The sequence below is a fragment of the Dermochelys coriacea genome, chromosome 1 (assembly GCF_009764565.3).
Source record: "Dermochelys coriacea isolate rDerCor1 chromosome 1, rDerCor1.pri.v4, whole genome shotgun sequence".
Taxonomy (NCBI): Eukaryota; Metazoa; Chordata; order Testudines; family Dermochelyidae; genus Dermochelys; species Dermochelys coriacea.
This window is the reverse complement of record NC_050068.2, coordinates 90,006,617-90,078,705: the sequence shown is the minus strand read 5'-3', so window position 1 is coordinate 90,078,705 and position 72,089 is coordinate 90,006,617. Positions and strand designations below refer to the sequence as shown.

The following is a 72,089-nucleotide window of genomic DNA, read 5'->3' as shown; positions in this document are numbered from 1 at the left end:
CTTGGGTGGGCTAAGGGAACCACTGTTGTGGCCCCTTGTGGCATGTAGTAGTTTAGGTAGTTTAGTGTCCGTTTTCTTTTGTAGAGAAGCAAAGTGTGTGTTGTAAATGGCTTGTCTAGTTTTTGTAAAGTCCAGCCACGAGGAAGTTTGTGTGGAAGGTTGGTTCTTTATGAGAGTATCCAGTTTTGAGAGCTCATTCTTAATCTTTCCCTGTTTGCTGTAGAGGATGTTGATCAGGTGGTTCCGGCTTTTCTTTGAGAGTGTGTGGCACAAACTGTCAAAATAGTCTGTGTGGTATGTAGATTGTAATGGATTTTTTACCTTAAAGGAGTACTTGTCGCACCTTAGAGACTAACAAATTTATTTGAGCATAAGCTTTCGTGAGCTACAGCTCACTTCATCGGATGCATTCAGTGGAAAATACAGTGGGGAGATTTATATACATACACAGAGAACATGAAACAATGGATTTTATCATACACACTGTAAGGAGAGTGACAATATGGTGATAGGCACAATAGATAGAATAGAAATCTCTAAGACAGATAGACCCCAGATAGGTTGCCTTGTCGGAAGAGAAGGATATACAAAACACAGCTTGATACAAAACACTAAATTCAACTTCAAATAAGAGTAATTTGTGTATTTTCCATTCTCAGCTATTACTTAATTTTAAAATTAAGTTTATATATTGACTTCTTACTTCATGTAATTCAAATGCTATCTCCAGCATTCTCCCAGTTTAAGATTCACAGAAGAAATCAATTACATGCCAGTTATTGCACGATTACCACTTTATTTCATTACTCTACAGAAAGAAATGGGATGTTAATGATTTCTGTATATATTTTAAAAGTCAAAGAACTGGCTTTGATAAAATTGCTTTTGAGAGGGAAGGAGAGGGTAGATGAGGAGTTAGGAGTCATTCTTCTTTCAAAAGAAACAAGTATTTTATTAATTATTATAATATTCTTAATTATTATTATTCATATTTATTTTATCCCCACTGTTTCTGGTGATATATAAATTTACATCCAGAAAAAGTATATAGTATATGAAAATAAAGCTTAAGTTTTCTTGATGATAAATCCTTTGAAGTCACTTATGTACTTTATAGAAAAAGTGGGGAAGAAGATGAACAGTACAAAGCATGTCAATAGTTTGTGAACTGGAAGAGAAATGCATGCCTGTGCATAGATGGATGGAATTGAATCAGAAAATGAAAGAAGGAAAAAGAGAAAGACACAGAGAGGTCCAGATCCTTAGCCTGTCTTTCAGCATGACCTCTAATGATTTCTGGACCCCATACTTAGATCCATTCAATGGATGAGTGATCTGATAGCTTTATAATTTAGTAGCACTCAGGGGCTTCCCCACAACATACAATGTAGACATCAACAAATTTTACAAAGGAGGTCAGCATCAAAGATGGATGAAATTTTTTGACCAAAATATTATTTGCCAGAAAATGCAGATTCAGGTTGATCAAAATATTTAGCAAATGTGTATTGATGTTGGAAAATCTTTCAGTTTTAAAAAATAGTGTAGGGGGGGAATGCTGAGCTAGAGCTACAGAATAGTGGAGGTTGAGGTTCCCTTATATGCAATAGTTTAGTCGTTAGTGCCTTGATCACCAAAGTACAAAGTCAGTCTCACTCTCTGTCCCAGTGAATATTTAAATATTTCATTCAAAGTGGAACAGCTTCAACATGAGAAATTGGGGGAGGCCCACTGCAGCATATTCTACAGTCTGGTGGCTAGGGCGCTCAGCTGGGAGAGGGGACACCTGGATTCCAGTTTCTGCTCCAGAATCAGAATTAAGACCTTGTTCTCCTGCATCCTAGGTGAATGCCCTGACTAGTTGGCATAAGGGGAAGGGCACAGATACAACCACTTCTTCAAATTTCATTTGCTTTTATTAATAAAAAAAAAGATTACAAATGTTCTAAATCCCCACAAATGCCCCAAAACTGTAATGTCATTGCAGGTCAAAATGTTTCATTTGACCCAAAAAGAATCCCCCATAACTTTTCAATTAATAGACAATAAATAATAAAAAATTGAAATTGGTTCCTGAAACTATTGTTTTTTTTTCAATGTTTGGAACTGCCACCAAACAAACAGCTTTAGTTAGAATCATTTTATGATGGAGAAACTGAGGCAAAGAGAGGTGTAATGACTAACCCAAGATCACCCAGCACTCCAGAAGGAGAGCTGGGAATGGAAGCCAGGTCTTCTGAGTCCCAGTGCAATGTTTTATCTACTCTCTTCCTGGCAGAAACCCTCTTTCTCCATTGACCTGATCCAAACCCTCGCCACAGCTGACTTTTTCATATGCCATGATTCCTGCACTAGCCATCAATCCCCTTCTATAAGACCCCATCCTTGCTGCCTTCACTTCCCTGCCTTCTCCTTTTCCTTTCTGTGACCAACGATGAAGACTCTACAGTTCAAGAATTGCTTGTTTTTAGCAGGGCAAAGTCCCAGTGTAGATACTGGAAAAAGCTTTTGATGGAAATCACTTGTGGATAATTTTGATATTCTATGGACTAACAGATAAAGCTGTCAGTGACATTAAATGCTTCAAGGAGGACAATCAATATTGTATTAATAACGGCAGAAAGTCAGAGTGGTTTTATATATTCTTAGCTGTGTAGAAGATATTATACTCCTTGCTACCATGACCTTGATAATGTGACACACAACAAATCTAAAAGCAAACTGCAATGTAAATGATGCTGACAAAAGCACTTAGTTGGCTAGATTCACCCTGCCTGACACACAGGTATAAATTACAGCTTTCTTCACCAGTGTGCCAAGTATGGTTCACCAAAAGAAAGTGGGGGAAATGTTGTCCCTCTAGGGTGGAGAACTTGATGGAGGAGTAGGGGCAACTTTAAATTTCCACAAGTGGAACTAGATTAATTATTAATTATTATACTAAGTTCAGCAAAACATGCATTTTTCAGAACACGAAACTATTTGAAAATTTGGGTTGAATTCAGCAAATAGTTTTGGATGAAAAAAACACTACAAACGTAAAGTTTGGAAACGTCAAAATGGTTTGTTTTGATGTTTTAATAGATTTTTTTTAATAAAATGTTGGTTGGAATTGACATTATCAAAATGAAGCAACATTTCATTTTGACATTTCGTTTTGAAAATGTCATTTCTATTCGGCATATCAGTTTGAAAGTAATGTCAGTTTGATTAAATATTTTGCTTCATTTGACCAAAACAAATATTTTTTCTTCAGATTTACATTCAGTTGAGAAAAAAATAATAAACACAGTTTGGGTTGAAAATTAACTGGATTTTTTTTGGTTCAGCCACTGAATTAAAAAAAATCAATTATTCACTCGGCTGCATCCACAACCTGCCATTGGAAGCTGCATATTGGATATGCTGAACATATGTATCCTTTGGCCTTGTTGGTCACATTTCCTGCCCTCTTTATAGTGAGTCAATACTGGCTTCCTATCTGCTATCCCCACCCCATCAGAGAGGAAGTTGCAGCTGTTTGTAGAGCTGAAAGTTGATCATACAGAAGCTTTCAAGGTGGAATTTTAAAAGCATTCAGTCAATATAGCTATTCCCACGTGAGCAGAATTAGGCCAATGCTAAGCATTTTGCAAATTCCACTCTTACCTCTCAGGGGACTATAACAAATTCCCAATCATCCATTATAACTGGGGTTTCTAGAATAGATGCCCAGCACAGAGTGTGAGTAAATGCCATATCACGGTTCATGTTCAAGCTTGGGTGCTTGAATACAGGTCATATGATCAAAAATGGGAATAGTGACCCTCAGAAGGTTTTAAAATTGCAAGGAATATTTAATGGATTTTGGGCAGGAGTCACATGAAATTCCATTTGCTGATATTGTCTTTGTTAATGTTATGGATTTCTGCCAATTTTTAAACTAAAATGTATGTTATGATTTAATTAGGGCACGTTTTCACTAGCAATGTTAAAGTGCTAGTGTGGAAGTGCTTTAACATGGTTTGTGTGGTCACAGCAGAATGCTGGGAGAGAGCTCTCCAGCACTCTAAAAAACCCACCTCCACGAGAGGTATAGTTACCAGCGCTGGGGCACTGTCTACATTGGTGATTTACAGCGATGAAACTTGCTGCGCTCAGGGTTTCACACCCCTAAGCAAGAAAGTTGCAGAGCTCTAAAGTGCCAATGTAGACAACCCCTTAGACTGTGTCCTCTGTAAACCCTAATCTCTGCATCCTTTCCAGCCCTAGGCAGTATGACAGGAAAGTCCTGTTTTGGACATCAAGCAAGTAGAGAGAGAGATCATCCTGGAACAAACAGGAAGAAGAACATTAAAGACATTTATTTTCTTAAATAAATAAATAAATTAAATAAGAGACTTGACTCCACTTGAATGTTGGTTCCTTAAACTATCATTGATTAATAGCATTAGCATTTCAGAGGTTCCTAATGTGCTTTGAAATTAACACCGTACTGAGAAGTTAAATTCAGACTTTTGATGCTGGTTTTGGTTGAAGATATTGCTTTCTGCAAGCCTGGGTGAACAAGGCAATAGTGTAATGGTTTAGAATGAACCCACTATTCAAGAGAAAAAGCTAGACCTAGTTAAGTACCCACATTTAAGAATGTCTGAACATCAGACGCTTATTCTTGCTCTCTGAAGAGCACAGTAATTAAGCTCCACTGCAAGGACTACTCAGCTCAGCTGTTGAACTACTTAGATGCCACTTTTCACACTTGTCTGTCAATAGTAGGGCTAGTAGCCAGCCTCCCAGACCATGTAGATAGACTCACACTAGCAGGGCTCAAGCTACCATGCTAAACATAACCACCTGGGCATTGTGGCTGAAGCAAGAGCTCAACGTTCTCAAGCCCAGGGAGGTTGGATGAGCATGAGAGCCTGAGCCACAAAGTGCACACTTCTATTTTTAGCTTATTAGCTTGAGCCCTGCTAGTGTGAGTCTGTCTATCCAGGCTAGGAGGCTTATTCCCAGCTGCAGTATAGATATACGCATAGGGTTAGATTTCTAAGGTATTTAGAAAGCTAAACATGCAGATAAGCACTTAATGGGATTTTTAAAAGTACCTAAGTAAAGCCTTGATTCCGTATCTATTATGCCAATGGCAAAGTTCCCATTAACTTCAATGGAGCAAGATGAGGAACAAAATCTTTGTGATATCTGATTGTGCAAGTTGGACATTTTAGGACTAATCCAAGAAGGGTTGTTGTGTTAAAATCTACAAAAGGCTAAAAAGATTTAGTTAAAGTTTTTAAAAGCTTTGCTTAACTGATGGCAAGAAGTGTCTTAACATACAACCATTATAACAATGGTTGATGAACACAAAAACAAAATGAAATCAAAGGTGATGGGTAAATTGAGTTTAGATTAAAATGTGATGATAAAATGGCCTTCAGGGATTTAGAATACCACTTTTTGGTGTAGCAATGGACTAGAAATTTCACGAAATAAAAGAAAATCCTTGTGTTAGTTTATCGGAAATTTTCATGATTGGCAATTTTAATGTGTTAAATTAACAGAGAAAAATCATTCTTATAAAGTATGAAATAGGTTTTTAATCTTGCCTCTAATTGAAATTTCAATAATGTTGCTATAACATACCATATTAACTATGGAACTAACACAGGAGGAAGATAGTACTTAAATTTTCTTTCAATTCCTGTGGTTTACCTTTATAAAAACTGATAATATTTTGTTCAGTCCCTTTAAAAGCATGAATATATATTTATCTCCAAAAATAATGATTCAGTACTGCACATATGCCAATATGGTCTAATCTGAATTCACTTTCAGTTTCTAATTAGACATCTGTTAAAAGTCCATAACAGGAAATCTAATAGAGTTGTGTTGCAATTTGTCAGAGTGATTAATGAATAACAGTGTTAAAGTGTCCTTAAATGGAATCTATTATTTGAAACTATACAAACTGAAATTAAACTCTTGGCTTTTATTAAGAGTCTTTCAAAACTTCTACATATCACCATCAGCTGAAAGAGAAGAAAATTGAAAAAAAACCTCCAAGAAAATCAAAGATTATTTTTGTCTCCCTTCCCTATTAAGAATCCCTTAAGAAAGAATCTGGTCTTGCCAAATCATTTCATATACACACGCACACTATATATATAGTGTATATAGATGTATATAAAATCTGTCTCTCTCTGGCATTCCAGAATATTTATGAAACTGTTATCAGATGCCTAAATTCTAATTCTCCAAACCGACTGTTAATCTTGTGAAGTAACTGTTATTTAATCAATTACATAGGAAGTTCTTTTCCACCCAACGTCTTCTCTCCAATGATTACAATTGCATAATTTGCATTATTATTATTTTATTATATTAATTACCAACTTTACAGAGGGCCACAACAAAGCCTATATACCACCATGTCCCTCACTAATGGTGTGAGGGTTTTTTTTCTCATGACCTCTATACTGAAGTTCAGTATTTTGTGATAGTTGATAAAAACTGTCTCCAACCTTGCTTCCAATTTCCCTGCATTTCTGAAGTATTCTAGACAATAAGAACAGGATGCTAGCTCTGCCAGAAAGGAATTATTATATTACACTTCAAATAGGACACACAGCCTCCAGTGAAACCTGTGATTAAATAATAGTTTACTGGGTGAAGACAACGATGGCAATCTGTTTCCTAGCTTCAGAGAGGAAGTCATCCACATATTCTTTCACATTTAATTCCCTTCACACCTTCTCCGAAGGCAGATGGCACACAATCTTTTCCCTCCTGCTGTTCCAGAAAACTCTGTTTTCCCCATAGCACAGCAGCTCCTGCACTTCAGTGCTTCCTCTCATTCCAAGAGTAGGCAGGAAAACCTTCTCAGACCTTGCACATAGAAGATACCCTGTTGTACCTCCAATACAGTGTGTAAGAGACAATAACCTTAATAACCTGGACTGCTACATTTTCCTGCTCATCAGTGTAGCTTTTTATAAAAAAGCACAAAAAATTGTTTCTAACTGCCCATGTGTTTGGTGAATCACTGAGAGTGTAGTGCTCAAGATCAAAGTTCTGATTGGTTTCCAGGAGAACGCTAGAAATTCATGGCCTATTGCATAAGATTGGCAAGTTCCTTTTTATACTTGCCTCTTTTTCAGATGAAAGGAAACAGACATTCTTTTAGCAGTTTATACAACAAAAATAGATGCAGAAATGTGTGACCCTATGCAGGTTTTTATATATCTAGATATAGATGTGTGGCTCTGTGCATATAAACAGTGTTTATCCGAATGCCCTGGGGGACATCCGAAAGTTTTTGGATAACTGGGCATTTGGATAACCAGAAGTGCTATTTAACCAACACAGGGGACACGTTATAGATTCAGATTTTTGGATAAAGGGAATTCAGATAAATTGAATTATGCTGTATATATATTAAATATGCTTCTCCAATGTACTTGAATAATACTAATAAATTGGAAACTATGAAGTTTTGGCCCTATATTTATTTTTTGTTTTATAACTGAGCACCTAAAAATGTGTCTATTGCTTACTAACACTGAGAATGATTTTAAGTACTGCAGGTGATTCTAAAAGTTCAAAGACAAAATGACTGTTGAATTGTGAAGTGCATTTACTGAAATTAGATTACTTTGACAAATTGTTATACTCATATGTAATATATTTCAGAACAGAAAGGTAAGTATTGTATATTGTACTAAAGATGGGTCCAAAGAATAGCAATGTATAAGAACATGTGCCTAACTCCTGGAAAATTAGTATTTAGAAACAGATCTGAAAGCAAAGACCCAGCTCTAATTTGTACAATAATAATGTAACAGACACTGCATTAAAATATTAGGGTAGCATTTTCCAGCTTTGGTTTCTAATGTTAGGTATCTAAATCTCTGGTCTGATTTTCAGAGATGGAGAGGACTTGCCGCTTTCACTTAATTCAACTACTAGATCTGGTTATTATTATCAACATTTTGCATTATTGAAAAAATTCAGCTACAATTAGGCACCCAAGTTGGAGTGTACCTGAATGAACAAGTTTTTACACATTTACAAAATTCAGATATGAAAAAGCATTATAAAAAAGAAAAACAATTACTGTGCATAATTAGAATGGGTGATGGACAGATAGACCTATTTTCAGGAGAAACAGGAAGAATATTCTTGTGATTTAGGCACAATTAAGCACATCTGGGTTCAGTTTTCTGGCACTTTCTGTGTGAACTTGGGCAAGTCATTATTCTCTTTGAGCCTCGGTTTCCCATCTGTAAAATAGGACTACAGTATCCCCTTTCCCCCATCTTTTATTTGTTGATTGTAAACTCTTTAAAGCAGGAAGGCTCTTTTACTATGTATATATTAACAGTGCCTAGCACAATGAAGCGATAACCGCAGTTGGGACCTCTAGGTAATAGTATGAAACAAACAACAAGTGCACACATGTTAATGGTTGAGCTGGCTACTGTTGCACAAGAAGCTCATTAACAGGCAGCCTTATATATCCTAGTACTGGTTAGGACCCTTTGCTGTCAGTTTCTATACTATAAATTACAATAGGGTTTGGGGTGGTCAAAGTGTATTGACAATTACTTCACTTTTGTGGGAAATCAAATTCCTTGGAAAGAATGTGGGACTTCAACAGCCACTTTCTTACTTTCTCCCTTTACAGCTAAAATACTGTATATATTGGAATGCAAAGTCCGATTTACAAAGGAAAAATGTATTGCAAAGATGTCAAAGTGAGCAACCAAAGGAAACTAGACAAAAGGCTCCTCAGGGCAATTTCAGTTACACAGATGATCAAACAAAAACTTGGATACAAAAAACTGAAGGGGAAAGCAATAAATGAGCATACTGGAGAGATATCTGCTATGCCAACTTTAAGAGGAAAAAAAGTGTTGCTATTTCCCTTTCCTGTGAAGCTCTGGGATTCTATTTTATCTCACTGAAGCCAAATTCAGCTCTGATGTAAACTCCATTGACCTCAGTCAAGCCTGCCCCATCTGTCAGGGGAAGTATTAAAACTGGGGAAAAGGGAGAACAAAAGCAAATATCTACCAGCTCCAAAGACATTTTTCAAAAAAATGCCATCTGCTAAAAATAGCAGTTTGCTGGTGCCACTTGTGCATATAAAACTCTTGCCGCTATAGGTGCTGGAACTAGGGGTGCTGCTGCCTCCCCCTGGCTTGAAGTGGTTTCCATCATATACAGTTTGGTTCAATGGCTCTCAGCACCCCCACTATACAAATTGTTCCAGCACCCCTGCTTGACACCATATTTTGGTTTAAGAGCCTCTGGCTGTAACTTTATGGAATTACTTATCCACAAAACCTTAACTCAAAATTAACCAATAAACATATCCAGAAGCCTTCCAGTCCCTGCAGATTCTTTCCTTGTAATCCTTGAAGGTTTACAACTCATTACATAGTTATCTAGAGTTAATTGGCCCTCCAGGCCACAATCTTCACCAAACCCAACTATGTAGAAAGTTCGGTTCACTCATAAGATATGTTATGCCTGTGAACAGTAATAAAAATCAGTTCCATCCCAACACTGTGTAATAAACTTATTCATTTTCCAAGCTCTATCTCCAACTTTGGGGCAATAGGCCAAGGTACCTATAATATTTCTACAAGGACTCCCATACAAATATACATGAGTGAGTCCTAGACTTCTCCTACAGACTCTTGAAGATATCATGGTTGACTGATTTATGCACCTTTTTCCTTGCTTACAGTTAAAGGCTCAAGGGGTGAAAATGCTGTCCCTGCTACTGAGAATCCTGGCAAGGTGCTCATAGAAAACTGTATCCATCCATTCCAGTGAAGTCTCCTTGACATACACTGATCTGAGTGCCCCAAATCACCACTGGCTGCAGAGAAATGCTGAATCTGTCAAATACCAAATGTGAACAGAAGAGAGTCCCCATGGCCATACCGAGAGAAAATTTGTTGGAGGTTCAGGGAATACCCTTAAAAATCAACATGAGTGGAGTGAATGAATAGGAGGCTGTAGGGTAAAGTGATATTATTTTATTTTGTCAGCATGGTCTTAACCAGTACTTGCTGCAGTACCTCTATGGGCACATTGGGGAGATCTGGCACCCTACAAATAACTCCCTGTAGGATTTCCACTACTGGGCAAGATCCTCTGAAATGACTGTACCCTTCAGCAAAAGACTTGCCTCCAATGCTGCTGCAGATCATGCTCTAATTTGGGTCTATTCTGCCAGTGACAGGAATAGCCATTCCTTCGAAGGCTTCCCCTTCGCCTCTATGCCATTATATATATATATATACATATGTCCCAGAGGACAGAGGGAAGGAGAAAAACAATCAGCAGCCTGGTAGAATGAATCCTGTAGCCAGGCAGTGACTCTTGTGCTTGTGAACCAGGACCAGGACTCTGGTGAGGGTCGGGGTCCAGCCCTGGAACCTAAGAATGCATCTTTGCTACATCACAGATATACTTCAGCCTGCAAAGATGGATATTCACACTCTTGGACTTCATTTATGACGTTTCAGGCTTCCACTCAGACAGCAAAATAATACCATGTGACTTAGGTGACCAGTCACTCATCACAAATTGAAGTACTTGTGGCACCTTAGAGACTAACAAATTTATTTGAGCATAAGCTTTCGTGAGCTACAGCTCACTTCATCGGATGCATTTGGTGGAAAAAACAGAGGAGAGATTTATATACACACACACAGAGAACATGAAACAATGGGTTTATCATACACACTGTAAGGAGAGTGATCACTTAAGATAAGCCATCACCAACAGCAGGGGGGGGAAGGAGGAAAACCTTTCATGGTGACAAGCAGGTAGGCTAATTCCAGCAGTTAACAAGAATATCAGAGGAACAGTGGGGGGTGGGGTGGGAGGGAGAAATACCATGGGGAAATAGTTTTACTTTGTGTAATGACTCATCCATTCCCAGTCTCTATTCAAGCCTAAGTTAATTGTATCCAGTTTGCAAATTAATTCCAATTCAGCAGTCTCTCCTTGGAGTCTGTTTTTGAAGCTTTTTTGTTGAAGTATAGCCACTCTTAGGTCTGTGATCGAGTGACCAGAGAGATTGAAGTGTTCTCCAACTGGTTTTTGAATGTTATAATTCTTGACGTCTGATTTGTGTCCATTCATTCTTTTACGTAGAGACTGTCCAGTTTGGCCAATGTACATGGCAGAGGGGCATTGCTGGCACATGATGGCATATATCACATTGGTAGATGCGCAGGTGAACGAGCCTCTGATAGTGTGGCTGATGTGATTAGGCCCTATGATGGTATCCCCTGAATAGATATGTGGACAGAGTTGGCAACGGGCTTTGTTGCAAGGATAGGTTCCTGGGTTAGTGGTTCTGTTGTGTGGTGTGTGGTTGCTGGTGAGTATTTGCTTCAGATTGGGGGGCTGTCTGTAAGCAAGGACTGGTCTGTCTCCCAAGATCTGAGAGAGCGATGGCTCGTCCTTCAGGATAGGTTGTAGATCCTTGATGATGCGTTGGAGGGGTTTTAGTTGGGGGCTGAAGGTGATGGCTAGTGGCGTTCTGTTGTTTTCTTTGTTGGGCCTGTCCTGTAGTAGGTGACTTCTGGGTACTCTTCTGGCTCTGTCAATCTGTTTCTTCACTTCAGCAGGTGGGTACTGTAGTTGTAGGAATGCATGATAGAGATCTTGTAGGTGTTTGTCTCTGTCTGAGGGGTTGGAGCAAATGCGGTTATATCGTAGCGCTTGGCTGTAGACAATGGATCGAGTGGTATGATCTGGATGAAAACTAGAGGCATGTAGGTAGGAATAGCGGTCAGTAGGTTTCCGATATAGGGTGGTGTTTATGTGACCATCGCTTATTAGCACCGTAGTGTCCAGGAAGTGGATCTCTTGTGTGGACTGGTCCAGGCTGAGGTTGATGGTGGGATGGAAATTGTTGAAATCATGGTGGAATTCCTCAAGAGCTTCTTTTCCATGGGTCCAGATGATGAAGATGTCATCAATGTAGCGCAAGTAGAGTAGGGGCATTAGGGAACGAGAGCTGAGGAAGCGTTGTTCTAAGTCAGCCATAAAAATGTTGGCATACTGTGGGGCCATGCGGGTACCCATCGCAGTGCCGCTGATTTGAAGGTATACATTGTCACCAAATGTGAAATAGTTATGGGTCAGGACAAAGTCACAAAGTTCTGCCACCAGGTTAGCCGTGACAGTATCGGGGATACTGTTCCTGACGGCTTGTAGTCCATCTTTGTGTGGAATGTTGGTGTAGAGGGCTTCTACATCCATAGTGGCTAGGATGGTGTTTTTAGGAAGATCACCAATGGACTGTAGTTTCCTCAGGAAATCGGTGGTGTCTCGAAGATAGCTGGGAGTGCTGGTAACGAAGGGCCTGAGGAGGGAGTCTACATAGCCAGACAATCCTGCTGTCAGGGTGCCAATGCCTGAGATGATGGGGCGTCCAGGATTTCCAGGTTTATGGATCTTGGGTAGCAGATAGAATACCCCAGGTCCTGGCTCCAGGGGTGTGTCTGTGCGGATTTGTTCTTGTGCTTTTTCAGGGAGTTTCTTGAGCAAATGCTGTAGTTTCTTTTGGTAACTCTCAGTGGGATCAGAGGGTAATGGCTTGTAGAAAGTGGTGTTGGAGAGCTGCCTAGTAGCCTCTTGTTCATACTCTGACCTATTCATGATGACGACAGCACCTCCTTTGTCAGCCTTTTTGATTATGATGTCAGAGTTGTTTCTGAGGCTGTGGATGGCACTGTGTTCTGCATGGCTGAGGTTATGGGGTAAGCGATGCTGCTTTTCCACAATTTCAGCTCGTGCACGTCGGCGGAAGCAGTCTATGTAGAAATCAAGGCTGCTGTTTCGACCTTCAGGAGGAGTCCACCTAGAATCCTTCTTTTTGTAGTGTTGGCAGGAAGGTCTCTGTGGGTTAATATGTTGGTCAGAGGTGTGTTGGAAATATTCCTTGAGTCTGAGACGTCGAAAATAGGATTCTAGGTCACCACAGAACTGTATCATGTTCGTGGGGGTGGAGGGGCAAAAGGAGAGGCCCCGAGATAGGACAGATTCTTCCGCTGGGCTAAGAGTATAGTTGGATAGATTAACAATATTGCTGGGTGGGTTACGGGAACCATTGTTGTGGCCCCTTGTGGCATATAGTAGTTTAGATAGCTTAGTGTCCTTTTTCTTTTGTAGAGAATCAAAGTGTGTTTTGTAAATGGCTTGTCTAGTTTTTGTAAAGTCCAGCCATGAGGAAGTTTGTGTGGAAGGTTGGTTCTTTATGAGAGTATCCAGTTTTGAGAGCTCATTCTTAATCTTTCCCTGTTTGCTGTAGAGGATGTTGATCAGGTGGTTCCGCACAAACTTCCTCATGGCTGGACTTTACAAAAACTAGACAAGCCATTTACAAAACACACTTTGATTCTCTACAAAAGAAAAAGGACACTAAGCTATCTAAACTACTATATGCCACAAGGGGCCACAACAATGGTTCCCGTAACCCACCCAGCAATATTGTTAATCTATCCAACTATACTCTTAGCCCAGCGGAAGAATCTGTCCTATCTCGGGGCCTCTCCTTTTGCCCCTCCACCCCCACGAACATGATACAGTTCTGTGGTGACCTAGAATCCTATTTTCGACGTCTCAGACTCAAGGAATATTTCCAACACACCTCTGACCAACATATTAACCCACAGAGACCTTCCTGCCAACACTACAAAAAGAAGGATTCTAGGTGGACTCCTCCTGAAGGTCGAAACAGCAGCCTTGATTTCTACATAGACTGCTTCCGCCGACGTGCACGAGCTGAAATTGTGGAAAAGCAGCATCGCTTACCCCATAACCTCAGCCATGCAGAACACAGTGCCATCCACAGCCTCAGAAACAACTCTGACATCATAATCAAAAAGGCTGACAAAGGAGGTGCTGTCGTCATCATGAATAGGTCAGAGTATGAACAAGAGGCTACTAGGCAGCTCTCCAACACCACTTTCTACAAGCCATTACCCTCTGATCCCACTGAGAGTTACCAAAAGAAACTACAGCATTTGCTCAAGAAACTCCCTGAAAAAGCACAAGAACAAATCCGCACAGACACACCCCTGGAGCCAGGACCTGGGGTATTCTATCTGCTACCCAAGATCCATAAACCTGGAAATCCTGGACGCCCCATCATCTCAGGCATTGGCACCCTGACAGCAGGATTGTCTGGCTATGTAGACTCCCTCCTCAGGCCCTTCGTTACCAGCACTCCCAGCTATCTTCGAGACACCACCGATTTCCTGAGGAAACTACAGTCCATTGGTGATCTTCCTAAAAACACCATCCTAGCCACTATGGATGTAGAAGCCCTCTACACCAACATTCCACACAAAGATGGACTACAAGCCGTCAGGAACAGTATCCCCGATACTGTCACGGCTAACCTGGTGGCAGAACTTTGTGACTTTGTCCTGACCCATAACTATTTCACATTTGGTGACAATGTATACCTTCAAATCAGCGGCACTGCGATGGGTACCCGCATGGCCCCACAGTATGCCAACATTTTTATGGCTGACTTAGAACAACGCTTCCTCAGCTCTCGTTCCCTAATGCCCCTACTCTACTTGCGCTACATTGATGACATCTTCATCATCTGGACCCATGGAAAAGAAGCTCTTGAGGAATTCCACCATGATTTCAACAATTTCCATCCCACCATCAACCTCAGCCTGGACCAGTCCACACAAGAGATCCACTTCCTGGACACTACGGTGCTAATAAGCGATGGTCACATAAACACCACCCTATATCGGAAACCTACTGACCGCTATTCCTACCTACATGCCTCTAGCTTTCATCCAGATCATACCACTCGATCCATTGTCTACAGCCAAGCGCTACGATATAACCGCATTTGCTCCAACCCCTCAGACAGAGACAAACACCTACAAGATCTCTATCATGCATTCCTACAACTACAGTACCCACCTGCTGAAGTGAAGAAACAGATTGACAGAGCCAGAAGAGTACCCAGAAGTCACCTACTACAGGACAGGCCCAACAAAGAAAACAACAGAACGCCACTAGCCATCACCTTCAGCCCCCAACTAAAACCCCTCCAACGCATCATCAAGGATCTACAACCTATCCTGAAGGACGAGCCATCGCTCTCTCAGATCTTGGGAGACAGACCAGTCCTTGCTTACAGACAGCCCCCCAATCTGAAGCAAATACTCACCAGCAACCACACACCACACAACAGAACCACTAACCCAGGAACCTATCCTTGCAACAAAGCCCGTTGCCAACTCTGTCCACATATCTATTCAGGGGATACCATCATAGGGCCTAATCACATCAGCCACACTATCAGAGGCTCGTTCACCTGCGCATCTACCAATGTGATATATGCCATCATGTGCCAGCAATGCCCCTCTGCCATGTACATTGGCCAAACTGGACAGTCTCTACGTAAAAGAATGAATGGACACAAATCAGACGTCAAGAATTATAACATTCAAAAACCAGTTGGAGAACACTTCAATCTCTCTGGTCACTCGATCACAGACCTAAGAGTGGCTATACTTCAACAAAAAAGCTTCAAAAACAGACTCCAATGAGAGACTGCTGAATTGGAATTAATTTGCAAACTGGATACAATTAACTTAGGCTTGAATAGAGACTGGGAATGGATGAGTCATTACACAAAGTAAAACTATTTCCCCATGGTATTTCTCCCTCCCACCCCACCCCCCACTGTTCCTCTGATATTCTTGTTAACTGCTGGAATTAGCCTACCTGCTTGTCACCATGAAAGGTTTTCCTCCTTCCCCCCCTGCTGTTGGTGATGGCTTATCTTAAGTGATCACTCTCCTTACAGTGTGTATGATAAACCCATTGTTTCATGTTCTCTGTGTGTGTGTATATAAATCTCTCCTCTGTTTTTTCCACCAAATGCATCCGATGAAGTGAGCTGTAGCTCACGAAAGCTTATGCTCAAATAAATTTGTTAGTCTCTAAGGTGCCACAAGTACTCCTTTTCTTTTTGCGAATACAGACTAACACGGCTGCTACTCTGAAACCTGTCATCACAAATTGTGAATTTTAAATATTTAAACAAACAGAACAAATAGTTTGCAAGTAACCTATATGATGAAATAGGTTAGAGTACAGTGTTTGGATAAATAAATACAACACATTCATAAATTTGCTCATACATAATCTGTTAACAAAGAAAAGAGCAAAATTCAAATTGTTATTAAACCATTCATCTTTGTGTCATTTTGTATTGTGGTAGTGCTGAGAAGCCCTAGACACTGACCACGACACCATTGTACTAGGCACTATACAAAACAAAGAACAATAGTTAGCAAATACTAGTAACAAAATGCCTATTTTACAAATAAAACTGCAGAAGTTACCTGATATGTCCGTGAAACTTAATGTGTCTTGGATTGATTCTCAGATGCTGAGGGAATGTCTACCCTAGAAAAGCTACAGCAGAACATTGGAGTGCTGCATCTTTATTGTAGTATAGATACTACAACAAAGGATGGAGTTTTTCCACTGTTGTAATAAATCCACCTCTCCAAGAGGCAGTAGCAAGGTCAATGGAAGAATTCTTCTGTTGACCTAGTTGTGCCTACACTGGGGCTTAGGTCATCTTAACTAAGTCTGTCAAGGGAGTGACTTTTGCCACAACCTGGAGCAACATAGCTAGGTGGACCTAACTTTGTACTGTAGACCAGTGCCAAGGTCCTTTTACAGAGCCACAGTGGGTAAAGGGGCCTTACTCTACATGAGAACCTGCCCCTATGACATACATTCAGAGCTATTCAGACACTTGCATTAGTAAAGCTGGTACAAATGCTCAATTCAAATACTTTCCCCCCTCATGGAATTTTCTTATACAATGTATTTATCATAGAACATGACACATTTTTCAACTGTTACAGCTCTCTAGTGCAATGAGTTTCTGATAATAAAACCTTGCCCTTTTATTTTTTCAGACAATAACTTTTATTTTCACATTTTAATCATATGTTGATTGCTTTTATTCAATATTTCTGTTATAAATGCATTTTAATGCCTTCATGATATGCTTTCAAAATAACTTGCACATTACAGTCTTTTTATTCCAAAGAGTGACAATAGTGTCAGAAATAACACTGGTTTTTCATTATCTATAGTAAGTTGCCATGTTTATGAAGACCTGGATACTGGATTTTGTAGTGTACTGAATTGCTCAGCAGCAATTCAGACAGATGTAGTCCAAGATATTCTGCTTCAGGTCAAGACTGAAGTGGCTTTAAGTCATCTTTGCAACCCTTTGTCCTGGCAACCATGGTAATGCATAGGAAACAGCTCACATTTTTCTGTTAATGTTACTCTTCATGTCAGGGTGGTAAATATTTATTTCTGTTTAAAACAATTAACTGAGAGACTTTTAAGTCACCTTAGGCTTGATTCACAAAAGGACTCAGGTGCCTAACTACTACTAAATTCACTCTCAGCTGCCGCTGAATCCTTCAGGCACCTAAAGTTATTTATGGCCTAAATTTTCACAATAAATGTTCCCTAGACACCTATATTTCTGCCTGTGCACATAGGCACTGCAGCCCCACACTAGGGGTCGGTAGGCCTAAGCCCCAGAACTATGCACAAACTAGAGGAAGACAGGCATTCATTTGCCTAGCTAGCCTCCAGGGCACAATCCAGTAACTGTGTTCAGAGATTGCCTATTGGATTGAGTTCCTGTAGGTAACCTTGCACAAAATGGCAGGGGAGGGACCTGCCTCACAACTTTTATTCCAGTGGTTAGGGTACTCTCTTTAATCAGCGGTCTCCCATGTGCTCAGTCCCTCATCTGCCTCGAGGGGAGAGAGGATTTAAAGAGGGCTCTGCCACTTCTCAGGTACATGCCCTAATCACTGGTCTATAGGATATTCTGATGTAGGCTCTCTCAATATCTTGTGTTGAAGCTGTGCCTTTGTACATTGTACTCAACCACACTATTATTTATGATTTCTGGTAGCACCCAAGATATGCTAGTAGTTTTCCAAGCAGAAATGTAGCACAATCCTTGTGTGACCTTAAAAACCCCTCAGTGCCAACTGGCACAGGGTTTGTTGTTCTTAACAGCAACTCCTATCAGACCTGAGAAACTCACTACACTTAACACATTGCTTTCATAGTATCTGTCTATAAACAGGGTCATGTAAAATCTTAAATGAAAGCCAGAAACATGCTGGTCATTAATATAGTTCTGAACTGTATGTACTAATGGTATTTTTAAAAGTTTTTTCAATGTACTGAACATATGCCCTTATGGTTTTTATCAAGGTGTTACTCCTCAGCAGAGATGAGAAACTGGTTTCCTGCCAAACCAGAGATGTTTATTCATCTAGCTGTTGAAATGTAAATTCAATCTGGTTTCATTCACAACAGCTAGTCTGAGTTAAATGCAGATATAACAGGAAGAGAAGAGCAGGAGGAAAAGAGTTTTGTTTGAGGGCACATTTCACAGGTTTATTTCAACTATAACAGGGGGACAGGGATATCATGTTGTCATCCTGTATTTGAGGACATAACCAGGTAGTGTGCTTATATTAATGAAAACAGAATCCTAGCCCGTCCAAAAGCTACAAGGAAGTTTTAGGTGAGAAACTCTTTAGACAAGGATTTTTGCCTGTTAAAGGTAAGTGTGGACTCTAAGGAGTCTATTATATCTTTCATTTCATGTGTAATCACTTCTGTTTCCATTATTCTTTCTCAGTAACTCTTAAATTGTTACCTGTGATGATAAACTTATGATTGTTTCATTATAATTACATTTCTGTGTTATGGTTATAAAAGGACCAGAGCCTGAATTGTACCAATCAAGCTGTATAAATACTGTTCCCTGAGGGTACCAAAGTTGGCAGTTACTGAGAGTGTCCAATGACAGGGACTGGCCTTTACTGGGGGATGCTTCTGAAGACCTTAGGGTGTAGGGTGCACCTATCGTTAATTTGCAAGGCAAAATAGGGCTACCTGAGGCCTGAGGAGATAGTTTGGGTAGTTAACAGACTGGGGATGTCAGGGAGCTGATACCCACTTTAGCACCATGAAGTCTCTTTCACTGATGCAGTGGTGTAACACAGTGACTCTCAGTCCTCAGCACCCTGAAAAAGTGTCTCACATCATGCCACAATGAGCTTGCAATGAAAGGTCAGATAGGTGAGAAAGCAATCGGTCAGAAGTTGGAGAGTAAGGGCATGGCTACACTTGCAGATGTAGAGAGCTTTGAGTTAAACCAACCTTCATAGAGAACAGTAGGGAAAGCGCTGCAGTCTGTCCACACTGACAGCTACAAGCGAACTGGCATGGCCACATTAGCAGCTCTTGCAATGTTCACAGAGAGCAGTGCATTGTGGTAGCTATCCCAGCATGCAAGTGGCTGCAACATGCTTTTCAAATGGATGGGGTGGGATGGAGTGTGACGGAGTGTGTTGTGTGTATGTGAGTGGAGAGAGAGTAGGTTTTTGAGGTAGCTGAGGGCAGGTCAGCATGCTGTCTTGTAAGTTCAGACAGCAGCAGACCCCCCCTTCCTCCCACCTCTCTCTCTCTCACACACACATAGTATTCCACAGTAATGGTTGCTTTGTCTCTGAGCAGATAAGCATGCTGGCTGTCAGAAACAGAGCTTTCAAAGGGCATATCTGCATTCCTGCAGTATTCCAAAACAATGAGAAGAGTGGCCACTTGACTTAAAGGGATTATGGAACGTTTCCGGAGGCTGATGCGAGCACAGTAATGCAACACCTCATTCACACTAATGCCCGGGTGTTTCAGCCAAGGCGCAACAAGCATTAATCTTCTCGCCAAGGTCAGAGCGCTCTACGTGCCTTGCCGTTGTGGACGGGCAGTGAGCTAGGACATCCGGGGCTGCTTTAATGTTCTCTAACTTGCAAGTGTAGCCATGTCCTAAGGGTACAACAGAAGTAGAGAGGTCAAGGTAGCACAAAGATTTCTAAATGCCTTTGTAGTTCAGACTATGCTTAAATTGTGAGTTTACACCTACAGTCTGAGGGATTTTTTTTCTTCCCTTAATAAATAAAATGGTTAACTCCATTTGTGTAAATGTTTTCAGTGTCTCATAATCTTTTGCTTACAACAGACAAGAGCAACAATCTCACTTGCTCTTCATACACCTTTGTCAGCTCAGGAAGACCAAATGACGTTTTGGCTGCAAGTGGTTTCCCCCCATCCCTCACAAAGTATTTTGCTATCATATAGCAGAAATACGTATTGCAGCTTTAGGATTTAGTAAGAAACTTTTTTTTTTCATTATCCCCATCTGTAGAACTATAAAGGTGTTGTCTTTCAATAAGGGCAATTCATTATTTAAGGAGTCAGATTTTCTTCCTTGGGAATTTTCCAAACCATTTTGTCTTTTTCCAAGAATATTTTCTCTCTTTATATTCACATTTTTGAGAAAATCTGTCTACGTCTCCTAAAGTGACTAAGGTATAATACAGCTGTAATATATAACTAAAAACATATAAAACAGTTTTCTTAGATCAAAATTACTAGACATGCTTGTCTAATCATTTGGTAAGGTCATTATATACAGTATTTGAATCAGCAGATTTATCTTGGGAGCATTTAGATGCTGGATGACTCTGAATTTTACAAAATCACCCAATGTAATAGTGTGTATATTGCCACTATAATATCATCTGGAGATTTTTTACTTTTAGCTTTCCTCCTCTCATTATAATGAACTTACTTTTGCTAATGATTTTTCTTGGGCTATGTTTGTACTTTCTAGTACAAGTGTTGTTCCAGTTGTGTCAGTGCTTTCCAGTAAGCCTATAACCTTGGATTGGGGGATACAAATTGGCTGTAAAAACTGGCCCCAGACTAAGAATTAATATGAGAAAAAGTACAACTTGGTCACAGTATTTAAAAAAAGAAATACTATTAGTTTAGGATAAATTTTCAAACATATACAGTTCAAACAGTAACACCTAATTACATAGAAGAACTATGTTAAAAGAACATTAAGGATGAAAATAAATCATTCAGCAGTTAGGAAATGCCAGAATTAAGGCTGCCTATGCAAACTTATTTTAGCTCCTGTACATGTATTCATTATGACATAGTTATTAATTCCATGATAACATTATTTTTCCACAAGACCCCTGACTCATTCAGTGAATGAATAGTTATTCAATGTATCTTTTCATCTTTCCCATTCAAAACATGGTCCCAGGCATTATTTGCCACACATCATCCAAGCCCTGCACTGAATGAAAAAATATTAATTTCCTCCTCAGCATTTCTATGATGTTCTCATCACAGTATCTGACATTAATGAATTTATCTTTCTAATTCCCCTGTGAGACTAGGTAATATTATCCTCATTTTGTAGATGGGGAACAGTCACAAAAATATTAAGGCCAAAAGTGCCTACTAATTTTGGATGCCCAATTTGAGACACCTAAGCCTTGATTTCACAGGTATTTAAACAAGTTCATACAACACTATATGCTCTAAATCACAGCTCTAATTGGCTTGCAGATAAGAGTACTCTGCATTTATGTAAGTCTGTCTTCAAATGTCTCATGGTACCCATAAAATGAGAAACACACAATTAGAAGCCAAGTATGAAAATGTTGTTTTAAGGGATTTGCCCAGTATCACACAGTCACTCTATGGCAGAGGCATGAATAGAATCCCATTCTCCAGTGCAGCATTCAGCTGCCTTAACTACAAGACCATAATTTCTCTTATGGCAATCCCCTGCCTCATTCACTACACACCTTCCAATTTATGCAACAAATGAGGCAAGGGTACCACAGACAGCAGCCTCCTTCACTACATAACCCTGATTCAGTCACTGGGCATTGTCCATCCTATGCACTGAATAAGGCAGGGGTCCTGTGGAAAATTATTATGTTATTATGTAATTAAAGACTATCACAATGTATACACACAAGGGACAGGGATGAAAGAGAATTACATTTGAATGGGCAACCTAAGTTCTCAAATTTTTTAACTTTAAATCTTGACTTGCAACCTTAATGTTCTTTTAATATAGGTTTTTGGAAGTAACTTCCTAATGTTTAACAACCCAAAAACCAAAACTGGAAACAAATTCTCTCATGTGGTATATTGACACCACAGTAGGTCATCAGCCAGGTTTTCCCCTTTAGGTCCACCATATTGACTTCTACTTGAGCTACTGAAATAACTGCTAGCAGTAGTAGGCTGTTATCCAGGTAGGTCAGTAAATAGATGGGATCAGATTAACTTTGCCAGTGGGTTTCACAGATATTTTCTGTCAGCAGAGGAATGTAGAGACTCAGACCTCCTGGGTTCAATTCCAGGTTTTGGAGGGGAGTGTTCTATAAGGGTATAGAGCATTCTGCTTCTTTGCCACTAGTCTGCCACTGTACCCCTCTACTTCTAGACACACTCAACCACAGTTCCTGTCCCAGTCCCCCTCTCTTCATGTCCAGTCCACCATAATCCAGCTCCTCTCCTCCATCCAATCCTGTCCCTTCCTCAGCTCTGGCTCCCTCCTTCTCCTCTGAAAGCATCTCCCTCCACACAGCCTTTGGCTCCCTTCTCCTCTGCACCTGTACAACCCCTGCCACACCCAAACAAGCTTCATCCAGCTGTCTCCTGTCTCCCTCTTTTCCTGCCAATCACATTCTGCCAGGGCAAGCCTTTCCCTCCCTTCTTACTTTGCTGCATTCAAATTAGTGTCTGTCCCTTTATCCTCTACATTGTCTGGACACCAGAAGGGGGAGCCAGGGCCAGCCTTAGGGAAAATGGCATCCTGGGAGAACTTGTATTTTGACACTGCTAGCCCCTGTGGGTGGAGCACCCCCCACTGTCTGTGGTCCCCGTGGGCTCCCCACTCCCCTTTCACCTCTAACTCATCCCCCCTCCTGTGCCCCTAACCCTGACTTCCTCTCCTGTGGCCATGTGAGGAAACTGACCTGGAGCAGCTGGCATTGCTGCTCTCTCCCATCCTGGAACGCTGCTCCTCTGTGCACCACTAGGAGGCTTTAGGTGACAAGGGGGGAGGAAGAAGTAACATCAGGGCTCCCTTCATCCAGGTCACTTTCCCCATCTGGACATTGTAAGGGGAGGGCAGGAGAGCAGCAGTTCCTGATGCTTACCTCACAGGCCAGCCCAGATGGGGAAAGTAACCTGGATACAGGGAGTCTTGGCATTGCTCCTTGGTCCCCCTGCCACAGTCCCTTTGGGGGACACAGAGGAACACGGGGGGGGGGGTGAGAAGTACCTGTTTGTCACCACTCACCCCCCTGCTTGGAGGAAGCAGGGAGAAATCTGGGTGCCTCCCCACTCATCGACTCGGCAAGTTTGAAGCACTCTTATGCCAGCCAGGAGCAGTTTCTGATACTACACCAGCAGCGCGCACCTCTGTGCTGCTGCACCGTCGTCCCGCAACCACAGCACCCAGGGTAGTCACCTATGGTCAGCTCTGGGGGGAGCATTGAGAGCACAGAAGAGGCAGCCTCCCTGCTTTCCATTCTCAGACTTGACCTCATAGCAGCCAGGTGGTGCAATTGCTACACAGTACTACACAGTCCCTGGAGCTTGGGATGCAGCATGTTCTGTGGGGATAGCACATGTGCAGTCCAATCATATACAGGAGCATTGAGACTGGTGCATTCCCAGTGCAAGTGGAACCTTGAGAGACTTTATCTGCCAGACTCTGTAAGTGGATAGAGTACTCACCTGGGATGTGGGAGAACCTGGGCTCAAGTCTTCCCTCCACCTGAGAAAAAGAGATTTGAACAATGTTCTACCACCTCTCAGGTGAGTCACCTAGCCATTGGACTATGGGATATTCTGTATGGAGTTTTCCTCTGTCTCTCTTCTTACTCATAGAAGATGCAGCAGTTCGCTGTTCAAATCCCTTCTTCCCATCAGGTGTAGAGGGGAAACTTTTACCGAGGGAGGGGTTCTGTTGTAATAATTAGTCTGATACATTTACCCTAATGGTGAGCTCAACTGTAGAAAGTCAGTGAAAGTTCATTAAGTGTCAAAATAACCTATAGCAATAAAAGTTGATGGGAAAAGGTGCAAAAAGGAGAAAAAGACAGAATTAGTAAAAACAAAAAGATCTATTGGTACAATTCAAGCACTGTGTTAAGACCTTGCTTGGTAAACAAGAACAGAATGGGACGGGAATCAAATAAAAATTGGTGTGTTGGAAATTAGGCCTTACTTCTGAATGAAATAACCAAGGGATGGGCTCATTGCTCCCTTTTCAAGTTCTTAAGAAAAAAAGTCTTTGGAAGGAAATGAGCAGAAGAGAACACTAATGCAACAACTACTGACTAAAAGAAGGGGAACAAGTGAGCTTCACCATCATGGCTGCCATCCCCACAGTCTCTTGGGACCCTGAGAACATACATAATACCACTGGGGCTTTGTTGTCCTGATCCTGAGAGATGTTATGACCAGGCTAAGCCAAAAAGAAGGACACAGATGACACCTCCACCAGTTCTGGCTAAATCCCAGACATCTGGGATGTGAGATTTTTGGCATTCTCCCTCCCACCCCCACTAATGTGTGTGTCCTCTTCCTTCCCCAAATTATTTCTTCTCTTTCATATCCCTCTCATTTTGCCTTCTGTCTAATAAACTGGCTGAGCCTGCCAAGACTGTATATTTTGCAATACTGCTTCGAGCCTGTTATCAGAAAGAGTCAGTTAAAAACAAAGCCCTAAACAGCTCAAGTCTGGTACTAGTTTTCCAGGTCTTGGAGTGGCTAATAAGACTGTGTGCTCTGCCTGTGTTTCTTCAACAGTGAAGTTGTAAAGCACAAATCAACATCAGAGACAGAAGCTGCAATTTTCTACCTTTTCTGTTCTTTCCTTTCTCACTTTGTGTGTGTTTGTCCTGTGTCTTTTAGGCAATGGAATTGACTTTAACAGCAACAACAACTCCAGCCCCTCTCAACTAACTTCTCCTCCTCTTCCCCAAAAGGACAGTAATTACTATCTTTAATACCAGCCAAGAGACTGTCAAATGAGCGGGGGTTTCCTTCTAAAAACTCTCTCCTACTAAAAGGAAAGGAAACAAAGGATGTTAAAATCAAAGCCTTAATTGTTGTTTTATATTTAACTTTTTTAACTGTTGTTCCTTATCTTTAATCAAAGTTAAAAACAAATTTAATGGTTTGGTTGGCATGGTATTAAGCAGGTAGAGGTCTCTGTATACTGTAAAAAGAACAGGAGAACCTGTGGAATCTTAGAGACTAACAAATTTATTTCAGCATAAGCTTTTGTGGGCTACAGCTCACTTCATCAGATGCATTCCAGGGGACAGCTTCCCAACTCCACCAGCTACAGGCAACACAGGACTTCCTTCAGAGGCCCTCCTGTAACTGCATGTTAGCAATAAGCACATTCCAGTGATTGATCCCTCCAAGCATCTCCCTGGAATGTCCAGACCCTCACAATCACAATATTCACAGATTTGCTGCTTCCAAAGAAGTAGTACACACCAGCTTACCCATTCCACCTCAGATCACCGCTGCACTTAACATACAGCACTTATATTTGTTTATCGTGAAATCAAGTATAATTTTTCAACAAAGCCTAGAGAGTCAAGTAGAAATAGCAAGTAAAAGTATTGGAAATAAATGGTTACATATAAAATAAAATCATAACATGGATTCCAGAGCCTAGAGTTAATTAACAAGATATTCTAATGTCTAATAAAGTATTGCTCACCAAAATCCTAGCAGTACTTTACATCCAGGTTGATGGTAATCCTTCTTTTGAGACAGAAACAGTCAGTTTGCCTCCTCTGTGAAGGACCCAGTGTGTCTCTGCACTCCAAAGGGGGAGCCTTTGTTTTATTCATGAACATGACACTCCTCTGCTGTTTGTTTCATCTTAAGATTGAAAAATCTACAATTCACACCTGGCTCAGTACACAAACATGCACACATTACATAATACACAAATAGCCAGACAGGGAGAGTGGTGTCAGTTACCTCCAGGTGATCTTCCTTAACACCAAGATTTTAGAAGTATAAATGTTCAGTAGATACTCCTTAATTATTATCCACATACATATCATAATGATTTTGTTGACTAGTGAGCTCCTGGCTCTTGGTAGAGACTTTACATGCCACCCTTTTGTCAACTATTATGCATATATTCGACCCCTGTAAAAGTCTATGCAGATGCTGAGCCCTCTGCCAATTGGCAGTAATGAATCCCTGTGTCTAACATACCAGAGCCCAAAGCTTGTTTAAAACTGTTTAATGTTGGACAGTTTCAGGGTCATGTTAATATCCTGGACTTTTGGGGCCCATATATTCCATCTAAAATTATACAACAGTTCTCCCACATCCTTGGTGAGTGCCCCAACCACTGGGCTAAAAATTAAGGGAGGTCCTCTTTTTTTTTTAAAGTGCCATCACCCCTAAATTCCTTTGTGAATCTAGCCCATTGTGTCCACTGGAGCTTGCTGATTCTTCTTTAAATGTGAATGGAAGAGGAATTATGTGCTTGTAACATCTGTTTTCTATTTAGATTTAAGTATCCAAATAAGTGTGGAGTGCTTCTTTAAAGGATGATGCATTTATGGAATCTGGAAACAGCTGCTGTAATTTATCCCATCATATCAGGTGCTGAATTTTTCGAGTGTGCTTGTTTGTATCCATTTTTTGGAAGGATACTGAAAGGTATAGGAGAGAAGACAACATCTTTTTTCTGCTGTGAATCAGATTTAAATGCAGATGTTACTTTTTTTCTTGTAATTTTTAGCCTAGCTTTCAGTGTTTGAAAATATCTAGGTCTGCTTTCTGTAAATATAAATGAAAAGCTGTTTCTAATTAGTGTTTCTGGGAGGATAGAGTGGGGGGCATATGGACAACACAATTCACCTTTGCAGTGAAGTCTATCATCCAAGTAGTAAAAAGAAGAAAACATCTGACTTTCATAGATGTTTATATTATTTCCAGCCCTCTTAAGAATAACAGTTCCTCTGAGCTGCAATTTCGTTTCAGAATAGCTCTGTAATGATTTCAACCCTTTTTAAAACAATTCCCACTTCAGGTAAGAATAGCTCTTAGAAACTTTTAAGTTTTGTGTCACTTCTGCTGTAATAGGTGTCTGTTGCTTTTCATCCTCACTCCTAGAATTCATTCTTCTGGAGGCACTGATTCATTATTCCTGGAACATTAAGGACATGGTATTTCCAGGGACATCACTGTTGGGTATTTACAGGTACAGTATGTGTAGATACTGGACAATAAGAAGTCTTCACATACCTGCTTCAGAGAGAGATCTTTATATTCTCTTGTTCATTGGAAATATTGCATTTATTCATTTTCTATTAACTGCAGAAAACTCCTTGTCAATCCTGAAGTCAAGATCAAAAACTTGAGTGAAATTAACTTACCCAAGTTGTTCAGTCATAGAATAGAGGGTTCTCCCCCCCACCCCCAGTCACTGATAATGCAATACCTAACCTGATGTTGGGTAACAGAAATGTAAGTTATTTTGTTTTATGTATTTCTTTAGTTACATTTAAAGTTTGCATTGAAGCTGTAGGTTCCAGTACATATATTTCAAATGCATAAAAAGTAAATATCCTTCAGATAAGAGACTACATTGCCTAAAAGAATCAGCTATTGTTGAAATAACCAGCCCCAAATCCTTTGGACTCCCCCTTAAAAGTCTGATAAAACAGATTTGCTTTGAATCATACCCTAGAGGTTAGCAAATTCAGGCTACAATTTATATTATTGATTCCGAGGAAGTTTATCATCTTAAAGGGCAAAAATCTAACGCTGCACTTAACTAGTGCCCGAAAACCAGGCACCAGGTAAACTTAATGGCACCTAGACACAGAAGCCAAAAACTGGACTGTCCAGGTAAAACCCAGAGAGGAGGCAACCCTAAAGTACAGTCTCAGGCTCTACTGCCGTCTGGCTGGGGCAAGCCACACATAATACACAGGCCTTCAGGTATAGGATGAATGAGCCACCACCCTAGGGATGGAGTCACTGGCAGGGGAGTAAGGAGACTCAGGCCCACCCTACTCCACTGTGTCCCAGCCCAGGGCCCTAGCAGTGGTGGGTGATCCTGCCATTGGGTCAGCAGAGATTAGGGTTACCATGTTGCTGGTATTTGACCTATCTGGCTGTTTTTTTTGCCAGTTGCCAGAAAAAATAATTTAAATATGCCAGGTTTTTTTTTTCAGTAGGACTAAAAATTCACATCACCACAATACACTAAGATATCTAATATTAAAAGTTCCTTTGTCCAGCTAAAGATGCTGAAGTGTTCCCACTTCTACAGTTTAAGTAAGGAAATGAGGTTTTCAATCTTATCTATAAGTGTTCTCTCTCTAGATACTATAAGTGGCTCCTGAAGATGGTGTTGTGGAGTTGCCTTGTGGTGAGCGTTGCGGTGGGCTTGTCTTGTGGAGGGGGTGCCAGGTTTTTTGCATTTCAAAGGTGGTAACCTTGTGAGGCTCACACCAAAACACGCTGACTCGTATTGTGACAGCACAACCGGACGAATGTCAAGTTCCCCTGGGTTTCTTCCTACCACTGTCCATTGGCATAAGTCCATTGATGGTGAGTCCTTGGCCTCATTGAGGTAAACAGTGGATGTCAGTCCTAGCAGCTTCTCTCTGCACTGGGTTTCGTCCAAGGTCAGGGTGCTAAACAGTTCAGCAGCAGGGTCAGAGTCTTTCAGTGGCCTGGAGCTGTCTGGCTCTATTCCAACTGAGCTAAAGGGCTTGCTCTTATACTTCCAATCCCATCCTTCTGCTTCAGCTGTGGGGGGAGGGCAGGGCTGGCTTGTCTCCTTCCACCGGGGAAGAGTAGTGGTCCCTCCATGTCAGGCTCGGAGGGAGGCCACTCAGTCTCACTACAGTGATCTAGTGAGAGTGGGAATCTGTCTTTTTGACAGTAGGTCACTTTGACCAGTAGGTCACTTTGTAGGCTAAAGGAAATCTCAAAAAAAAAAAAAAAAGGAATACTTGTGGCACCTTAGAGACTAACACATTTATTAGGACAAGCTTTCGTGAGCTATAGCTCACTTCATCGGATGCATACAGCAGAAAATATAGTGGGGAGATTTTATATACACAGAGAACATGAAACCATGGGTGTTACCATACAGACTGTAATAAGAGTGATCACGTAAGGTGAACTACTACCAGCAGGAGAGCAGGGGAAGGGGAGAGGGGAACCTTTTGTAGTGATAATCAAGGTGGGCCATTTCCAGCAGTTGACAAGAACAGTAGGAGGGGAAATAAACAAGGGGAAATAGTTTTACTTTGTGTAATGACACATCCACTCCCAGTCTTTATTCAAGCCTAAGTTAATTGTATTCAGTTTGCAAATTAATTCCAATTCAGCAGTCTCTCGTTGGAGTCTGTTTTTGAAGTTTTTTTGTTGAAGAATTGCCACTTTTAGGTCTGTAATCAAGAGACTGAAGTGTTCTAGTTTTTGAATGTTATAATTCTTAACGTCTGATTTGTGTCCATTTATTCTTTTACGTAGAGACTGTCCAGTTTGACCAATGTACATGGCAGAGGAGCATTACTGGCACATGATGGCATATATCACATTGGTAGATGAGCAGGTGAATGAGCCTCTGGTAGTGTGGCGGATGTGATTAGGCCCTATGATGGTGTCCTCTGAATAGATATGTGGACACAATTGGCAACTGGCTTTGTTGCAAGGATAGGTTCCTGGATTAGTGTTTTTGTTGTGTGGTGTGTGTGGTTGCTGGTGAGTATTTGCTTCAGGTTGGGGGGCTGTCTGTAAGCAAGGACTGGCCTGTCTCCCAAGATCTGTGAGAGTGATGGGTCATCATTCAGGATAGGTTGTAGATCCTTGATGATGCGTTGGAGAGGTTTTAGTTGGGGGCTGAAGGTGATGGCTAGTGGCGTTCTGTTATTTTCTTTGTTGGGCCTGTCCTGTAGTAGGTAACTTCTGGATACTCTTCTGGCTCTGTCAATCTGTTTTTTCACTTCAGCAGGTGGGTATTGTAGTTGTGAGAATGCTTGATAGCGATCTTGTAGGTGTTTGTCTTTGTCTGAGGGGTTGGAGCAAATGTGGTTGTATCGTAGAGCTTGGCTGTAGACAATGGATCATGTGGTGTGGTCTGGATGAAAGCTGGAGGCATGTAGGTAGGCATAGCGGTGAGTACGTTTCCGGTATAGGGTGGTGTTTATGTGACCATTGCTTATTAGCACCGTAGTGTCCAGGAAGTGGATCTCTTGTGTGGACTGGTCCAGGCTGAGGTTGATGGTGGGATGGAAATTGTTGAAATCATGGTGGAATTCCTCAAGGGCTTCTTTTCCATGGGTCCAGATGATGAAGATGTCATCAATGAAGCACAAGTAGAGTAGGGGCATTAGGAGGACAAGAGCTGAGGAAGCATTGTTCTAAGTCAGCCATAAAAATGTTGGCATATTGCGGGGTCATGCGGGTACCCATAGCAGTGCCGCTGATTTGAAGGTATACATTGTCCCCAAATGTGAAATAGTTATGGGTCAGGATAAAGCAAAGGAAATCTGTTCCCTTTTTCCTAGTATAGTTTCTTCAGTAATTCTAAGGAAACCTGCCTAAGGGCCAGATTGTGAAATACTCACATTAGCAATGCAAGATGTTCCTGGGAGAAGCTCAGTGCCCTTGGCTACCCTTTAAGACCATTGGAACTCTCCACAATCAGGGTAAAGCTCATTTGTGTGGGAGACAGAACTTTCTCAAGGCTGGCCTGAGACTGTGGAATGAATTCCCCCTGGAACCATCACAAACCATACTACCTTCTGCTTCATATGCAAGGCACATTTTTTTGATTTTGCCTTCTCTAACAAATACATAGCAACATGTATATTTACCAAAATAGCATACTCCACTGCTCATACTTCTCCCTCTGGGAAGAGGATGAAAGAGCAAACACGTGACAGATGTTAGTCATGCTGCTTAGTACATCACTAGAGGGTTCAGATAATATTGTGATAAGTGCAGTACAAGAGCCTATTTAGAACAGAAGTGGAGGATCCTGAGCACTTGAAAGGATCAATCCCAAAATTTAAGATCACAAGAAACAGCGAATACCTTATCCTTTTTAACCTTATGCTACAAATTCTAAGTGAATTCATCTTCTTTTTTTACTTTCTGACTAATGGCTTCCTTTGATTATACTACTATGCACAGAGAAGGTGTGGTAATATTTATAAAAATGGTCATTCATTTTTCATTAATTTAGATTTCATTATGATTAATGTTTATACACAAAACTTCAAAGATGACGTAAATTCTTGATCTTATCAGGATCCAAATCAAAGTAACTAGCTGATTTCTAAAATACTTTGCAAGAATGGTCACAGTGAACGAATGGCAGATATACAGCAGTCATTTGATGTCATATGTGACTCTTAAGCACAAAATAAATGAGGCAGGGGTCCTATAGACCACTGGCTCCAAAACTGTATGGCCTTGATTAATTCCCAAAACAACATGCTTTCTGTGCACTGAATGGAACAGACAGGCTTTGGAAAAAATAATATGGGATCATATAATTAAAGACTATCATAACGCATATGCACAATGAGCTCAAATTAAGGTTGTACAGGCAACATTGATTCTGGCAACATTGATTCTAAAATTGTAAGTGTTTGACATTGCAAACTTAACCTGCTTTTAATGTAGTTTAGTTTACAGATATGCGAATTCTCATTTCAATTATGACAATTCAATAAATTACAGCAAAATAGTTATTTAACAAACAGTGTTTGTTTTAATTATGATCTACTAATGACATTATAGTTATTATAACAGATTGATTATGTAGCATGTGGAGCATCTATCTATATATTTAATAAATTTAAATGGTTTGCTTTGGAGACTTCTGTTAAAAAGCAAAATCTGCAAAGATACCTGCATGAATGGGTGGATCCCTGCATTTCAGTTCTTAGATATGTGACTTTTAGATACCTAGCTTTAAGCATCCCTGTTTATAAATTGATCTCATTGAGTCTTCATTGCTTTTCCATGTTTCAGCTTGAAATTTTAATCATCATCTAGTTAATTCTATTAGACAAACAGTAAGACAAGTGACTGAAGGGATTGGTTTGTATTTATAATATTTTACTCCAAGAAGCATAGAATTTAAGAACTGTGGATCTCTGATTTCATTGGATGAAATATGGCATTTTATCATAGACTGAAGAAAAACCCTATAGGGAAGACCATGAGAATTCAAAGGAAAAAAATTTTACTTAGTGGAAAATTGAGCCAGTGGGAAAGTTGAGAATAAGAAAAACCAGTCGGAGAACATTTCAATCTCTCCGGTCACTTGATTACAGACCTGAGAGTGGCTATCCTTCAACAAAAAAATCTTCAAAAAAAGACTCCAGCGAGAGATTGCTGAATTGGAATTAATTTGCAAACTGAATACAATTAACTTAGGCTTGAATAGAGACTGGGAGTGGATGTGTCATTTCACAAAGTAAAACTATTTCCCCATGTTATTTCTCCCCCCCCCCACCCCCCGCTGTTCCTCAGACGTTCTTGTTAACTGCTGGAAATGGCCCACTTTGATTATCACCACAAAAGGTTTTCCTCCTCTCCGCCCCCTTTCCTGCTAGTAATAGCTCATCTTAAGTGATCACTCTCCTTACAGTGTGTATGATAAAACCCATTGTTTCATGTTCTCTGTGTGTGTATATAAATCTCCCCACTGTGTTTTCCACTGAATGCATCCGATAAAGTGAGCTGTAGCTCACGAAAGCTTATGCTCAAATAAATTTGTTAGTCTCTAAGGTGCCACAAATACTCCTTTTCTTTTTGTCCCCTGGAAGGCACAGACAAATCTATTTCCCCATGTTAAGTATCTTCACACCTTCTTGTCAACTGTCAAAAAGTTTTCCCAACAAAACATCAGATAGGTATAAAAAAAATATGCAAAGAAGTGATGGAAACTGGCTTATGGAATCACCATATTAGAAGTTATAGCATGGTTCAGCAATCACCACTGAAACCCAGAAGAACCAAATAAATGTAATCAATATGATAAATGTTTAAGGGCAAACACTATAGAGTTCACACAAGAGAGAGAGCACATACTCATACAAGAAGTATAGGGAATAAGCAGGAAGAACTCAAAATTCTAGTAAATACACACAACTATGGCACAGTTGGCATCACAGAGACCTGGATAATACACAAGACTGGAATATTGGTATAGAAGGGTACAGCTTGATCAGGAAGGACCGGCAGGGGAAAAAACGGAGGAGGTGTTGCCTCATATATTAAAAATGTATATACTTGGACTGAGATTGAGATGGAAATAGGAGACAGACTTCTTGAATGTCTCTGGCTAAGGATAAAAGGGAAAAAGCAAGGGTGATGTCATGGTAGGGGTCTACTATAGACCACCTAACCAGGAAGAAGAGATGGATGAGGCCTTTTTTAAAAAGCTAACAAAATCATCCAAAGCACAGGACTTGATGGTGATGGGAGACTTTAACTACTCAGACATTTGTTGGGAAAATAAATCCGGGAACAGATCCAATAAGTTCATGCAATGTACTGGAGACCATTTTTTTCTAATTTCAGAAGGTGGAGCCTGCTACAAGGGGAGTGGCTGTTCTAGATTTGATTCTGAGAAATAGGGAGGAACTGGTTGAGAATTTGAAAGTGGAAGGCAGCTTGGGTGAAACTGATCATGAAATGGTAGAATTCATGATTCTAAGAAATGGTAGGATGCATGCATCCGACGAAGTGGGTATTCATCCACAAAAGCTTATGCTCCAATACGTCTGTTAGTCTATAAGGTGCCACAGGACTCTTTGCCACTTTTACAGATCAAGACTAACATGGCTACCCCTCTGATAATAGAAGATAGTTTTTCAATGAGACATTATTAAGGGCACAAGAGGAAACTATAGCACTGTGATGTTGCATCCCATAATGGTTTATAGAAATATGCGTATAAGTTTAAATATGACATAACTGGAATATGTTTTATGCCAGATATGACATGTAACATATCATTGCAAAGATTATGTTCTACTGAATGTATTCATCCTATTCATATGGTTGTATCATTTTTATGTCTGAAGTTATGAGCATTGGCTCTATGCTTGTATTTAAAGTGTTTGCTGTAGGAAGCACATAAGGCAGATTTGGTCAACATAGTGTGAAGGGGTTATTCAAGTAACTGGGAGTGCTTAGCTAACAATGGACCTTGGAAGACACCAATCCACCTAAGCTTTCCTGGGAACATTCAAACTAATATGTAAACAATGGCAAAGCTGAATCATTCAAAGACGTGACTTGCCCAGGTGACTGCAAAACTCCATCTTCTCGAGGGGGTTTTGCACAGGAGAAGAGAAGGGTTTCCACGCACAAGAGAGAGACTATATAAGCCCCTGAAACCCCCTCCATTTTGTCTGCAGCTGGCTCAAGAGATAGCCTCCCTACCCCAAAGGATGCCTGAAAGAAACTGGAACAAAGGACAGTAACTACAAGGGTGTGAGTGATTGCTGGACCTAGATTAGGAGGAAGTCTAGTCTGTGAAAGAAGCTTATTGGAACATCTCTGAAGGTGAGATTTACCTGCATTTAGTTTCCTGCTGTATCAGGCTTAGGCTTATGTGTTTTTGTTTTATTTTGCTGGGTAATTTACTTTTTTCTGTCTGTTATTACTTGGAACAGCTTAAATCCTACTTTTTATATTTAATAAAATAACTTTTTACTTATTAAATAACTCAGAGCAAGTATTAATACCTGGGGAAGCAAACAGCTGTGCATATCTCTTTGTGTTATAAGGCAAACAGTTTATGAGTTTACTATATATAAGCTTGATACAAAGTAAAATGGATTTATTTGAGGTTTGGAACCCATTGGGAATTGGGTTTCTGGGTATTGGAGACAGGAGAACTTGTTAAGCTGCTTTCAGTTAAGCCTGCAGCTTTTGGGGGACGTGGTTCACACCTGGGTCTGTTTGTAGCAGGCTAGCATGTCTGGCAAGGTACTGAAGTCCCAGCTGCCAGGGAAAATAGTCAGAGGTAGTCTCAGCACATCAGGTGGAAGTTCCAAGGGGGTTTTTGTGACCCAACCCATCACACCCACTGCGTAGGAAAGATAGCAAGTATGGCAAGAGATCACCCTGGATTATCCAGGAGATCTTCAATGATCTAAAAATCAAAAAAGAGTCCCACAAAAAGTGGAAACTAGGTCAAATTACAAAGGATGAATATAAACAAATAAGACAAGTATGTAGGGACAAAATTAGAAAGGCCAAGGCACAAAATGAGATTAAACTAGATAGAGACATAAAGGGTAACAAGAAAAAACTCTACAAATACATTAAAGGCAAGATGAAGACCAAGGACAGAGTAGGCCAGTTACTCAGGGAGGTGGGGGGGAAATAATAATAGAAAATGTGTAAATGGCAGAGGTGCTCAATGACTTCTTTGTTTCGGTTTTCACCAAGAAGGTTGGTGGTGATTGAATGTCTGACATAATGAATGCTAGTGAAAATGAAGTAGGAACAGAAGAGGCTAAAATAGGGAAAGGACAAGTTAAAAGTTACTTGGACAAGTTAGATGTCTTCAAGGTCACCAGGGCCTGATGCAATGCATCCTAAAATACTCCCAGAGCTGACTCAGATACTCAGATATCTGAGCCATTAGCAATTATATTTGAGAAGTCATGGAAGATGGGAGAGGTTCTAGAAGACTGGAAAAGGGCAAATATAGTGCCCACCTATAGAAAGGGAAATAAGGACAACGCAGGAAATTAGAGACCAGTCAGCTTAACTTCTGTACCTGGAAAGACAATAGAGAAAATAATTAAGCAATCATTTTGCAAAAATATAGAAGATAAATAAAGTGATAAGTAACAGTCAGCATGGATTTGTCAAAAATAAATTGCATCAAACCAACCTGATAGCTTTCTTTGATAGGGTAACAAGACTTGTGGATGGGGGGAAGTGGTAAACACGGTATATCTTGGGTTTAGTAAAGCTTTTGACGCTGTCTTGCATGACCTTCTAACTAGGGAAATGAAACCTAGATGGAGTTATTATCAGGTGGGTGCAAAACTGGCTGGAAAACCATTCCCAGAGAGTAGTTATCAGTGGTTCACTGTCATGCTGGAAGGGCATAATGAGTGGGGTCCCACAGGGATCAGTTCTGGGTCTGGTTCTGTTCAATATCTTCATCAGTGATTTAGATAATGGCATACAGAGAACACTTACAAGGTTTGTGGACAATACCAAGTTGGGAGGGTTGCAAGTGCTCTGGAGGATAGGATTAAAATTAAAAATGATCTGGACAAACTGGAGAAATGGTCTGACATACAGAAGATTAAATTCAATAAGGACAAATGCAAAGTACACCATTTAGGAAGGAACAATCAGTTGCACACATACAAAATGGGAAATGACTGCTTAGGAAGGAGTACTGCAGAAAGGGATCTGGGAGTCATAGTGGACCACAAGCTAAATATGATTCAACAGTGTAATGCTGTTGCAAAAAAAGTGAACATCATTCTGGGATGTGTTGGCAGGAGTGTTGTAAGCAAGACACACAAAAGTAATTCTTCAGCTCTACTCTGCTCTGATTAGGCCTCAACTGGAGTATTGTGTTGAGTTCTGGTAGCCACATTTCAGGAAGGATATGGAAAAACTGGAGGGAGTCCAGAGAAGAGCAACAAAAATGATTAAAGGTTTAGAAAACATGACCTATGAGGGAAGACTGAAAAAATAGGGTTTGTATAGTCTGAAAAAGAGAAGACAGAGAGGACATAATAGTTTTCAAGTACATAAAAGATTGTTGGAGGAAGAAAAATTGTTTTTCTTAACTTCTGAGCATAGGACAAGAAGCAATGGGCTTAAATTGCAGCAAAGGAGGTTTTGGTTGGACATTAGGAAAAACATCCTAACTGTCAGGGTGGTTAAGCACTGGAATAAGTTGCCTTGAGAGGTTATGGAATCTCCATCATTGGAGATTTTTAAGAGCAGGTTGACAAAAACCTGTCAGGAATGATCTAGATAATTAGTCCTGCCACAAGTGCAGGAGACTGGACTAGATGACCTGTCAAGGTCCCTTCCAGTTCTATGATTCTATAAACCAGTGGTGGGCAACCTGCAGCCCAAGGGCGGCATGCGGCCCGTCAGGATAATCTGCTGGCAGGCTTCAAGACAGTTTGTTTACATTGACCGTCCACAGGCATGGTTGCCTGCAGCTACCAGTGGCTGTGGTTTGTCTTTCCTAGCCAATGGGAGCTGTGGAAAGTAGCGGCCAGCATGTTCCTGTGGCCCGCACCACTTCCCGCAGCTCCCATTGGCCAGGAACAGTGAACTGCGGCCACTGGAAGTTGTGGGCAGCTGTGCCCGCAGTCAGTCAATGTAAACAAATGGTCTTGTGGCCCGCTAGTGGATTACCCTGATGGGCCACCTGTGGCCCGAGGGCCGCAGGTTGCCCACCACTGCTATAAACAGTTCTATCTAAAGGGTTTGCTGTCCCAAAGAAGTTGTTAAACATCTTTTCCCCACAAACACACAATCATTTATCTGGTCAAGTTTGCTGACCCTAAGATCTAGCAGAAATTTATCTATTCTACCTCCACCCCTCAGCAAGGCAGATACCACCTTTCATCTAAGTGCACTTCAGTGTTGTCATAAATATAAAGGTAACCACCTTTCTGTATACAGTGCTATAAAATCCCTCCTGGCCAGAGGCAAAATCCTTTCACCTGTAAAGAATTAAGAAGCTAAGGTAATCCTGCTGGCCCCTGACCCAAAATGAGGGGACAAGATTCTTTCAAATCTGAAGAGGGGCAGGGAGAACAAAGGGTTTGGTCTGTCTGTGTGATGCTTTTGCCAGGAACAGAGCAGGAATGCAGCCTCACAACTCCTGTTAACTTAGTAAGTAATCTAGCTAGAAATGTGTTAGATTTCCTTTTGGTTAATGGCTGGTAAAATAAGCTGTGCTGGATGGAATGTATATTCCTGTTTTTGTGTCTTTTTGTAACAGAAGATTTGCCTAGAGGGCTTTTCTATGTTTAGAATCTGATTACCCTGTAAGGTATTTACCATCTTGATTTTACAGAGGTGATTCTTTTACCTTTTCTGTAATTAAAATTCTTCTTTTAAGAACAAGAAAAGGAGTACTTGTGGCACCTTAGAGACTAACAAATTTATTTGAGCATAAGTTTTTGTGAGCTACAGCTCACGAAAGCTTATGCTCAAATAAATTTGTTAGTCTCTAAGGTGCCACAAGTACTCCTTTTTCTTTGCGAATACAGACTAACATGGCTGCTACTCTGAAACCTCTTTTATGAACCTGATTGATTTTTTCATTGTTCTTAAGATCCAAGGGTTTGGGTCTGTGTTCACCTGTACAAATTGGTGAGGATTATTATTATGCCTTCCCCAAGAAAGGGGGTGTAGGTCTTGGGGGGATATTTTGGGGAAAGACTCCTCCAAGTGGGCTCTTTCCCTGTTTTTTGTTTAAATGCTTGGTGGTGGCAGCATACGGTTCAAGAACAAGGCAAAGTTTGTACCTTGGGGAAGTTTTTAACCTAAGCTGGTAAGAATAAGCTTAGGGGGTCTTTCATGCAGGTCCCCACATCTAGAGTTCAGAGGGGGGAAGGAACCTTGACAAGTGTATATGGGAAAAAATTCTGATCACACACACACACACACACACACACACACACACACACACACACACACACACACACACAGTGCTTATATTACAGCATTGCATCGACTCTGAAGAGACATCAGACACAGGAAGTGCACTGATTGTGAGAAAAGCTTCTGGGAGGTGGGGGGAAAAACAACCTCTCATATCAGAGAGTACACCCAGGAAAGAAAATGTATTATAGTAGCAAAAGAAAGGTGAGAGAAAAATGAAATATGTGAAACAAGGATATCCACACAGGAGAAAAAGATTGTGCATGCCCACATACCCCTACTGATAGTGAGAAAAGCATTAGGAGGAAATCAAATCCTCTAGCTCACCAAAAGCTCGCCTACAAGAGAGGTTATACAAATACAATGGTGAGAAAAGCTTAGTCAGAATGAAGGTTTATATCACAAAAAAATAATCCATGCAGGAGAGAAAGGATATAAATATACTGAATGTGGAAAAGGCTTCTTTTGTATACCAGATATTGAAAGACAGTAGGGATTCATAAAAATAGTCAGATTTTCTCTCTCTCTCTCTACATACTCCACATCCACCCTTTCTGTCAGGTGTTGTCATCAGTAGCAAGAGCTGGGTTCAAGAAAATCACAAGACAAAACCATCTTATACCCCATGCAGAAACCTGGAACAACTAATACCTATTGGCAGTCATAATAGGCAAAACCTACCCACTGACAAGAACAGAATCTGCATATAACACAAAGAAGAAGGAACACAGCATTAATTTGTGGAAGATACAGCAACAATGAATCAGTATGTGAATACATATCACATGTCATAACAGTGTGTTAACACATATCTTTGGCAATCATCCTTCACCTCAGTTCTGCCTCTGTTCCACTGGGAAGGATGTCCAATTAACAAAGATCCCTTTAACATGCTTCTTTCCCTCTTTCTATTGCTGTACCCCACTCACTGTTTGTTGTCAGAGGTTAGCAAAGTCCCATTGCATTCAGGTAGATTCATCTTGAATCTCTGAGGAAGGGGTGAGTGCTGCTTGGCTTCAGTGAAAGCTACCTTGTTTCCCATATCTCATGGTCTGCTGCTTTGCCATTATAGATTTGCAGCTTCTTGACATGCCATTATCTGTGTCTGTGATGCCACCTCTGTAGTGCAACTTCTCACCATACCTTTTTGCCTTTCTGGTCTGGTGTTACAGTGATGGTGCTGCTGTCCCAGCCTCCTAGCCCGGCTTTAGTTATTACAGTTCTAGGGTTGCTGTTGCTTCTGCTGCATCATCTCTCATAATCATCTCTCATCACCAACTATGATGCCAATCCCAGATTTTGAGGCTCCCCTGCCTAGCCCAGCTATCTGTGATTTCAGCTGTCAGTAATTTCATTGGTTAGAGAGAACCTCGTCACTATTATCTCTTCTCCATTGTCTTTCAGCTCTATTATTGCACTCTTACAGCCCCACCAAGGAGCTACATGTGGCAGGGTTCAAATGGCATATAGGATCCTTAAACAGAGTCAACACATCCACACAGAAGTACCTGTTTCTGCTCACTAACGAGTGCTTGGAGACTGAAGCCTTGATTTGGGTTACCTCTTACTCCAGACATATTAAGTAGGGTTCGGATACCTTTTAGTCACACAATCACATTTCATTATTCCTACAACATGTCTTAAGTGAATTTTAACCAAAGAGCCAAAAATGATCACCCTGACATGGTGAGTGTCACCTGTGCAAATGAGGTCTGCTCCTCAGTTCAACAATAGATGACAAAAGCTCCTTCATTCTAGAGACCTGTCCACTGACTTACATCTATATGGCCCTATCACAATAGTATCTGAGGCCAACTCATGTTCTTATTTGAGAGGTGCTTTAAGCCCTGATCCTGCAATTATCTTGACATGGGCAGACCCTGGCTCCCCAGAGAGCCCCATTGGCTTCATTTAGGTTCCAGGTAGGGCTCTATGCCTAGCAGCTTGCTGGCTTAACATATTATACCTCTCTGGAAACACACTGGACACATACTTGAATAATTAACATTTTAAAAGAACTGATAAAACGGAAACTGCCAAACTCTAAAGGATTCACATACAAGAAAAATAGGGGTGTAAGGAACAGGTTTTCAGAAGTGGGACCACTGATATTCAGACATTTTGTAGTGTGTGTGTGTGGGTGTGAGAGAGAGAGAGAGGTTTCCTTATTTTTTTCACTGAGCTAATATCCACCTTATGCTTATTACCCCAGCCATTTGTGTGTGGGTGGAGGCGGGAACCCAAACCAACCATGAAAGGAGATAGAGCAGGAAACAGAAAAGTGAAGATGGTCATGTGATAATCATGGCTGGCTCCCTTAGCCAAACCCCTGCTAACAAGTCCATCATTCAATCTACTGCTAAATCCCATTGCCCTGCCTCTGCAATGGCAAAAGAAGGTAGAAACAAAGAGAAGCTTAGACTGCAGGGATTTAAAACCTCCCCTCCCCTCAGTCGCTCGTAGCTAAGGAACCCAAGCTAAGGTTCTCCCAGGAGCTGGCTCTTTGGATCCTCTTATCCCTGCTCACCACTGGCTATAAATTGTAACAATATTTATTGATGTTCATTACCTACCACCTATTTTATCTTAATAAATAACAAAATAATATCCCTGCTTAGACTTCAAGGATGCTGAGAGAAAGGCTAAATAGCCCGCCAGACACCTTACCTATCTTGTCCAGAGGGAAAAACTCCTTCCCAACACCAAAAGGTTAGACCAACAGCAAGCCTGGACACCCATCTCTCTATACCATCCATGGGTAAGGGCAGCTTTCAGCAGCAAGAATGGCTTCTGTGCACTCAGAAATGCTTTACCACAGGGCAGGGAGTGGGGAAATCAAGTGTTACTGCAACCTATCAGCTCATTTGACCAGTGTTTGGCTAGGGGAAGTGGAGACTCTGCTTCACTCTACTCAGTTCCTGCTCCAGCCCACATATTGTGAGCACAGAATCTGTATAATGAGAGCAGGCGCTGGTGTCTGAGAACACACCCTGCCTCCAGCAAGGATCCTAGCCACGACTCTGTGGAATAGTCATACCCCTATGGGTTCAAACAAAACCTACCTACCCCCATCACGACAGGGAGGGAGTACATTATGCTCCCTACATTATGTCATGAAATGAGCAGGGTTAGTCTCTCCTAAAATCTTGCAAGATGCTTTAATTGACTTTGAGTATAATTTTTATATCAGAACTTTTAAAAATGTTTGATCTCAGTCAGGAGACTATTCCTCATGAAAAACTAGTTATATGCTAAGTATTATTTTTAATTCAGCCATTTTGCAGTTATTGGTGAATAAAAACCCAACTACTTTTTTAAAGCTAAAAAATGTGAAATGACCCCCACATTTTAAAAGGCCATAAAATACACATAAAATATTATTAGCCCCCCCCATCCCACAAAGTCTCACAAATGTGAATTCAAAGTGAAATTATTCCTGCTAAAAGTTGAGCATTTCTGTAACTGTTGGCAAGATTGGGGCCTTGATTTGTAGTTGTTGGAAATGCCCTCTCTGACTTTTTACTCAGAAGTCAATATTAAAGTAGGAATAATAATAATGATAAATCACTGAACGTTTTAAGAACAAATCTTCACAAAATAGTTTCCCCATAAACAGTGCACCATCATTTAATATACTTAATCTAACACAGGACATTCTGTTTCCATGTAAGCTTTCAAGAGCAAAAGATTTTTTGGGAAATTTCTCAAAGCACTCTGGAGAGAAGTATCCCCATGATACACAATCCTTGCAAGTATAAAAGGGAGATTACACACCTTTATTACTGCATTAGCTGAAATCTTCACTTCATATAATCTCTCCATATAAAACTTAAAACAAGGAAACAAACAACATAGCTGATGGAGTACTTTCAAACAATAGAGTACAGAGATTTACAGAATTAATTGGGCACATTAACTTATGAATGCTGAAATATGACTACTAAAAGGTGTAAACTGAATCAAAGCAACTTAAGAGTTAGCGAAACCCCTATTAGGTTGGCCAGGGAAGCTTTTCATTTAGTTCACTTGTAGATTGTTGGTCTCTGAAACAGAAGGTTTGAAATGGTCTGAATTTTGGCTATAGTGGTTTATATGCTACATATGACTATGATTGTGAGGAGTAAATATGACACTGTTTGGAAGGTGGTGTTGGCTAGATAGTCAGCACAACAATCATCATCTCTTTTCAAAGCACTTTCCATTTCACATAGCTGAAATGTACTGGACTCTTCAGCATTTGTTTCAAGAAATGTTAGATGTGTTTAATAGTGTGTAAACAAGTCAGCTCTTTCATTGTACTCCAGAGAAGGTGTCAAGTGGTCCATCCTGGTTGAGTAACAACATGATTAACACCACATCATGGATCCATGGCCAGGCGCATATATTTTGCTACAAACTTGTGGTATGTTCTAGGCTATCCTGAGCCTTTAAATAACATATGGAGAGATTAGTTCAGCAAGATTAGTGGTCAATTCAACAGGCTATTTAGCTGTCATTGAGAGTTGGGAGATTTCTGCACCTCAGGAGCTGATCACAATTTTTTTAACAAAACTGTTTGCCACTGAGAAACCAAAACTTTTTGCAGGACTGTACCAGTTTCAATTAAGCTTTCATTGGAAAAGGTTTCTCAGGCCAATGGTGGACTTTCTGTTCAACATCCGAGTAAGAGAATGATCAGAATTGCCCTGACCACATGGCTACTGAGTATCAGGTGGGAAATAGAAAACCTAGATTTGAGTCCCTGGTGTGCCTAATTCAAACCAGTGACTTGAATTTGGCTCTCCCATGTACCAATTGAGTGCCCTGCCAAGCAGGTTATTGGCTATTCTGGGCTCACATTGTTTTTTTCAAGATTACTTTCAAGAAGGTCTTGGTTTCATCCTAGTGCAGAATGGAAAATTTTTTGAAATCTCAAAAAGTTTTCTGGGAAGGTAGACTGTTTCCCAAAAAATTCTATGCAGAAGTGCACCATATAGCTGGGCAAATAATTGATTATTTTTAGGTTTGCTGGCTGTCCAGTGGGGAGGAGGAGAATCATTTTGGGTAGAACTAAAGCCAAACATTGGAAAAAAAATTGTTCAACTTAAAACAAGTTTTTGTCCCCAGGAAGAAGTCTCCCTTATAACCTTAGGCAAGTGGTTAGAGCACTCTCCACCTTGACCTAATGCTGAGGAGAGATTGGATCTCCAGTATTGAAGAAGAGTGCCCTACCCAGCGGGTTAAGCTGAGACAGTGTGTTTGTCAGTTCTGTTGTTGAAGCTGTTCCACTGTGTATAAATCATTAAATAAGTCATTGGGGCAGGGACTTGAACTAGTGTCTCCTAAACTCTAGGTGAGTGCTATAACTTTTAGCATAGTGCAATAATACTCAATAGGTGGCCCACAGGCAAAATTTGGCCTGCCAAGGCCTCCTGTGTGGCCCAACAGCCCTCACCTTAAAAATGTTTATAAATAAATTTATGAACAGTGCTGCACTGCCTATCGTTTGCCTAGGACCTCCTTATTAAGTAACTCACAGTCAGTCCTTAATTTGAAATGAAACAAATTAAGATTCAGCTCTAGCAAGCCCAGGTACAAATTAAGTACTGGCTGGGAGGCTGGAGAGCAGTGGATGCTGGCCAGGCACCTACCTCTGAAGGCAGAGCCACAGCCAGAAGCAGCACAGAAGTAAGGATAGCATGGTATGGTGTATTGCCACCCTGACTTCTGCACTGCTGCTGGCTTTTTGGTGGAGATAAAAACAAAAGATGACATTGTGAACCATGTGAAACAAGTTTCCCTGGCTGCTTCCACAGAAGTGTGAAGATTGGAGGTAATTTATGAGGATTGTTCGTCAGCATTGCTTTCCGATTTAAAAAAAACGCCAAATACATGTCTCTTGCAGTGGACAAATCAAGCAATTTAAGTAACACTGCAAAGCTATCGCTGTTTGTTAGATTTTATGAGGGTGAAATTTTTAAGGAAGAATTTTTGTGCTTAATACCACAAGAAACCTACATCATAGGAGACAGAATTTTTGAAAAGGTAAAAGGCTTTTTGAAAAAAAATGGTTACATCTGCAGAAAGTAAACTTTCTTCTTACAGAAGGAGGTCCCTCCATGACAGGGAAAGAGAAGGGCTTTGATTCACGTTTGGTAGCAACGTACCCTTCATTAAATACACTTCACCGCATCATTCACCAGACTGCCATGTGCGATAAGTTGTCTGGGGACTTGAAAATTAACAGTGGGTATTGTGATGAAATTAGTGAACTACCTACGCTCAACTTCTAGCTTGCAACAGCATCTTTTTAAAGCTCTTTTACAAGACGTTTCAGCCGAATACAGTAACCTGTTGCGGCACTAGGACATTCTATGGTTAGGTAGGGGACATGTGTTGTGCTCTTCAGAAAGAAATATTTTTTTCAAACCACAAGACCAACAAGGCTTGCAAGTTCCTGGACTTATGAATGGTGTCTATTCTGTCACAGGTAGCTTTTCTGTGTGATATTACTGGTCACTTGAATTCCTGCAACTTGCAGCTCCAAAGCCATGCAAGCAGCGTCTAGGATCTGTTTCAAAAAATGTATGGCTTTCAGAGGAATCTTAAAATCTTTGAGACAGACTCAACAGGAAAGATGTTGCACTTTCCCACATTGCACGTTGTTGCTACAGATAAAACTTTGATTAAAATAATGCCAAAATTCCTAAACAATCTAATTGGAAATTTTAAAATGTGCTTTGAGAATTTTAAAATTCCAAAGAATTTGTTTTTATTTTTTCATGATCCATCTTCTCTGTTTCTGCTAATGGACCCTCCTGAAGCAAAGAACATTCTTGATTCAATTGTTGAAAGTGCCTTTCAATTAGAAATTGTAAGGCTCCTGAGCTCAGGTGTCTTGAAGGCAAAATTCAGAGAAAATGGGACTTCGTGATTTTTTGGACTCAATATGCTGACCAATTTCAGAATAGCCAGAATCTAACCATCCATCTTTTAATGATGTTCTGATCAATGGACCTCCCGAATCTGGGTTTTCTACCATGAACAGTAGAAGAACAACAACACTGCAGTCACCTGACAGATGAGAATCTACACCAGTTCATGCACCATGCCCTGACCTTCTACAAACCACTTTTCACAGAGCTTGCCAGAGATCATCGATGTCACTGCTCCCATTAGACATTGCCACAAACACAGGCAATACTGTTGATTCATAAACTTTGCTGCAAGACAGAAACACTAATACTTATGTTGCAATCAAAGCCTTTATTTATAGGTAGAAGATTTTTTTTCTTTAAATTTTGCCAGCCATCTGTGCAAATGGGCGCCTCTTATCATAAAATTCTCAGCTCGGCCCACGGGTAGATCTAATTGAGTATCACTGACCTAGTGGTTAGAAGAGAGACCCTTTCCTCCTCTGCTGCTGCCTGCATTTAATTCCCCAGGGGGCGGGGGTGGGGAGGAGGGAAAATAATGTTGATTAAAACTCTTGCCTGAGTCTCTATGGTAGTCCCATTTGGGGCTATGAAGAGTTTTTTCTCTCAGTCCTAATAGGTTATAATAGGTTTCCCCTCCTACTAGGCAGAGTTAGCGAATCCTTGTCCTCAGGGGGGGTGGAGAGACCTTTGGTTCTTAAGTCTCTGTTGGGGGGGATCAGTAAGGGAACCCAGACCTACACTCTGGGTTCTGGCTCAGGGCCCTTAAATCAGGCAGGCAGAATCAAACCTTAGCAACTCCTGCTGCTGTGCCCTCAGCTCCTTCCTACCTCTCTTGTTTCTGTAGCCTTCTCCAGTATGTGCACCCTTCTCTGGGCATCTTCTCATCAGCTTGATGGCAGAATTGTCCTTCTCCAGCCTGCTTGCTCCTCTAGCAGCCACCCTGACGCTGTGCTTCTCAGCTCTTTTATTCTCCTAGCGGCTGTGGGATTGCCAATCAGTGCTAACTAGTGGTTGCTGCATCAACTCCTGAGTTGCCAGGCCAATCTGTGGTCTATCCACCCCATGACACAGTGGTTTCCAGAGTCTTAGTGGGAAACCAGAATAGATCTATCCATGATATTACAGTGTGGTGGGTAGAGAGGGGAAAAATGATTGTAAAATATAGTATTAATTCCTTTCCTTTTATAGCAAGGCTTTTAGAGAGTTAAGACATCTTTTTAAATTGCATTTCCAAACTGACACATCTACTGGATGAACCCTTCATGAACCCGAAGTTTTGTTGTGCTCCTTTATCTCAAGTAATATTGTGTGATATGGCTGAGGTTATCCAGCACAACCCATTTAATATGTCACCCAGACATTTGAACAACTAATTTTAAATAGCTAACTGAAAATTGTTAAAAATAACACATTTCCAAGTAAAATATTGAGAGGTTTAATTAGAAAGGACCTCCTTATTTTATATGGGAAAAGATGGGGCATCTTTTATGTTCCTGCTCTGAATTTTCAAATAAAGGCGTTGCTAGTTAGTATAATTACGGTATTTTAACAGCAAATTACACATTTCTTTGCTAGCTGTGAGAGCAAGTTATGAGAATTTCAGATTGGAATGTGTTTAATTCCCATGAAACAACAAAGTTAAAAATTATGACAATACTAATGCCTAAAGGCTGCTCTGACTTACACCAATTGTTTATGGCTTCATTGGGCCCTTCTGAAAACCAGAGATCACTGCAGCTATGTCCCCTTTTCCACAGACGTGCTCCTGGGCACTCAGAGAGTGGCATAGGGACCATTAAGATGACGCTGCATTATGTGAGGATTCCCTAAATCTACTTTACAGATGCTTGTGTGTTGCTGAAATGATGCAGTCAGACCAGGGGCCAAGATTTAACCTAGACATTATTATTTTACTGGCAGAATTGGTCCATTGTAAGGGCAAAGGACTGCTGGTGGAATTACTAGCTTTGTTAGTGCATGTACATCTTCTTTTCCTAACTCAACAACCCACACAGATGCAACAAAGCCAAACCCCCTCCTCCCCCAGTCCCTGCCTGTTTCATATCTAGTTCTTGGTTTCATGGGTTACGTAACATGTTGTGGCTGCCATTCTCCTTTCTTGTTTGGGTAAAAGCAGTTGTAAAGCCATGATGGAAATGTGCTGATGTTGCAGCCAATACTATCTTTCCATGAAAAGCTCAAGGCATGGCAACCATACTCCACTAAGTTAAAACCAAAAATATTAATAAAGTTAACCAATTATTTCACTAATTATTTTACTAATTATTTAACAAATAGGTGATACACACAGCGTAGTCAGTTGTAGTATTAAAACTGAACACTGTAGAAAAATTATCACTGCTTGCATGAGGGAGCTGTTGAAAGACTTTACAATAATAAAGCTGTCTTTGGTCTTTCTCCAATCTTGGGCTTTCATAATAGTAAATATTTTGACGTCCACTACTGCAGTTTCTGCATCAGATTAAGTAGAATGTCTTTCTTTTCACCAGTGCTGCAGTTGTTACAAGTTATCCAGTATCACAGTAGGCCTGCTAACACTTGTCTGCAGGGAAGCTATCCATCTCACACCTGGAAAGCCAAGTTGCTCTGTTGCATCTTTCTTTTCCACAGCTCACTGCCTGAAGAAACATTCTTAATTATCCTCAGAATTGTTGTTCAACCCACAGCAAAAACATACAGATTACAGATGACCTGCAAACTCCAAATAGTTGCCTTCAGCAGCAATTTGCTAGGTAAAATCACTTACCACAGTAAATATCTTTGGGACATGTTCTAATACCCTTACTCATTGTGAATAGTACCTTAGGCCCTGATCCACAAAGGTACTTAGGTGCCTAAACCGCAGATTTAGGTGCCTGAATTCCAGTCTTAGGCACCATAGTGGTCCACCAAACCCCATTTGACCAGATGGTATTCACCCCAAGAGTTCTGAATGAACTCAAATGTGATATTGTATAACTACTAACTGTAGTTTGTAACCTATCATTTAAATCAGCTTCTATACCAAATTACTGGAGGATAGCTAAAGTGATGCCAATTTTTTAAAAAGGACCCCAGAGGTGATCCCATCAATTACAGGCTGGTAAGCCTGACTTCAATACCAGGCAAACAGATTGAAACTACAAAGAACAAAATTGTAAAGAACAAAATTGTCAGACAACTGATAAACATAATTTGTTGGGGTAGAGTCAACATGGTTTTTGTAAAAGGAAATCATGCCTCACTAATCTACTAGAATTCTTTGAGGGGGTCAACAACATGTGGACAAGGGGGATTCAGTGGATATAATGTACTTAGATTTTCAGAAAGCCTTTGACAAGGTACCTCACCAAAGGCTCTTAAGCAAAGTACGCTCTCATGGGATAAGAGGGAAGATTCTCTCCTGGATTGGTAACTGGTTAAAAGATAGGAAATGAAAGGTATTAATAAATGGTCAGTTTTCAGAATAGAGAGAGATAAATAGAGATGTCCCCCAGGGGTCTGTACTGGGACCAAGCCTATTCAATATATTCATAAATGATCTTGAAAAAGGGGTAAGCAGTAAGATGACAAAAATTTGCAGATGATACAACTCTACTCAAGATAGTTAAGTTTTAAGCAGACTGTGAAGAGCTACAAAAAGGATCTCACAAATTGGGGTGACTGGGCAACAAACTGGAAGATGAAATTCAGTGTTGATAAATGCAAAGTAATTCACATTGGAAATCATAATCCCAATTATACATATAAATATATCACCTACATGATCTAATAAGCCATTTCTGGCCTTAATATCTGATCAGCAATAATCCCAGCATTTAAGGTTTTTTTCTGTTCTTTTTGCAAAGGATGTTGTAATGAGAAACATTCAGCTCCTGAGAACCTCCTGCTGCTGCATGCAGTACTGCATTCCTTTTCCAATCCTGGCACCCCCTGTATGTTGGCAGGTTTTCAATGACTTGGTCCTCCAAACAGGACCTTCCGGGGTAGCAAAGAGTCCAAAAGAACGGTCTATCTGTTCTCACGAGGGTCTCCAGCTCCAGTTCTAAGCCCGTTAAATTCAGGCATTGGCTCAGGCTTCCAAACAAGCTTTGCCCCCTTCTTGGGAACTTCACTGGTGGTCAGTGGGGGAACTGAGGCCCACTCACTACTCCAGATTCCAACCCAGCAACATTGTAAACAGCAGCCATGTATTGCTCACTTTGATTCATTGCTGCTTCTTCCTAGGCCTCTTCCCTCCAGGCCCCTTTATCTTCACCCCTTACCTCAGGGTTAAAGTTCTCAGATCCTCTCTCTCCCAGCTTCACCAAATGCATCCAGAGCCACCTCTGGTTGTTCCTTGATCTCCTTTATCCAGAGCAAAACACCCTTCATTGCCCCTCAGGCTCCAGAAGGGAACTGACCTGATAAGTTCCTACATCTCCTTTTTTTCTGAGCCTGGTGGGCTCTCATTGGCTGCTTCCATGCAACCTCTCTAGGCAGGCCTGGAGGACCTACCTCACTGCTTCTTTCTTGGGGCATGCTGTAGTACAGTGTTTTTCAATCCATGGGTTATGACCCAGCACTGGGGCGTGGCATGTCAGGCACTGGGTCGCCTTGCTCTGGTCAGCACCACCAACGGGGACGTAAAAAGTACACTCGGCGGTGCTGCCTGGCTAAGGCAGGCTAGTGCCTACCTTTTCCGACCCCGTGCTGTGCCCCGGAAGTGGCCAGCAGCAGTCCGGCTTCTAGGTAGTGGAGTCATGGGGCTGTGTGAGCTGCCCCTGCCCTGAGCACTGGCTCTGCACTCCCATTGGCTGGTTGCCAGCCAATGGGAACTTTGTGGGGGTGTCTGCGGGTGAGAGTCACATGGAGCCGCTTGCGTGCATCCACCTAGAAGCCAGATTTGCTGCTGGCTACTTCGAGGGCACAGCCCGGTCCATGGTGCATCCCAGCTACACTGCTGACTGGGAGCCTCCAGAGGTAAGTCTGTGCCTGTGCCCCAATCTCCTGCCCCAGCCCTGAGCCCCCCCAAACCTGGAACCTCTCCCTGCACCCCAAAACCATCATCCCCAGCCCAGAGCCCTGATCCCCTCCCACACCCCAATTCCCTGCCCCAAGGCATTCCCCCAACCCAGAACCTCTTCCTTCATCCCAAACTCCTCATCCCTGACCCCATCCCACACCCTGAACCCCTCATTCCTGGCCCCACCCCACCACCCTCAGTCCTGCACCCCAACCCCATGTCCCAGCCCTGAGCCCCTCCCACCCCCCAAACCCATCATCCCCAGCTCCGTTGAGCCATGGAGATAAAAAATTTTCTTCAACTAGGTCCCCAGAAAAAAAGTTTGAAAACCACTGGCGTAGTAGGACCACAGAGTATCCAGAAGGGGACTGCAAAGGCCACGTACACCCTGTCACAGATGTTTGATGTGTACCTCTGAAGAAGAAAAAAATGTCTGACTCCAAATATATGAAATGTCAAAAGAAACTTCCATATACTGTTCATTTTGAGATTTGTTGTTTTAATAAAGAAAACCCAACCTCTCTTAGCCTTGGTCTACAATATGAATTTAGGTAGAATTTAGCAGCATTAGGTCAATTTAAGCCTGCACCCATCCACACGACCAAGCCTGTTTTGTCAATTTAAAGGGCTCTTGAAATTGATTTCTGTACTCCTCCCTGGTGAGGGGATTAGCACTAAAATTTACTTTGTGGGGTTGAATTTGGGGTAGCGTTGATGCAATTCAACATTATTGGCCTCTGGGAGCTATCCCAGAATGCTCCATTGTGACCGCTCTGGACAGCACTCTCAACTCAGATGCACTGGCCAGGTAGACAGGAAAAGCCTTGGGAACTTTTGAATTTCATTTCCTGATCAGCACAGGTGACCAGGCAGAGCTCATAAGCACAGGTGACCATGGAGTCCCAGAATCACAAAAGAGCTCCAACATGGACCAAACGGGAGACAGTTGATCTGATCACTGTATGGGGAGAAGAATCCATGCAGGCAGAACTCCAAAAGATGAAATGCCAATATATTTGCCAAAATATCCAAGGGCATGATGGACAGAGGCTACAACAGGGACACACAGCAGTGCTACGTGAAAGTTAAGGAGCTGAGGCAAGCCTACCAAAAAACAAAGGATGCAAACGGTCACTCTGGGTCAGAGCGCCATACATGCCACTTCTATAATGAGGAGCATGCAATTCTCGGGAGTGCCCCATCACTATCCCACCACTGTCCATGGACACCTGCAAGGGGGGAGTCTCACGCAACAGGGATGAGGATTTTGTGGATGAGGAAGATGATGATGAGGAAGAGATTGAGGATAGCACACAGCAGGCAAGCTGAGAATCCCTTCTCCCTGGCTGCCAGGAACTGTTTATCACCCAGGAGCCAATACCTTCCCAACCCTCCCAAGGTGGGCTCCCGGACCATGAAACTGGAGAAGGCATCTCTGGTGAGTGTACCTTTGTAAATATAATACAGGGTTTAAAAACAAGCATGTTTAGTGATTAATTTGCCCTGAAGACTTGGGATGAATTTACGGCCAGTATAGCTACTGGAAAGGTCTGTTAACAGGTCTGAGGATGAAGTGGAAATCCTCCAGGGACATCTCCATGAAGCTCTCTTGGAGCTACTCTAAAAGCCTTTGCAGAAGTTTTCTGGGGAGGTCAGCCTTATTCCATCCTCCATGGTAGGACACTTTTACCATGCCAAGCCAGTAGCAAGTAGTCTGGAATCATTGCAACACAAAGCATTGCAGCAAATTGGCCCAGGCTTTGGAGGCATTCAAGCAACATCCGTTCTTTATCTCTTTGTGTTAGCCTGAGGAGAGTGATATCATTCATGGTCACCTGGTTCAAATACGGGAATTTTTTTAAGGGGACATTCAGAGGTGCCCGTTCCTCCTGGGATGTTTGCCTTTGGCTGAAAAGAAATCATCCCCACTGTTAGCCTTGCAGTGCAGGGAGGCCCATTTATGCTGAGCTGTTTGTGTTTGGCTGATATGTATCTTCCCTGATACTAGCCACATGGTGGTGTGTGTGGGGGGAGGAAGCGATCATCCCAGAGAATTGGGGGGGTTGTGTTGTGTTGCATATTCACCCTAAAACCGCAGCCTCTCCTTTTAAATGGCCAACCCAACGGGCTTTGCTTGGTGTGGGAAATGAGGGTGCTGCTGTTTGAAACCATTCCCACATGTTATGAAGGTTGAGAAGCTGAAACCCTTTGCTTTACCATGGCTGTCTGCAAGCCAAATTCTGTTGCCCAGTCGAGCTTGTGTGATGTCTCACACTGAATCGGCAGGCACTCAATATAAAAGGCAAAATGTGACCTTGTACCAAAAGCACATATGCTATGTAATGTGAATCACTTGATTCAGTGTAAAATAGTCTTCCCTTTGTTCTCTAAAATGTATCTTTTTAAATAATACTCTCTCTTTTTTTCCTTCCGCAGCTGCAAATATTTCTACTCTTCCCCTATCATCTCCATCCCAGAGGCTAGCACAGATTAGAAGGCAAAAAAACCTGCACTCACGATGAAATGTTCTCAAAGCTCATGCAGTCTTCCTGCACTGAAAGAGCTCAGAAGACTGCATGGAGGCAAACAATGGCAGAGACCAGGAAAGCGTTAAATGAACACAATGAGAGGAGGGAGGAATGTGATGAGAGGAGGCAGGAGAGCAATGAAAGAAGGCAAAATGCAATGCTGAGTCTAATGGGGGATCAAACTGACATGCTCAAGATCTGGTGGAGCTGCAGGAAAGGCAGCAGGAGCACAAAACACTGCTGCAGCCCCTGTATAACTGCCTGCCCTCCTTCCCAAGTTCCATATCCTCCTCACCCAGACACCCAAGAATACCGGGGGTGGGAGACGCCACGGGCACCCAGCCACTCCACCCCAGAGGATTGCCCAAGCAACAGAAGGCAGGCATTCAATAAGTTTTGAACTGTAGTGTGGCCTTGTCCTTCCCTCCTCCCTTCATCCACCACCCCACCTGGTGCTTCCCTCTTCACCCACCCCTTCTGGGCTACCTCTGAGTTTTCCCCCTATTTGTGTGATGAATTAATAAAGAATGCATGTTTTTGAAACAATCATGACTTTATTGCCTCTGAAAGTGGTGATCAAAGAGGGGAGGTCGGTTGGCTTACAGGGAAGTAGAGTAAAACAAGGAGGCAGGTTTTCATCAAGGAGGAACAAACAGAACCATCATATCATAGCCTGGCCAGTCATGAAACTGTTTTTCAAAGCTTTTCCGATGCACAGGGTGCCCAGCTGTGCTCTTCTAATGGCCCTGGTATCTGGCTGTGTGTAATCAGCCACCAGGCGATTTGCCACAACCTCCCACCCCACCATAAATGTCTCCCCCTTACTCTCACAGATATTGTGGAGCACACAGCAAGCAGTAATAACAATGGGAATATCGGTTTCGCTGAGGTCTAACTGAGTCAGTAAACTGCACCAGCCTGCTTTTAAATGTCCAAATGCACATTCTACCATCATTCTGCACTTGCTCAGCCTACAGTTGAACTGCTCCTTACTACTGTCCAAGGTGTCTGTGTATGGCTTCATGAGCTATGACATTAAGGGGTAGGCTGGGTCCCCAAGGATAACTATAGGCATTTCAACATCCCCAACAGTAATTATCTGGTGTGGGAAATAAGTTACTGCCTGCAGCTGTTCAAACAGACCAGAGTTCCTGAAGATGTGAGAATCATGCACCTTTCCCGGTCATCCCACGTTGATGTTGGTGAAACGTCCCTTGTGATCCACCAGTGCATGCAGCACCATGGAAAAGTACCCATTGCAGTTTACATACTGGCTGCCAATGTGGTCCGGTGCCAAGGTAGGGATATGGGTTCCGTCTATCACCCCACCACAGTTAGGGAACCCCATTGCAGCAAAGCCATCCACTATTACCTGCATATTTCCCAAAGTCACTACTCTTGATAGCAGCAGCTCAGTGATTGTGTTGGCTACTTGGATCACAGCAGCCCCCACAGTAGATTTACCCACTCCAAATTGATTCCCAACTGACCGGTAGCTGTCAGGCATTGCAAGCTTCCAGAGGGCTATCACCACTCACTTCTCAATTGTGGGGGCTGCTCTCATCTTGGTATTCTTGTGCCTCAGGGCAGGGGAAAGCAAGTCACAAAGTTCCATGAAATTGCCCTTATGTATACGAAAGTTTCTCAGCCACTGGGAATCATCCCAGACCTGCAACACTATGTGGTCCCACCAGTCTGTGCTTGTTTCCTGGGCCCAGAATTAGCATTGCACAGCATGAAACTGCCCCATTACCACCATGATGTCCAAATTGCCAGGCCCTGTGCTTTGAGAAAAGTCTGTGTCCATGTCCTCATCACTATTTTGATTGTGCTGTCGTCACCTCCTCGCCTGCTTTTGCAGGTTCTGCACATACTGCAGGATAATGAGCGAGGTGTTAGAGTGCTCACAACAGCAGCGATGAGCTGAGCGGGCTCCATACTTGCCGTGGTATGGCATCTGCAGGAGAGCAGAGTTGCAGCGGAAGCTGTGGAGGACGACGGTTAGCACCGCACACATTTTCTGAGGAAGAACACAAGTACCGGGAGCACATGACAGAAAACATGGAGAAATTCGCTATTAAGACAAGAGCAGCAGAATGGAGTTGCAACGGAAGCAGAGGATGACGATGACGGTTAGCAGACCTACTGCATCGTCTGCTGACAGCAATATGGCATCTGCACGGAAAAAAGGCGTGAAACGATTAACTGCCATTGCTTTCATGGAGGGAGGGGCGACTGACGACACCCAAAATCACCCACAACAATATTTTTGCCCCATTGGGCATTGGGAGCTCAACCCAGAATTCCAGTGGAGACTGCGGGAACTGTGGGATATCTACCCACAGTGCAACATTCCGAAAGTTGTTGCTAGCCATGGTATTGTGGACGCACTCTGCAGACTTAATGCGCTTAGTGTGGACATACACAATTGACTGTATAAAATCGATTTCTAAAAATAGACTTCTATAAGATCAACCTAATTTCATAGTATAGACATATCCTTAAGACCCTGTGAATGTTCAATAACTTTAATAACACAAAGCACACAAAACACCTGATCTTCTGCAATTGCAAGACCACTCATGGAGGTGTTGATCATCTTCAGCTCCTGCTGGCTTCAACAGAGTTTTGTAAAATGCAACCAATTGGCTATTTGATGATGCCAAACTGATGGCAGTTTTGGTTAATTGATATGCATCGAAAGGTATTCTCTTATGTCTGCATGCAATAATATTATTACCTTTCACTCCCACAAAACACCTTTCTTGAACCTGGCTTGCCCCATTCATAGAGTAAGATCCATATTGACACCAAAAAGACATACTGACACATACTGACTAGAAAGCTGGAGACCAGAGATCAGGCATGCAAGGAAAACTATCTCAACCATGGAGATATACTATTTTAGGAACATTAGATGTTGAAAAACTATGAACAAATATATCCGAAGAAAGAGTTTCAGAGGTTTCACAATACATTATAGAACTTTTACTTTACAAATATGCTTATTGTAAAATATCTGACATGCAAATTATATTATTTACTTAGAACATACTTAATTTATATTAGATATAAAATACAATGAGACTTGTCATATACACACTTGTCTGTTGTTATTCATCTACCTTACAAGAAAACTGGGATTATATGAAGACCAGTTTTAGGATATAGATATTCAGGCCTGTCTGTAAAGGCCTATACTCTAAGAATTTAGGTGTATTCTTATCACTGGGCAAGTTAGAGGTATAAAAAAAAGAATCAAAATCACTGTCTGCCAGTGTAAGGGCCTTCTCTTACTGTGACAGTCTGAGGCCCTGTTCTTAAGCTAAGGCCTTTGGCTAAGCAGCAGAGGCAGCTGTAAGCTGGGAAGCGACCGGTCACATCCTCACATTCCAAACTAGTCACATTGAAATAAGGTGCTATTGGGCTGTTAGGAATACAGTCCTGTCCTGATAATGCCTATTGCCTCCAGAGAAAGGGAAGTGCCTAGAAGATGTAAAAGGAAACTTAGTTTGGTAGCCTCCTGTCTGGCAAGAACTCACTTATCAATAGCTGGGATGTGAAATCCTCATTTCTCTGTTTGTTCTATCACTGTAGTCCCCATTTCCCCATTGTTTGTCTGTATAATCTCTGTCTGGTTCTGTGATTGTTTCTGTCTGCTGTATAATTAATTTTGCTGGGTGTAAACTAATTAAGATGGTGGGATATAATTGGTTAAATAATCATGTCACAATGTTTTAGGATTGGTTAGTTAAATTTCAGGAAAATGATTGGTTAAGGTATAGCTAAGCAGAACTCAAGTTTTACTATATAGTCTGCAGTCAATCAGGTAGTGAGTGTGTGTTTGGGGGGAAATGGGAACAGGGAATGGGAGTGGGGAATTGGAATCATGTTTTGCTAAGGGGGGGAATGGGAATGGGAACAGGGACACAGGTAAGACTGTGTGGTGTCAGAGCTGGGAAGGGAGACATTAAGGAAGGAAACTGGAATCATGCTTGCTGGAAATTCACCCCAATAAACATCGAATTGTTTGCACCTTTGGACTTTGGGTATTGTTGCTCTCTGTTCATGCTAGAAGGACCAGGGAAGTAAGTGGGTGAAGGAATAAGCCCCCTAACAACCAGGATTATGTTTTTCAAATATAGCTGCCAACAATAAGGCCTCTGAGTCTATTTTAGGCACCCAATAATTGACTTGATTCTCAAACGTGTTGAGAGTCCAGCAGTTCCACATTAGGCTACATTTTTAGGTGTCTAAATACAGACTGCAGATATTATGTAGCCCCTCATTTTTGACAACTGAGGCAAAGCTTATTTTTAACAAATATATACACACATAATTTCCCATCTCACTTCATAATGTTTCTATGCTGATTTTAGACATGCTATTTTTCCTTATAGTCAATCCCGATGTTATAGATTTGTATCCTTTTTTGATTGACTTTAGTCCTGATTTTCATTTGGCCTAATTTTGTTCCCTTTCAGTTATCTCTTATTTTATCTGATTTCTTTCCTGTTACAATTCTTCTATCAAATGTAAATTACTCCCTTTTTGTCTTAATAACTTTGTATTTAAATCCCAGTCACTACAGATAACAAAAACAATAAACTCATAAAAAAAGAAGAGCCCAAATAAAGGGCTGACTCATCAGCAAAGAACTTCAGGCATTGAAAATTAAATCAACACATGATCAAAGGCAAAGTATATAATCACTTAGGGCAATGTTACAAAAAGAAATGTGTCCTAAGGATGTTATTAAAAGGTGTTTACAAGATAGTACAAACTTGGCAATAAGTAAGCTGTAGCAGAGGCGAATGTTCAATTACTTTGCATACCTTTCATGTATTATTAGACACCAGGATGACAGCTAATAAGTGCCTTTAATTTCTTGTGACTACTCACTAAGAATCAGATTGTGCTCTTTTGCTCTGTGTATGTGTGAGGGGTCAGGTAGCAAGAAGTAACACCCCCTTTCCTTCTGCACCATTCGCTAGACCTGGCTTAGTATGCTAGAGAGCACAAACCATACTGTCTTAGGGTGTATTGCAGAAGATGTGCTTGCCCTGTATGCCAGGGAACTCTAGGGGTATCTCTAACTGGGGAGTTTCAGGAGAGCTGTGCATTGTGTCTCAACTAATGCAATACCTCAATGGCATGACTGAGGCCTGCAGGATATCCATCAGACACTGTAAAGTTATATGCGATGGGGAGGCTTCATCACAATTCCTTACGTCTGCCTTTAATCATTTGCCAGACTCAGGATCTGACAACTCCAACTTGCATTCAGTAAAATAATTACTCCTCAGTCCCATGGGAATGCTACAGTTGATCCATCTCCATATGTTTAGAGGATGCCCAAGTGCAGGGTCACATTCCTGCTGTAGCTATAGAACCCGTAGCGACAGGGCTTCTATGAGAGGAGAAGATGTAGGCAATAGTTCTGCCCTAGGAAAGGTGAAGGATTAGATTGTAGTTCTGAAATATTGAGCTTCAATGGAAATCTTCAGTGGATGGCCCCAGAGTGCCAGGATTTCCCTGAGGGCCTGAAGGTTAAACTTCTCACTATTCTGTGGGAGCAAAATTCTTGCTCTCTCCTTAGATAAGGATGATGTTCCAATTTTTAGAACTAGATTTTGCTAAAATGAATCTTTGCCATTTGTGCTCCTATCCTCCAAAGCTTCATGTTATTTATTAGACTAAGAAATGTGTTTTTTTTGTTTCTGATTTTGTTGAGGCTCAAAATTTCTTTATCTCATAGCTTCCAAAAATTTCAAACAAGGGTCTTAGTTCTGCAGCTTCTAGTGTTTATGGACTTTGTGCTGTAAAGCAATGAATACTCTTAACTTTATGCAAGGACTTCGTTGGATTGGGGACAGAATGCTCAGCATCTTGAAAGAGTGTGCTGGACGATTGTCCTAACAATTCTTATTTATTAGATATTTCTTACCTGGAATCAATTTCTGTTGCACTGAATTTATTATAGTTTGGTAAGTTTGTTTGGGATGTATGGAAAATTGGTCTCATTGGGTTCTGCAATGTATTTCACTCAAGTCCCCATTATTGAGCTTTTGTTTTAGGCAAACAATATGTTATAATGTATCTACTGTCTCATGGTGATTTTAACTGTTCCTCTCTATTGTTAACCATAGTATGTTAAAGTTGTCCATATAGTCTTTCAAAACTAATAAAACTATTAATACTAATTTTGTCCCTGCTGTCTACTGCATTGATGAGCAACAGAGGAATAATGGTCCCTATGCCATTTACCTAATTGATGTCAATGCAGTGATCTAGCCATAATTTGCTTCTATATCTTTTTAATTAATTTGTCCTTAAACTTATTTTTCTTAAACAAAAATGTCTTAAAATAGTACCCATACACTAATTGAACTAAATATATAAAACTATCAGAGAAAAGCAGATTACCTGGCAGTGCTTCAAAGTAAAAAGGATACAGGGAAAGAGCTTGAATTTTGGGGAAGTTGTGAAAACATGCATACTTACGTTTTTCTTTTTAAGTTCCAACATTATGATGCTGCTTTAGGTGATATGTGTTTCAGGTCAGGGCTGGACTACTGACAGATACACTATAAATTAAATAAATGCCTTTATAAAGTGCCAATTTCATTCTTAAGAGTAAATAAATGAAACTGTAAAACTCAATTTTTAAGAAACTGAGACACAGAAAACAAATGAATTTACTTAGTCAATTTTTTGGCATTAATACAAGCTATTTTATGTCTTAAAGCATATCATATCACCAGCGGCAGTAGCGTAGGCTATGTGGATGCTGTCAATGAAAAAGAGATATTGTCTTTCTCTAAATTAAACATATTTTTGGGTATCAGGGCACTTGATGCAGATTCTGGGGTTTAAATTGTAAAGATATTTTCTATTTTTGAAGAATGCAGACTTGATACATTCCTGTTATGCTTCTCTGCTAACAAACTAATAGGCATCATGTGCTATGAATCACACTCCTGAAGGATTTCACATTAGTGCAAATACAATATGAAAGGCTCTAGTAAAAGGTTACTTATGTCAGCAAACATCTTTGTCATAAGAGAGCCTAACGCAGTATGTTGGCTAATATGAATTTAGAGATTATCTGGCCTATCAACATAGAATTAGTCTCTTAACATTATAGGGCATTGAAAAATCTGAGTTTGGCTTTTGGTGGAAACTTTTCAAGCACAAATATAAAAAGTAGATATACAAGTAGAAATAATTGGTAAAAAAGTAGGAAAATACTTTGTGAAAACAACGGAAGTATAGCATCAGTCATGAAGTAAATCAATGAAAATATTACATATCAAGCCTCTGTTCAGTGATACATGATTCTATTGGCAAAAAGTAAGAAGAAAATATAAAAGGGTTCTAGAGAGATTTGAATTAAAAAAATATTTTTTTCACTTTCTCACTAAGAGCTGTATTTAATAGTTATGTGTGAAATGCAACAACCTACAATAACTCAGCATTAAGGTTGCAATTTTGAACACCGAAATGTGAAAAAAATGAAGGGTATTCTGAACAACCTTAACTCAAAATGTTTCATACATTCCACATATATTGTTAAAATATACCTTAACAGCCTGTCATAAATATAAAGGGAAGGGTAAGCACTATTCTGTTTACAATGCTATAAAATCCCTCCTCGCCAGAGGCAAAGTCCTCAGGTAAGAAGCTCAGGTAACCTGGCTAGCACCTGACCCAAAATGACCAATGAGGGGGCAAGATACTTTCAAATTTGGAGGGGGGAAAAGCTTTGGTCTGTCTGTGTGATATCTTTGCTGGGAACAGACCAAGGATGCAAGTCCTCCAACTCCTGTAAAGTTAGTAAGTAATCTAGCTAGAAAATGCATTAGGTTTTCTTTGTTTTGTCTTGTGAAATTTGCTGTGCTGGAGAAGATGTGTATTCCTGTTTTTGTGTCTTTTTGTAACCTAAGGTTTTGGCTAGAGGGATTCTCTATGTTTTGAATCTCACTGCCTGTAAGATTATCTTCCATTCTGATTTTACAGAGTTGTTCTCTTATCTTTTTTTGTTCTTCTAATAAAGTTCTGTTTTTTAAGAATCTGATTGGGTTTTTTTAGGTGTTAAAAATCCAAGGCTGGTCTGTACTCATCTTGTTTATTCTCTAGCCTCTCCAGGAAAGGGGGTGTAAGGGCTTGGGGGGATATTTTTGGGAAATAGGAACTCCAAGTGGTCCTTTCCCTGTTCTTTGTCTAAATCACTTGGTGGGTGGCATCATACTGTTCAAAGACAAGGCGAAATTTGTGCCTTGGGAAAGTTTTTAACCTAAGCTGGTAAAAATAAGCTTAAGGGGTCTTTCATGTGGGTCCCCACATCTGTACCCTAGAGTTCAGAGTGGGGAAGGAACCCTGACATAGCCTAATGAAAAAAACAGTAAATAGGTGATTGGTGGGAAAATGTATGTTGTTTTGGACACAAACTTTTACATTTCTGTGCCATGTGCCATGCCATCAGGTGTCATGAAGAGGCCAGGTACTGGCTGTATCTGATCAATTGAGAATGCCTTTTGACAATAGGGAACCTTCCTCAATTGCAACTAAGCAGGCATAGCTACCCACCCCTTTTTTTGGCCTCAGCATAATAATACAGAAAGTCAGACAATAATATTAAGTACATAATAATCTCTGAAAAATGAACATAATGTACAACAATATCATTCCACTGATTAATTGTCCTAGGGGGAAAAATAAAATCTGTTTGTCATTTCTAAGATAATTTGTTTATAAAAACCTAATCTACCAGAACCATAAAATTGTTCAGAAATATATTCAAATATATCAATGTCAGTTTTACTGTTGTAACAAGACAAAAGAGTTGTATCCTATTTTCCTTTGTACACATAATAAACACCACTTCAGTTCATACATAATTAGAGTTACCATCTACCATCCGATGAAGTGAGCTGTAGCTCACGAAAGCTTACGCTCAAATAAATTTCTTAGTCTCTAAGTAGCAGCTGTGTTAGTCTGTATTCGCAAAAAGAAAAGGAGTAATTGTGGCATCTTAGAGACTAACAAATTTATTAGAGCATAAGCTTTTGTAAGCTACAGCTCACTTCATCGGATGCATTCACGAAAGCTTATGCTCTAATAAATTTGTTAGTCTCTAAGGTGCCAAAAGTACTCCTTTTCTTTTAGTCTCTAAGGTGCCACAACTACTCCTTTTCTTTTTTGCGAATACGGACTAACACGGCTGCTACTCTGAAACTTCTCTAGATGGTTACTCTACCATCTCTAATTTAAACAGTTTTTGCAGTTTTTTCTCTGTGTAGACTCATACTTATCAATACCCATTTTACAGGAATAGATAGATAGATAGATAGATAGATATATTTATATATATGTATGACCATGACTAATCTAATCTCATGCAGCAGGAGTTCATCTGGTTGCCTGTAGGAGTCAGGGAAGATTTTTCTCAACAATGAAAAATTGTAATCTTATGGTGGGGTTGTCTTTCTCTGAAGCATCAGAGTTCTGTCGTGCCTAAAGACAGAATACTCATTGGGGTGGGGCACCACTATGAAGTGGTACAGAAAATCCTCTTTTAGAGGTCTAGCTAGGGTAGAGCTGATTGCCAGAATGGGGGTTTGGAAGGAATTTTCTCCTACATCAGATTGGCAAAAACTGTGGTGTTTTTTTACTTCCTCTGCAGCATGGAGAATGGATAACCTGCTTGGATCACCTTGGCATATCTCACCTAATCAGTTCTCTGCAATCACAGGAGTGTTGGGCATTGGTAGAACCTCAGGGAGTTCTGATGACTACCCCGACATACAACAGTTTGGTTTTCAGAGGACTATAAAGTGTTTGTTTAAATGAAGTCATTGGGCTCAACCTAAAGGTATTTGGGTACAATTTTATGCAGATAGTTATGCTAATTAATCTAAGATTCCTCCTAACCTCACACTCTATGAAGCTCTATGAAAATTCTTATTAATTGTATTAAAAATTAAATCTCTATAAATAATGTGCAATGAAAACACCCAAGGATTAAACTATACATTTTATAAGATAATAGATTTGTCATAAATTGTATTTATAGTGGACAACTGAACCATTTTCCCCACATTAGACACTATTGTTGCATTTTATATAAAGTCATATTTTAGTGATTCTGTTCCACATTAATTACCTGTAAATTGGATACAAAATATCTGTACTATAACAGCAGAGGCAGATACAATTCTTATCTAATTAAGCCTGCATAATGGTTTCCAGTCTAAACCTCTAATTTCAAACACTCATTTCCTTGTAACATTTTCAGCTTTAAGGCTTAAATTTTTCAAACCTGATCTTTGCCAAAAGGTGAATTTTCTTGTTGAAAATTGGAGTTCAGTCATTTTAAGAAGAGGAAAGGGAAGACAGCATTATCTAGTAGATAGGATGCTGGAGAAGGAGAGATTTCAATATTTAGACTGAATTCATGTGGAAGATACTACAGTGACAAGAGGCAGTATAAAGCTATAAGAGGAATAAAAGAGTGTAGTCTCTAACCAGTTCATGACAGAATTTGTGATTGGGGGTACAATTAAGACTGCAATCAGACTGCACCATTCATGATAAAAGTTAATTGAGCAACAAAATCATAATTGGGTTACAAGCCTGCTCAGAAAGCTGCCACTCACACAGCCTGTAACAAAAACATGCAAAGAGTAATCAAAATAATATCTCATTTAGTATATTTGCATAGTCTAAAACCTTTTAAGTCCTGTATGGCAGCAGAAAATGCCATAAAGGTTGTTAAAAAGTTTCTCACACTGCTAATTAATTTGTGTTTATCTATATATGCACACACAGAAATAAAGTCCTGTGATTATATATTAGCTCTATGACCATGTTCACAATCCCAGGATGATTTTGCTGTTAAATTTACCTTCATGGAGGTGCTAATCCACCTATATTGACACGCATCACTTTATACCAATTGTTTCCTGATACAGAGGATACCTTTCTATATCTACCAGACATATATATTTATGTTTGTGTGTCTAAACATGCTCATCAGTAAAGTGCAAGTATTGCACATACTGTGTGTAATGTATCTGATATTTCCCAAGAAGTAGCAGAGATCCAGAAATGATATAACTCTTGCTGCATGAGTGGTAATAGAAATTAATGGTTATTTTCCCCTCAAGAAAGATACATAGAAAGATTGTATTAATTATGCAAACAAGCACACTAATGAGAATGTTGCGAAAGTATTAGTGGTATCATTTTAAGGACTGAGACACTGAGTGGAATCAAACATTGACAAAGGTCACAGTGTATGCCCATGGGATTCTGAAGCCATATTCCACTGCTTCAGAACATATCAGCCTCACAACAAAAACAAATGTTTTACTTTGCCTGTGTCCTTTAGCCATGTTATATGTATGGTGGTGGCCCTGGTTTCTCCTGTCATTCAAGGATGAACCACAGTGAAGGTGAGGAATCAGCAGAATCCTCTCAATATTCCCATACTTTCAAAGTAATATAATTCAATTGGCCAAAAAAACCCATACATGTCTACAGAACCCAGGAGACTTACTGGTTACTCTGGGTTAGATGAAACTTTTGTAAACACAATACTCAAAGTACTTGAGCTCTGTACACACTCCAGTACTCCTGTTCTGACTGCTACTGTTATGTGGTGTACTTGCTGTCTCAAAGTAAGGTCTTGCCTGCAGGTTACCAATGGCGTGTTTTTCTTGCCCATGCACACATTGAAAAAATATGTGACCTAACTGCACAAAATTGTGTACAGATTTATGAACGTTCTAGCCTTTGAATCATAGAATCATAGAATCATAGAATATCAGGGTTGGAAGGGACCCCAGAAGGTCATCTAGTCCAACCCCCTGCTCAAAGCAGGACCAAGTCCCAGTTAAATCATCCCAGCCAGGGCTTTGTCAAGCCTGACCTTAAAAACCTCTAAGGAAGGAGATTCTACCACCTCCCTAGGTAACGCATTCCAGTGTTTCACCACCCTCTTAGTGAAAAAGTTTTTCCTAATATCCAATCTAAACCTCCCCCATTGCAACTTGAGACCATTACTCCTCGTTCTGTCATCTGCTACCATTGAGATGTGTTATGGGGAATGCTTTTGGGGGGAGTGGGAAGAGGGAGAAAAACCTGCAAGATGCTGAGTGCTTCTTGTGATTAAGTATCTCCTTGACTTTTGTGGGATTTGAGAACACCTCTAAATCAGACTAAATCAGATAATCAGCATTTTACCAGATGAATCTATCTAATATAGGTCTTCAGCCTGCAAACAGACGTGTGCAGTAACTTTTATTTGAACTTGGTGGAATTTGCATGTGTGTAAGTAATTCACAGGCATAAGTGTTTGCAGAGGTGGGGCCATAATCAATAATTAGCCTCATCTCAGACACCAGGTCTAAAAGGAGGTCAGATAGGGTTGCCAGCTTTGGTTGGACATATTCCTGGAGATTTTATCACACAACATAATGGCTTTAATCAATGATTCATTTTAATTCTTAAAGATTGCAGGACAACTTTTGAAGGTTGGTAACCCAGGAATCCACAACTCTGACCTTGTTCTAGCTGTTACTTTGCAGCGTACATAGCTCCTGTAATTAGAAGCAAGTTGAATTTTAGTTGCCCCCATCAGTTAGGTAGTATGTCTTCCCTCTGCTCATGTGCCTAATGGGGAATTTCGGGCTTGCAATGAAGTAAGCCCAAGTGACACCCATTTGTTAGTAAATCTAGAAGACTGGTGGCTGAATTTAAAACTCTGAAGCACTGTAGCAGGGTGTACTGAACATTTAAGAATACAGGGGGCAAAAAACACCCCATTCCAGGGTGTTGGAATAAACAAAGGCTCAGAAAATAGCCATACCAGAAGGGAGGAAGCCATCCTGGGTAATTAGTAGTTGGATCGAACCCCCACACCCCAAGGACCCTGTTCTTTTAAGGGCCCAGGATCAGGAGCTCTGTATTATAGAGGGAGGGCAGGGCTCCCTTCCATTCCAGCCAATTGGGAGGAGCTCTCTGGAGGAGGGCAGTATGTAGACTGTTTTCTCTCTCAGACAAGGGACTATGACTGGGGGGTTAGGGTTGTTGGCTGGAGAGGCTGGCTGTGGCCTGGCTGGCTGAGCTCACTGCTGACAACGTCTGCAGAGGGGGAAGGCAGGCAGGCTGACTGGCTGAGCAGAGCTGAGCTGGAAATACAGGTGGAGAGTGAGAGGCTGGAAGTTATGTTGGAAAATAAAAGAGATGCAGCAAGGGATGAGGAATGGCTTCAGATTAGGAAAAAAATAAAATATGAATAGAAATGTCTATCTGAAGAAGAGAGAGAAGACGGATGGAAAAGAGAGTAAGAGATAAGGATTGGCATATTATAATTGTAAATTCACTGAAGATGTAAAGATAGGACATGTTAATTCTTTGAAAACAGCAGAATGGAAAGTGAACTATCACAGATACATTAAGAGCTAAAAGAATGCAGGGTGGAGATTTATAAACAGAGTGTACACATAAAGAATGGACTGAGAAACTTCTGAAAACTACAGTTTTAGGAACAATAAAAGCAATTTGCCAACTACCTAACTATATGACAGTAGTAAGAGTGGTAATGTATGCGGTTCCACTTGGCATGACTGAGGATCCAATTAAAAGGTGTACAGAAAAGAACCAAGTGCGGTTTGTTAAGCAAATGATTATCAGCAGGGGCAGAACATAAACCATCCAGAGCCATGTGAGTAAAATTTAAAGGTGCAACACTACCCAATAGGATTAAAATAGGATATCAATTCTTCTGGGTTAAACCATATATCCTGGTCCCTTTGAGATACTATAAATGTCAAAGATTTGGGCATGTGGCAGCTGTCTGTGAGAGGAAAAGGAGGCGTGGTAAATGGGGAGGAGTGTATGGAAGGAATGGTATGAAAATGCAACAATTGTGGGGATAAGCACAGTTACTCCTGAGGGCATTCTGTGCCTAAAAATTCTGTGCACAGTATTTTAAAAGTTTTTGTCAATAAATGAATGCAGAGGCTCCAGCATGGCAATAGGGAGCACAGACCACTGGCTTCACTGTCCTGCAGCCAACCTACCCCCGGGACACGGACTCAGTGGTGAGGCTGCACCCAACCCTGACATAGCCAAGGCCTGGGCCTGCCCCAGAAACACCCTGGGGCCCTGCTCATCTGTACCAGGTGCACCAGGTGTGAGCAGGCAGGATCCAAGTGTGGAGAGGCTCAGTGTGAGGCGATCCAGGTATGGGGTGAGAGGATTATGTGTGGGACAATCTGGATGCAGGAGGGTCTAGGTGTAGGGGGATCGGGCTGCACAGAGGGTCCTTGGAGGGGGAGGGGCAATGGGACTCTGCAGCAGCTTCCAGGTGAAAGTGGTTGGGGCTCAGCGGAGGGATCTGGGTGTGGGGGTATGAGCAGGGTGATATTCTGGGTGCTGGGGGAGTGGGACTTGGTGGGGTGGGGTCTGGGTGCAGCTAGTGGGGGTCAGTAGCATGGGGGTCTGGATGTGGGGGCTCAGGGTGAGGCAGAGGTTGAGGCATCAGGGTAGGGGGTTGAGTGCAGGGAGCTCAGTGGGGTTGCAGAGTTGGGGGTCCAGAGGCAGATGGTCTGGGTGTAGAGCATCTCAAGATACAGGGGTTGAGGTTCAGTGGGGTGGGGTTCAAGTATGGACAGTTAGATGTACCAGATGAGGCTTGGCAGGGATGTCTGGGTATGGGAGGTCCATATGCATGGGGGTTGAGTGGATGGGGGAGCACCTCCGCATATAGTGACCCCCTTCCCCCACAGCTGAGTAGCGATGGGGGCAGGAAGCAGGGGAGGATGCTGAGCTTCCTGCAGCTGGGGGGAGATTCCTGAGGGTGAGTTTGACACAGCCCCTGCCACTCCTTGCAAGGGAAGAGGAAGTCCCATTCTCTCCTGCCTCCAGCCCAGCTGAGACTAGCAGCTGATCCTGGCTCAGGATAGGAGTCACTGGCTGAGGTGTCCCTAGCTCTGTGGTGATTTACCACTCTGCCGGCTGCTCCCAGTGCCTGAAACGATGTACCTGCACTGCTAGGGAGTAGGGCATGACTGGTCTTGCAGCTTCCTGTTGCTTCCCTATCAGAAAGCCATATTCCTGTGGGGAAGCAAAGAAATCTGCAGGGGATATGAATTCTGTGCATTCACAGTGGTGCAGAATTCCCCCAGGAGTAGCATAGTGTAGTACATAAAAGGTGTGGCAGCAGAACAGACTAGAGAGATATCGAAAATTAAAACTATCTATAACATATCCTATGCAGAACATCTAAAAGATATTCACAGTGGTAGGAGGACTAGGATGAAAACATCAGTGAGGGGAAAGAGTTACTGGTACAACAAATCACAGTTCTGGTCACAAAAGCTAATGTAAGGGGAATAGAAGATGATGCACTTCTTGTAGGCAAAAAGAAATTTATAGTATTTCTGACAGAGGTCATGAATTGGACTTTATAGACACGGAAGGAGACTGAAAGAACAAAAGCATCAGAAAAGTATTTGTATATATGCAATCTCTTGATAGGCTGCATTCATGCATTTTTAAATGAAGGTAATAATGTAGTTTAAACAATATGGTTCTAATGACTTTTTGCTGGAATGCAGATAGTTTAATAATACACTGTCAGGAATTAAAGAAAATTGTGTTTGAAATGCAAAACAAACCTGTCATGTTATGTGTACAAGAAACATATTTGGTAAGAAAAATTATGTTTAGACTTCCAGGATAAGATGTAATCAGATGTGATAGAAATTACAAGAAGAGGAGGGATCTGTATATTTATAAATATGAAGGCCTTAGTTACATTCCTGATAGTATTCCTTTCCTAAATATACTATTTCATAATGACAGGTTTCAGCCGTGTAAGTCTGCATCAGCAAAAAGAGCAGGAGTACTTGTGGCACCTTAGAGACTAACAAATTTATTAGAGCATAAGCTTTCATGGGCTACAGCCCACTTCATCGGATGCATAGAATTGAACATATAATAAGAAGATATATATAAATAATGTCCTTAAACTCCCTTCTGGTAGATGTTTAATCTTTATCTGGGGCTGTATTCAGGGCTGGCCTTACCATGAGGCGAACTGAGGTGGATGCCTCAGATGCCAGATTATGGGGGGCGCTATTAGGACCGCATGTAGAAAATTATGTCTGCTGCTTGTGCATATGTAGTCTCTCTGTTCTACATGCACAGAGATGGTGGAGTGCTGTGCTGGAGGAAGGAGGGCACAAGAGACATAACAGGCAAGCAGGAGAAAAGGTGAGAGGGAATAATAGAAAGCAGCAGGAGCTTCAGGGAGAGAGAGGAGGAAGAGCCTCTTATGTACCTCTCTAGCAACCCCAGGAGCCTGGACTGATTAACACCAGCTTCTCAGGAAGCTTCCTGTTTCCTGCTGCTTCCCTGAACCCACTTAAGGAGAACAGACAGTCAACTGAAGTAGTAGGAGCCAGTTAGGCCCTTAAGACGCTGATATCTTCTCTCACTCATGCCCTGCTACCAGCCTGCTTATTTGTCCCCTTCAATTGAGTGTTGAGAGCCACTATAGCTGGCACAGAACAGCAGTCATGAGTGAAAGAAGAAAACGCCCCTCTGGGGCAGCATTCAGAAAAAGCAAGCAAGCAAAGGAAGCTTTTCTATCTAAGCAGGAAGGAGGTCTCCTGAGATACATAGACACAAATGTTCATGGTGAGCCTTCCCGCCCCAGTGAGGATGTGAGTGGTAAGCAGATGTTTGATCTTCTAGTTAGTCACAGTGCAGGTGACCTGGCATCTACTGCAGCGCCCATATCTCCATCTCAAATGGATGTAACCATACACATTCTTGAAGAAAAGTGTAGATCAGAGAAGAGTGTGGTGGAGGCACAAGAAACAGCTGCTGCTGAGTTTAGTTCCTTAAGGCTAGATGATCCAGGACTGTGGACCCACTTGAGCAGTAGCCTGAGGGACTGCCTTGTACTGCATGGGCCACAGCAAGTGAAAAACTTCATGTTCTCCAAAGACAATGAAAATAGAAGTTTCCATCCAACACAATACTGGCGTGAAATCCCCAATGGTGACAAAGTGGAGAGGCCATGGCTTATGTACTCAAAAACCCAGAATGCTGCATACTGTTTTTGTCACAAACTCTTCCAGTCTAATGTTCCAGCCACATTGGGTTCTACAGGAACAAAGGACTGGAAAAATCTGGCTAGAAATCTGGCATGTCATGAGAAGGCAGCAAACCACCAGAGAGCATTCCATAGGTAGAAAGAGCTTGAGATGAGACTAAGGTTAAAGGCCACCATAGATGATCAGCATCAAGAGAAGATTGAATCAGAGTCTCTTTACTGGCAAAATGTTCTGAAAAGGTTCATTGCCATTGTCAGAATGCTTGCTACCCAAAACCTAGCACTGCGTGGCACTTCAGATCAGCTGTATGTGCCAAACAATGGAAACTTCCTTAAAACTGTAGAGCTGATGGTTGAGTTTGATGCTGTGCTCCAGGAGCATCTAAGAAGAGTCACCACCCAAGAAATGTACATGCACCACTACCTTGGAAAAACAATTCAAAATGACAAAGAGTCCTGTGGCACCTTATAGACTAACAGATGTATTCAAAATGAGATCATACAGTTACCGGCAACAAAAGTCAAACAGAAGTTTGTGGCAGATCTGAAGTCAGCAAGATATTACTCTGTTATTCTGGACTGCACACCTGAGATCAGCCATACGGAACAAATTACTTTAATGGTGCATTTTGTAATAACAACAGAACCTAGTGAAAATGTCCCTGCAATGGTGACTGTCAGAGAGCATTTTCTAGAATTTATTGACATTGATGATACTACATACATACTCGTATGACAAATTTCAGAGTAGCAGCCGTGTTAGTCTGTATTTGCAAAAAGAAAAGGAGTACTTGTGGCACCTTAGAGACTAACAAATTTATTAGAGCATAAGCTTTCGTGAGCTACAGCTCACTTCATCAGATGCATTTGGTGAAAAAAACAGAGGGGAGATTGATATACACACACAGAGAACATGAAACAATGGGTTTATCATACACACTGTAAGGAGAGTGATCTCTTAAGATAAGCCATCACCAGTAGCGGCGGGGGGGGAAGGAGGAAAACCTTTCATGGTGACAAGCAAGGTAGGCTATTTCCAGCAGTTAACAAGAATATCTGAGGAACAGTGGGGGATGGGGTGGAGGGGGGAGAAATAACATGGGGAAATAGTTTTACTTTGTGTAATGACTCATCCATTCCCAGTCTCTATTCAAGCCTAAGTTAATTGTATACAGTTTGCACATTAATTCCAATTCAGCAGTCTCTCGTTGGAGTCTATTTCTGAAGTTTTTTTTTTTTTGAAGGATTGCCACCCTCAGGTCTGTAATCGAGTGACCAGAGAGATTGAAGTGTTCTCCAACTGGTTTTTGAATGTTATAATTCTTGACGTCTGATTTGTGCCCATTCATTCTTTTACGTAGAGACTGTCCAGTTTGACCAATGTACATAGCAGAGGGGCATTGCTGGCACATGATGGTATATATCACATTGGTAGATGCGCAGGTGAACGAGCCTCTGATAGTGTGGCTGATGTGATTAGGCCCTATGACAAATGTGCTTCTTAAAAAGCTGGAAGATACGGGAATTGCGATAACTGACATGAGAGGTCAGGGCTACAATAATGGTGCCAACATGAGAGGAAAGAACAGAGGAGTGCAGACACAGGTCTGAGATTTAAACCCTCGAGCTTTTTTTGTCCCATGCAGTTCTCATTTATTGAAGTTGGTGGTCAGTGATGCAGAATCAGCTTCTAGTGAGGTTGCTGAATTTTTTAATGTAATTCAAAGCATCTATGTATTTTTCTCTGCATCAACTCATCGATGGCATATTTAGAAGCAACATCTGTGAACATCCTCTCTGACACTGAAACCAATGAGTGC

The 72,089-nt window shown here is 41.2% G+C and overlaps 1 long non-coding RNA gene across 1 annotated transcript; it reads right to left on the bottom strand.

The window, feature by feature from the left end:
* Nucleotides 1–47,864: 47,864 nt before the first annotated feature.
* On the bottom strand, nucleotides 47,865–50,003 carry LOC122457978. Its single transcript, XR_006277783.1, has 2 exons — nucleotides 49,871–50,003; nucleotides 47,865–48,244 (listed from the first exon to the last, which is right to left on the bottom strand). It is a non-coding gene; the product is annotated as an uncharacterized LOC122457978 (long non-coding RNA).
* Between the last annotated feature and the right edge of the window lie 22,086 nt (nucleotides 50,004–72,089).